We start from the raw sequence: 72089 nt of genomic DNA on the forward strand, positions 1-72089 counted from the left end.
ACGTGAGATTCAGGATTTCGTGCTCATTGTTGGTTTGCATGTGACGCAGTCAATTTTGCTGAGTGTCGCACGGCGGTGACTGCTCAGAGCGGGTTAACCCGCTAGCTGTGACTGCTGAGCTGCTGCCGCGCACGTTGCATGCAGCAAAGCGTTGTGTGTGCTGTGACATGCAACGCTACAGTCACGCGATTATACATACATGGGACCGACCTGTACGCTTTGCGTTCGTGTCATTTTTGATATCACCTTCTGTTTTTTTCCGACACAACCATGGCCGGGAATATTACGGTATGACATTTAAAACGCAAGCAGATAAATAAATTTTGGTGTACTTTGTTCGAATGGCGCTTTGGTTCCGCAATCACACTTCGTGAATTTTAGGATGATTTTCGAGGCATATTTTTGGTAATTTTGCTCGCCAGGTTTTCGCTAAAATTTCACATTTTATCATTGTCAAATCCTTTAATATGTTATATGTGCATATTCGGACATGTTTTCAAATTCAAACTAACTCAATTTTAATCCGAAAATAGGTTTCCTTAAATTGTTATTAGCTTGAGAAGTTGTTTACTTTTTCTCAACTACGCGAGTACATGTTGTTTACTTTATGCAAATGAGGCTCGGCTGCCGATGGATTTCTGCGAGATAATTGGGGTGCTCCACCGCGCCTGTAATGAATTTTGTGGACAAGGTAACTATCAAAACCTGTTGAGGTCTCCTAATGAAACTTGGCATGTATGTGTATTAGGGGGTGAAGTTGTGCCTATCAACTTTTGGGTGCACATGCTCAAGGTCAAAGGTCAAAAGGTCAAGGTCAAATACATAAAATTTCACTATTTCCACTATATCTATTGAATGCCTGAAGATATTTTCTTGAAACTTAGTGTATACATGTATTACCCAATTAAGATTCTCTGGTGAAAGTTTGGGTCATGAGGTCAAAGGTCAAAGGTCAAAAGGTCAGGGTCAAATACATAAAATTTCACTATTTCCACCATATCTATTGAATGCCTGAAGATATTTTCTTGAAACTTAGTGTATACATGTATTACCCAATTAAGATTCTCTGGTGAAAGTTTGGGTCATGAGGTCAAAGGTTAAAGGTCAAAAGATCAAGTAAAAATATTAAAACTTCTTTTTTTTTCTCCATACCTTGGAAAATTGTTCAAGGTATCTTCATGGAACATAGTATATACATATACTGACTGGAAGTGATTATCTAGAGAATGTAGGGTTCATGGGGTCAAAGGTCAGGGGTCAAAGGTCAAGTGCAACACTTCAAAATTTTACTATTTCCCTCCTATCATGCAATGCCAGCAGGGTTATTTTTTTTTTTTACACTTGGTGTATGCATACATGTGTAACCTAATCGAAATTCTCTGGAAAGTTTTTTTTTTTTCTTCTTTTTTTTTGCCTCAAAGATCAAAAGGTCAAATATCAAGTGAAAGTGCTGAACTAACTTTTTCCTCCATATCTCGGAAGTGGCTCAAGTTATCTTGAAACTTAGTACATATTATGCATGTTCTACCTGAAAGTGATTATCTTATGAATTTTAGGGTCAAGGGCCAGATGAAAATGGTAACAATTTACTATTCAATTCAGAAATTGCACTTTTTCTCCACACCTGTACCTTGAAAATTACTCAATGCCTAAATGTATGAATGGGTCAAAGTCGAGTTAAAGTCCTTAAATCTCTAGATACATGCTCTCCTATTCATCCAATTAAACCTAGGTTAAGGAAGGTGAACATTCAACACATTTGTGACAAACTTGTCATTTCAATATTTTGCCAATTTCGTGAAAATGTAATCACACATTGTCCACATGCAATGCATGTACTATCTAGACCTATTGGGAAAATCATGCATTATGGCGGAGGCATACCAGACGCCAAAGCGACATTTCTAGTTCATAGTTTATTATGATTGCCTGAATTTTATAACTTTTATCGTGATTATTACTGTCATTTTGGGTCTAGGGCAACTACCGCCTGGGCATTTACCCCGGATCGTCCCCCTGACCCTAACCATAGTCATGATCCTGAACCTAATCCTAACCCTAAGCCAAACTCTAACCCTAAGCCTAACCTTAACCCTACTCTTTTTCTTTAACCTTATCACTAGCCGGTATCTAACTGATACGATCATTAGTTCTGTGATATTATTGGTACTATTATCATCATTATAGCATGCAATAACCCCATCCCCGCCACTATTTTACAGCAAAGCTCAAAGAAGTAAAAACAGATTCTCAAATCTCACATGGTAAAGAAAATAGCTTCGGCAGGGTTACATAAATCGAAATCACGGCACAAATTAAAATCTTTCGAATGTATTTCCACATCAATTCCCATTTTTCTTTGCACCCATATTTGGCTACAATAAAAACAATCCTTCTCTCTCTTCATCTATCCATTTCTCTTTCAAAAGCGGTCGACACTCTTTTGCAGAATATAGTGCCACGCACTCCTATCCGGACGAAAACGGGGCTCTGCCGGGTTTTCAGAACCTGCGACTACGGTGTGATGACACCAGGAACATCCCCGATCTCGAGTTGAGGGCGTGGTCTGAGAGAAGTGAAGCCCCTCCATGTGGACCTCGATTAGGAGAAAAACAAGGAGTCTAGCTACGTATATAGAGTGATATCACAAGTTTTCAGTCTTGTCAGCAGGATTATCATGTAGGCATGCATCCCTCGAATAGTTTCACGACTCTACCCCGAGGGGACCAACCATCGAATGATGTCAAATTAACGGTAGCCAGCTATGTGCTGAAGGCCACAAATCAACGATCCCTATTCCTCTTCAATCGCGTATCTTCAATATCTTCAATCGCGTAGTCAAGTCTAACATGTCTAATGGCAAGGCAATGGATACAGGCATAGCCTTTAATCAGTACTCGTCGATCAAGTTCATATTCCATTCCTCACGACTTATTGGAAACTGATAGTCATTGTCAAGCTGTTACACTGGGAGACAAGGGATGAACAACTGAGTGGCAGACTCAATTCTCTCACATCTTTTACACCTTGCTTAATCAGTAATGTTGTTACTACAAAAATGAAGAATATTACACAGGGTATTTAATAAGGATTGCCTACCCGATAGTAAGTTTGGAACAGTCGGAAACATACAAGGCAGCAAGGCAAAGCCGAATGTGTTTTGCACTGTTCAAAAGTTACGGAGGTTCGATAGTTTTTATTTTATTTTTTTTTTTATTAACGCCTGACCAAGTAATGTGCATTATTTGTTTTATATAATGAGGACATGATTTTAAGTCCGTGGCAGCTATTTTCGCAAGATTTTACGGCCAACATCGGCTTCATGTTACAACACCACACACATAAAAAATTAAAATTCATGCACAAAAAAAAAAAAAATGCACAGGCCATGTATCTGGTTGTTACTGACATACTTATATGTTAAGGGTGATATCATTTCCTTTGAATGCTTTCTGATACGGGAAAGTCAAGTGCTCTCTTAATATGTTAGAAAAGTGAAAACATGTTGAATTCTATCTTTATATTCCTTATTTGTATTAGTTACGACACGCACCCAAAGGCCTAAAATTCGTATGTTATGAAAGGACGGTCCTTTTCCGCAAACTTTGCTGGTATCTTCTATTGATATTGCTGTATTCCCTCAATCACACATAATAATGTACTTGGAATCCATTTTCGTGCAACTGTCTAGAGTATTCACCCCATGCTTCGCCGTTCTCCACCTTCATTTAAAAATAGTTTCAAATTTAATAATCGCACTGTGGAATATAAACCTGAACGACGAGGCCTTGCACGTGGGTGGGCGGAGCGGCGGTACAGGTGTATCAGGGTTTGCCGACTGACTACCGGCCGCCTGCCCGTTCCGTTTGGAAGCAATTCATTAGTAATTCGAGGAATACCTGTAATAATGCACGTAAGTCTACTTGATAAGATTCGACACTTTTGTCACTTCTTTTCTTTCTGCAAAATGTAAACTAAACGTATGTGAACTATCAGATAGCTTATTCGGATTCAGTTAAACTTGTACATAGTATGTGTGCGTGAAATGTATGTCAACCGCATAATAGAAAGTGTAATGATGGTATTCAATAAACTCAATGAAGAATGATAAAAGATGGAAAATAAAATACGATATGTCCTAAATGTATAGTAAGGGTATAGTCTCGCGCAGGGACTTAATGATTGCGCATAATTATCGTAACTGTGTATGCGTAGGACTAAGCGCAAAATTTGCCGATACGCCCATGGAATAAACATACCTGACAACCGCTAAACATGAGAAGGAAGCAGGTAAGAAATTTTGATTTCGAACAAATTTTTCACTAAATTTCCAATTTTTTTGGAACAAATTTTTCACTAAATTTCCAATTTTTTACCTTGTAATTTACCTACCTTAGCTTAAAATCTTAAGGATGTTGTAGCCTAGACGTGTCGTCTCGCTTGTCTCGTTCGTATGATCGTATCATAGCCGGTAGAATTCGTAATTTGTTCGATCGATCGTTTATATTCTACGAAAGCCGAAGCACGTTACAGCCACAGAGAAGGGCAGACAATTTCACACATGAAACTACATAGGGCAGCTGCGCGACCTTTACATACCCCGAGAAATTGAACGCATAAAATTAAGTCCGACATACAAACGGCGACAGCGCACTATACTCCGTTATCGTATCATCAGGAGATTCTGGGAGGTGATTTTTCTGCATTTTCGTGATATTTATTGAGATATTCAGGTACGATTGTGGAATAATTTCTATTATAAGAGCATCACAAATTTTTCGTGCGCGATATCTAGACCCCTCAACCATACTACACAGTAGGTGAAGAAATTTAGCAGAGTTTGATTTTCATTATTCATGTCGCAGAAGTGAATGTTCTGTATTTTAATATCACGTCATCACACTTCAAAATCAAACGGTTCAAGACACGTTAAGTGTTCTGTAATATTTCGTTGAATTTGCAAGCTTGCGAATACGTTCTCATTGCATGCAAAAAGGCCTACGTGGGACACCTGCCCATATAAGCAACATTTTTTTCAAAGTAGCTTTAGTGACATTATAATACAGAAAATGCACTGGGTGGTGGTGTGGGGTAATTTGCGGCATCGCACGAAATTATGCTTCAATGTATAATAATCTTATGTGAAGAACATTATCAAGTGAAATCAAAAGTCGCAGGTCGATTTTGTGTGTATTTTTTTTTTATCGGACTGAATTGACAAAAGAAATAATCCTTCTTTGTGTATATACTATGACTTGTGTGTTTTCTTTTGAGGAATGATTTCTTTTTTTTTCTCATTCTATTATAGTACCTACATGTACATACACATCTAGTTCTGGTCATGATAGGGTCATAGTAATTATCGTGTGATTTAAAATAGCACTTGCGTGAATACTTGCAAAGTTTGTATTGTTGTGATTGACGAATTGTGAGGATCAGGTTGAATTTTAAAATAATGACTTGTAGAATTGTATACTGTTTCAAATTCCATATACTTTCTTTCCCTCGATCAAGAGGCGTATATCGAATGTTAAAGCAAGGTCAAATAAAGAAAAATTCTAGGAAGAATGAAAGAAATTCTAGGGTAACGTATTTCATTTCATTTCATTTCATTTCATTTATTTCATTCTTTCTTTCTTTTTCGTCAAACATAACACGAAATGAATCGGAAGATATAACATAGGCATGTATTCGACTTTACATGTATGGTAGATAATGGTTAACAAATACGAAATTATACATGCATACCGGCAAAATACAAAGTTATGTTTGGAGGGAAAAAAAAGAAAGAACTGAGAGGTTCACTGAAAAGCATGCTTGTAAATTGTGAACCACTCAAAGGATTCTTGTGAATACATTAAACTTTTTTTTTTTTTTTTTTTTTTTTTACACAAAGACAGGACAGAACAAGACAGTAGAAACACAACGACATTACTTGACATGACTTTACAGTAGGGTATACCATGACAGTAATAAAACACAAAAGAATAATGGAAAGAAAGGAGAGAAAGACAAAGGAAATGAAAGGAAAAGCCAACACGCTGAACATCGGGATCAGAAGAGGGAATTGAGGTGTTTCAGCTCGATCAGCCGAGCAAAGTTTATACAGATAAGATAATGTAAAAAATACACAATAATGAAATAATGATTGACGATGAACCCTTAGGCTGTAAAGACCAGCTAAGTAATGAATCGTATATATCTTAATATGAGTTCAACAACAAAAAAAAATTAACTTACGCTTAAACGAATTCAAAGATAGAGAATTTTTTATATCACAACTTAAAGAATTCCAAAATCTAGGGCCAGTGTATATAAATGTATTTTGAGCCAATAATGTTCTCAGAAGTGGTAAATGAAACTCATTTGATCGCCTGGTGGGATAATTATGAAAAAATTGATTTCGTGGAAACATTGAATCAAAGTGCATTTGTGTTATAATGAAACATAAACTGACCCAGCTGAAAGAAAAACAAATCTTTAATTTTTAAAATCTTATATCTAACAAATAATGGATCTGCATGGGAACATGGAGAAACGCCACAAATAATACGAAGTGCCTTTTTTGTAATAACAATAATCTATCTAATAAAGTTTGATGGGCACTACCCCATGCTAAGATTCCATAATTTAAATAAGGTAATATTAATGAAAAATACAACGTCAGCAAAGAAGACAATGGGATATGAGATTTAAGTCTATTAATAATACCAATATTACGCGAAATTATTTTACTAATATTAATAATATGAGGCTTCCACGAAAGTTTATCGTCCACTGTAATACCGAGAAACTTTGTATGAGATACACGCTCTAAGTGAACGTCATCAAAGATGATATCTGTGCGTAAAATTTCTATAGACTTACTGAATAACATATAATTAGTTTTCTGAAGATTCCAGTGATAATTTATTGGCTCTTATCCATTGAGTCACTTTTTTAATTCAGAATTAACAGTATCGACAAGAGTGATTGGATTTTGGTGGGAGAAGAAAATATTTGAATCATCGGCAAAAAGTATAACAGAAAGTATATCAGATGATCTACAAAAATCATTTATGTAAATGATGAAAAGTAAAGGTCTACCCTGAGGGACGCCACATTTAATAACTTCAAGACTAGAGCTGTGCTCGTTCAAAGATACATATTGTTTTCGGTTTTGCAGGTAACTCCTGAACCACTCCAAGGCCTTCCCTCGTATACCATAATGAGACAATTTATGAAGTAAAATTTCGTGATTAATTGTATCGAAGGCCTTGGAGAAGTCCAGGAAGATACCAACAAGATGGGAATGGTCATCTATAGCATGTGCGGCGTTATCAATAAACTTCAAAAGAGCATGAATGGTGCTATGTTTTTGACGAAACCCAAATTGAGAATTCGTAAAAACATTATAATAATTAAGAAATTTAATGGTTCTTGTAAATATCAATTTTTCCAAAACCTTAGATAGGGATGAAAGCAGAGAAATAGGTCTATAATTACTTATATCAAAACTGTCTCCTTTTTTGAATAAAGGACACACCTTAGCAATTTTCATACAATCAGGAAAAACACCATGTATTATGGATTTATTAAAAATATGAGAAAGTGGATCAGCAATAGAAAATATAATTTCCTTTATGATAAAATTACTTATATCATCATAACCGGCACTTCGTTTATCATTCATTGCAGTAACAATGTCTATTATTTCATATAATTTCGTAGTTGGAGCTAAGAAGATAGAACTGGGATTGGATTGACCTAAAAATTTTGCAAAATGCGTATCGGACTGCGGTATTCTTTTGCCAGATTCTCTCCATCATTGAAAAATAAGAATTAAAAATATTTGCTATATCACCAGGATCTTCAACAATTTTATTATCAAATCTTATTTTTGTAATATTCAATTTCTTTTTTGATATATTCATGGCCTGCTTTAATATCTTCCATGTATTCTTCACGTCATGTTTATATTTTTCTATCTGAATGGTATAATATTTCCGCTTTTCAGATCGTATGACCTTAATCAAAATATTCTTATATGATGTATATTTATTTTTTGACTCCTCAGTTTTTTTTCATTTTGAATCTATAATACAACCTATTTTTCCTGTTAATTGAACGGAGGAGAGATTTCGAAATCCATGGAAGTTTAGGTGTTGTTTTGTAGTTTACTGACTTATCTTTTAATTTAGAAATATAATCATCTAAATGCTTATTGATTATCTCCATAAAATTATCAAATGATACATTAACATCATCAGTATCACAAACACTTGACCAATCAACCCTATCTAAACAAGCGTCAAGACTAGCTAAATTTTCTGGCGTGGCTCTACGTCTAAATGAAGGAAAATAAGACTTATTAACCGAATGTTTAAGATCACAGCATATTATAATTGGAAAGTGATCGGTCATATCGGATAAAATTATAGAAGAATTCAAAACTTGTAAAGAATCAGTAAAAAATATTATCAAGGAGGGTGGCAGAATGATTTGTAACACGTGTAGGTTTGGAAATTAATGGCAAAAAAGAGGGTGACAAAAATAATTCAAGAAATTCTTGTGACGTATTATCATCACTCTTAATCAAATCAATATTAAAGTCACCCATTATATAAATGCATTTATTAACAAAACGAGGGCTTTTTAGTAAATTTGTGATACTATCTAAAAAATCTTTAGAACTGGAGTTGGGGGGTCTATAAACAACACCACCTATAATATTCTTACTTTGAGGGATGGAAATTTCAACAAACAAAGACTCTATTATATCATTCATTATATTCAAATCATCACAAGTATCAAATTCAAATTCATTAGATAAATAAATCGCAACCCCGCCACCGGTCCTATTCACTCTATTATTTACAATCAAATCATAACCATTCAATGCATACGGTAAATTAATATCAGACGATAACCATGTTTCTGTTAAACCTATTACAGATATTTGTTGTTTATTTTGATTATCTAACAATACCTGTAATTCATCAAAATGCTTATTCATACTCCTGATATTCAAATGTACTATAGAAAATATACTTTCTGAAAAATCTTTCACAAAATCTTTAAATTGGTCAACCGTAACATATTTGGAGGAGATTAAAGTGGAATCATGTTCAAAGTCAAATTCATTAAACAAATCATTAGAAGAAAAATTAACATTATTGGCAACGAGGTTTTCAAAAAGTGCGGAAGAATGTGAATTGATCTGACTTCTTGATTCTGTCGGCGAGCGTCTAAATAAATCAAAGAGTTCATCGTCATCAAGGGAGTCAAATGCTGCGTTGAGTCGATTAGCCATAACGCAGAACATAAAGTATATGAAGGCATGTCAACTGGCAAGGTTGCAAAAGAATGATATATGTGGACGTAAATGAAGCACAAACAATTCCCAGTTTGGGGATAGTACAGCGTGTAGGCAAAAACATATTAACATAGAATTCAAGCGACACAATCAAAGAACACAGAAGACATAAACAACACAAGTAGAAAGCGTACACACTAAATAACAAGGTCTGCAAGCGGAATTCAGCAGAATCAGTACAGGGCGTATGAGCAGAGAAAAAAAAAAACAGAAGAAGCTCCGTACGTTTTGTCTTGGCAAAAAGTATGTGAGGAAATATAAGATAATCAGAATGTCGGAAGTGAACGATGAAAATATAGCAGCACTAAAAAGAGCAACTTAAAGAAAATGCTGACATTAATCATGCTGCAATCAATAGGAAGCGTAAGATTAATCATACTTTTTTTTTAAACGATATGAATGAAATATACATTATTACACAGTATTAGATTATAAAAGGGATGCTATATTATTCTTGTGAAAACTGACAAAGTTTGATGCAATATTGAAGGGAAAAAATCCTATGCAAAACAAATATTGCGGATCTTTATACTGAGTATGATTAAAATTATCACTTTATTTGTTCCATTGTGCATACTAAAGATTAAAGGGACTGTACAGTACTGGTTGAGGTAGGGATTCATGTTTTGAACATTTCTAAGTGAGATAATGAAAAGCCTCTTATGAAATATGAAAGAGCATGTAATTTTAAGAAGGATTCAACGTTTATTTGATGAAAATTGGTTTTCAAATGGCTGAGATATCCAAAAAAGTGCTAATAATAAAAGGCGACATGCCCCAACTTTATTAGTATCTCTTTGTTTCACCTTGTTTTTGGATATCTCAGCCATTTCAAAATCGATTTTCATCGAATAAACTTTTGATACCCCTTAGAACTGCATGCTCTTTGACATCTCATAGAGTGGTTTCTGAATATCTCACAAAACGTTAAAAGCTAAATCTTCACCTCGACCAGAACTGTACACACCCTTTAAGCAGTCACGATACGTGATTTGTGATAACTATTGAGTTCAAAAAGCGCAAGCATTAAACATTTAATGTTATACAGGAATCTTTTTGCTGTGTCTCAACTAGTGTATAACAGTACAACATGATCTTTACTTTAGCTTATCGTTAGCAAGCGTTTACAATACTTAAGTATGCTGTTTCCTGTGATGTATAAATCAGTGTAATTAGTGCAGTACATTCGTTTATGAATGGTAAGAAATAAATGAGGTACTATTGGGCTTATCTAGTATACTTTCTTGAGTAAATGGATGCAACTGTTGAGAAATTCTTTGATGTACTCAGTTTGAACCCATGCGTAAATTTACTGTTTTCAGAATACTATTACTATAAATTGCAGACAATTTACTCAGATAGTACTTTTGCTGCGCGGTGGGTACCATGTATATAGTCAGTTGTGCAGATTTATCAGAATGTTGCCTTCGGTATCTAGCAGAAAAGCTGCCTGTGATAGAAAGCTCAAAGTGTACAGCAGCGGACACTTGATATATTTTCTCATCTTGCTAACATTTTCCTGTAATAGTCGAGTCATCTTCTAGTAGCATGATAATCGTAAGATGGAAGTCTGATATGTATATTGTACTCATTGCACTGTGGTAATATATTGTACATTGAACATGTCAAGCACCTCATTGTCACTCACTAAGGAAGCCGCTGCTGCAATAGTGACGATAATCCTAACTCTGGTAAGGCATAATGTCTGTTAATGAGCCTTATCAATTCTGTATTCATTTGGTCTACGTCATGACAAATTGAATGGACAAAAAAAGATGTTTGGATTTAACTGGAGAAAATTTATGAAAATACGTCAGAAAGTATACATACATGGTTATAATATCAGAATATCTATAGCCCTCGTTTAAATGGCATGTTTTCTTAGGGTGATGTTCGTTGTTTCGAAGGTTCGTTTTCCCGAGGGGTTGTAAGTCTGAAAATGAAAAACAAAAAGTTCAGTCATTCCGAATTTTCATTAATTCGAAAATGAAATAAAGTTCCTTAGTCCGAAAATTAAAGTACAACGAATCTTCGGAATTTCGAATCTTCAGAATAACATACTGTAACGTCTAGGACCAATGTTTTGGATATCTCTTCCAGAGACCCGATTATGCATTACACGGATATTCAAATGTGCTTTTGCCTGTACAAATTAAAAGATCGTTATACGTCAGACAAATGTGTGGTTTGTTTGTTTTTTTTTTTTTTTGCATATCATATACGAACACTGAGTGAGAGATTGTTTGAAGTTATTAATGTTAAGAACAAATATATGCTATATGTATAAATATATATATAATACATATATTAGACCTAGGCGGACGTTGCTCTCGATTTTGTTCTCCCTTTTTAGTCAGTCGAGCTTTCGGCCTGTCACCAGGCCTTCCTCAGGATCTGGGACGTGTATAATTCCTAAATTATACAAGTAATAAGAAGTATAATTAGAATTCTATTAGTAATAATGAAGTATAAGTCGAAGAGGTTAGCATTTCCCAGGTGTTTAGGGCAGTGAAGTCACATAATGAAATTCAAAGTAGGTAAAAATTCCAGGCAGTCCCAGTTGGCTATAAATACCCGTGTCAGTGAGCAGTAAGCATCTTTTCAAAGAGAATACGGCTTTAAATAGACAGACCAGCAACACCATGCAGTATTGGGTGCAATGCAGACAATTAGCTCACTGGTCCTTCTCATCATACAGACAAGCAATAAGTACAGCACAATCATTGCTGTTCCAAAGGCACGGAGCATTCTTATACGTATGGACATCTCAAGTCAAGCAATTAAGCAAAACATCAGTATACAGTATAAGGGCCCACCAGTTTTGACTTCTGTTCAGTGTTGTAAAGGGAGGGTTCAGAACTGAAGAGTATCGATCAAATGAGATGCTGGGTGGGAACCTCTTCGACTTATACTTCATTATTACTAATAGAATTCTAATTATACTTCTTATTACTTGTATAATTTAGGAATTCTATTACGTAATACTCGTATAAGTCTTCAGAGGTTAGCATGTTCAAAGTTCCGTACAGAAGTCAGTCTAGTGGCATGAGTGAGGGCAAGAGGACAAGAAGGATGATGGACAGTTTTCACAACAAGGTTGAAACTTTGGTCACGACTCCTCATGCATAGAGAATATCTATCGATGGTGACACACATTGTCGCAAACAAGAGAAGAACTCGAGCAAAGTTTGTTTGAGAACCTTCTAGTATAAGGTGCAAGGCATAGGTTTTGAGTATGATATCATTTTGATACCTTGCGTGCTTTAACTGGAGCAGGATTAAGCATGATAGCGCACAGACAAGTTAATCAAATACAATGGACCTCTTGTACCGATTTTCCAATCAAGACATAATCCTAATCATGTTCCTTAATACTCATGTACATTTGAAGGAAGAATTAGACATTAACCAGTTCATACTCGGCATAGTAATATTGCAGCAATAATTAGAGGCAAGTCCATTGCATTTTGGGTTGATATTAGAGTTTAAATTCATCAGTTTGGTGGACCGAATCTCCTAAACGAGTGGCCGAATAATGTGTCGCCATTTTCCAATGCACAACGTAACGTGATTTATGGTCTTGTGTCTTATCTGACTCGTATTATGACATTGTTCTTAACTGAGATACTAATATACAGGTATATACACATACTATCACAATTTACATGTATCTTTCTAACTCAGTAGAACTGAGAATTGTTGAACTAATGTGGAATCATGGGTTGCCTTTTCCTCCTCGGTAGAATGTACACTTTGTAGAGGAAAAATTTATTGGTATGGGGTTGAAATGAAATTATTGGCTTCATAGCCAAATATTGTGGCCAATATCCAAGGCTCGGGAATTATTTTGACCAGTCATCTTTGGAAAGCTTGAGATTTCCAGCACTGAGCGGTCTTGGACAGTACTCATCCTTTTTTTTTTTTTCTTTTTTGCTGGCTTGCGTAGAGACATTCATGACACACGATGTATGCTTATGTGACACTTGTCAATTTTTCTCAGATGTCTTTCTGAACAACTTTCTACCAAGTGGAATCGACTTGCTGCGCAAGTGTTGCTGAGAAGGGTTGAGAAGGGGTTTTAAGATACCTCGATGGTGCATGCTCGGATCATACGATAAGCAAAGCCCGGGAGTGTCAGGCCATCGATGGTGACATGAGTTGTTACAATTCTCGTTGTGCAATTGCATGGATGATTATCCGTGCATGATATGTGAATTTCAGAAAGGATTTATCTATGTGGTAGAAGTCCCTTCACTACATTTTGTTGTAGAAGTTGGGAGCTCACAAGACCCAAGGCCTCGTGAAGGAGGATCGCCCAAATTTTGCTCTCGATTTTTGGTGTGAGAACTGCTTGGGCATTCGATTGCAATTGAGCATTTGCTTCGCGATTTTATAGAGCACTTACCTTCTGATATGGGCAGTGTGACTGCCTTCATTAGCAAATCAGCCAATTTTTAAATTTGGCCCAAATGAGATCAGAATTTAAGTTAAAATCAAATTTGGTACCAGGCTTCGAAAGAGTTTGGCTGTAAGGACATGGCATCCGGATCAATTCGGTTGTCAAAATGACCATAACCACAAGGGCAGAGTCAAGGCCACCCATACAGGGCAACACAATCAGTTTTGCCAGGAAGGAGGCTGACATGAGAATATCGTCGTCTGTTGAGCTGCCGATGGGGATGGCTAGCTCGCTGAAGTCTTCGATGGGCGGAGCAGCGCCCCTGTCCCCGCGGACATGGCTCGCACGTCCGGACTAATCGCCGGGAGGAGAAGCTCTCCTGCACCAGCTGGCATGGCTCGCATGCCGTTTGTCATTACCACGGTGTGCCGCCGCCCTATCCATGAAGCGGGAGAGTATCTCCGTCTCTCTAGCTGAGCTTCAAGGCGGCCTTCCATGCCCTGATCTCCCCGCGGGGATGGGGGCTGAGAGGTAGCGTCGTCTTCCTGATCACTAGACATTGGAGTTTGAGATGTATAATCACGGAGGTGTCTCACCTCCCTGGTATAATTCACTGCCGTCACACTTGAAAAAGATGCTTACTGCTCACTGACACGGGTATTTATAGCCAACTGGGACTGCCTGGAATTTTTACCTACTTTGAATTTCATTATGTGACTTCACTGCCTTAAACACCTGGGAAATGCTAACCTCTGAAGACTTATACGAGTATTACGTAATAGAATTTGACGTGATGTCCTGCATCACAGCACCGTGTGCTCATCTTCTGTGTTGGGCTATTATGTCCTGTCTGGTCATGGCTGAGTGTGTTTTGAGTCTGAAGTTCTGTATAGTAGAACATCCGTAGCAGAACACTCAGCCGTGACCAGACAGGACATAATATAGCCCAATACAAAAAATGAGCACACGGTGCTGTGATGCAGAACATCACGTCAAATTATACACGTCCCAGATCCTGAGGAAGGCCTGATGACAGGCCGAAAGCTCGACTGACTAAAAAGGGAGAACAAGATCAAGAGCAACGTCCGCCTCAGTCTAATTTCTTTCAGTATATTATGCTACCCACAATGGGGCACTGCGTACATTTGGGAAGGGAACTATCTCTCGCACTGTATATATATATATATATATATATATATATATATATATATATATATATATATATATATATTTACATCGTTCCACCCATAAATAATGATGGTTGTTTGTTGATGGTCTCTTCATTGTAGGTACTGCCCGCTATTCTTCTATCATCACGCCATTTCCAGGCACCCATTCACACTCCTGTGTATTGTCTAAAGTTGAAATTACCAATCAACCAATCAACAGTTTGTTCATTTGTACAGTATTTACTCTTCAAATGTGTGTCTGGGTCTCTTTTTGAAAGTAGGTAACAAAGTGCTGCACAAAATGAGGTGGGATTAACGGTTTTGCTACGGTTTCTGCGCTAGTTGCATTTTTCTTGTAAACTTAGTGGGAGACGGAAACATCACAAAATATTGATTCCAAAGGATTCGAAATGTAAAAAAAGAAAAGCGTCGGTTCTTACCAAGGGATGATTTTATTTTTCTGAAATGTTTCAATACAATGAAACTTACACATGTATAGGATCACCCTAGTATAATTAAGGAGGTAAAAACAACTCCAAAGCAATTCCTCTCTTGGACAACATTAATCACAAAGAAGAGAAAAGGATCACATCCAAATTCTATATAGTAATGCGAAATTACCTGTTTTGTAGAGTTCAGTTTAAAGCAACATATAACAGAAAATATATTTTTCATCGACATAATAGACATTGCAGTCTCGTACAAAAATTGCGCTATTATTGTGTGACAGAACTATTATCAAGATATAGCTCATGTTTATCAAGATCATGCTAACAGCGCCCCTGGGAGCAACTTTTTTTCACAGGGGTGCTGAACCCCTGAGCCACCCGTTAGGTTTGCGGACCATATGGAGCGTTAATACTTTCAGTACATGACGCTCAATTATGGGGGGGGGGTATAGGCCATGCAAACAGTGGCGGCAATTTCACGCAACAATTATGGGAGGGGGGGGGGGGAGGCACCGAATGCGAAATGATATACCGATAGTACCCTCGTGCCAGAAACTAGCAGCCGGGGACTAATGTAATGCATTATTCAGGGGGAGCAGAGGAGGGGAGGGGACATTCAAGCAGGGGGGGGGGGGGGGAGGGGGCTGCCACATGAGGAAACTTTTTACATATTTAGTGAAAATTCAACGATCTTGTGCACACTTTTGTGGAAAAGTTGGAAATTCTTGAATTAAAACAGTAAGAAAATGAATGTTCAGGGGACAGTGTTAATGGGAGGGCCGGCGGAACATTTTTCATGGTGAGGGGGCCCACTGCCAATATGAATGGGGGACAGCTAGGGACAACGATCCGTTTTCAAGATGGGGAGGGGGAGCATGGCCGTCTGTAGGAACCTTTTTCTGGGGTGGACAAGAGAAAGCTGCTATGTTGCGTGTTTGAGGGAACAATAAAGTGAAGGATCGAGCAAAGGGACCGAGCAGGGGGATTATGTGGGAGGGGGTATCCCTCTCCCACACAAGGGAGATTTTTCATTTTTAGAAGTAAAATTCAGTGATCTGATGCGCTTTTTGTTGCAAATGTGCTATATGTCAAGGGAGTGGAGCGACCGAGCGGGGGAGGGTGTATGTGTGTGTATGGGAGGAGGGAGATTTTGCATTTTCAGACCTGAAGTTCAGCGATCTGGTGCACACTTTTTTATCAAAATAGTAAGCAAATTAACATTCAGGGAAATGAAAAATGGCTAAATCACGGTATCTCATCAGTTGTTGTCACGTTGTCGCGTGTGCATCATTACTGTGTACATGATAATAAATCTATAGAATGGAGGAAAGGGGAGTGTGCGGGAGGGAGATATACCCCTCGCACACAACGGAGCTTTTGCATTTCTATGATTGCATTTTTTACAATCTGGTGCACATGCACGTTTAGTGGAATATTTGGACAATTGTCAATCTCAAAAGTGTAGCTATAGTCTATGCATGGAGGGGAACCGAGTGAGGAAGCGGTTAATCAGAATGGGATATTCCCCTTTCACACGAGGGAACTTTTGCTCTTTTTTATTTTTTTTATATTTTTTTTTTAGTTGAAGTTACAGATTTCGTATATACACCATTGTACACCGTAGTTCTGATGAAAATATTCAGAATTTTCGAATCTCAAACGCGCAGAAGTCTATGAAGAGGGGTTGTGCGGGGGGAGGGTGTGGGAGGGGTGTCCCCCTCCCACGCGAGGGAAATTTTGCATTTTTCAGAATTAAAATTCAACGATCTGCTGCACAGTTTGGGTGAAATCTTTGGACAATTTTCAATGAAAAAGCAAGCAATTTTCCCTTTGAAAAATAAAAATTGGGGGTGCTTCCGCACCCCCAATTTTTATTTTTTCACAGGGGTGCTATGCCCCCTACTCCAAAAGTCAGGTGTGCTGCAGCACCCCCAGCACCCCCGGCTCCCAGGGGCTTGTTTGGTGTATTATTATTTTGCTTTTTCATTCTATTTTTCAATATGTTTTTCCTAGCTATTCAGCGCTGGTTGAATTCGTGTTATACTTTCAGCATCAGGCGTAGGGGTACAAATTAAGGAAGTTCTACAAAGATTCCAGGATCAAATATTCAAAGTTTCATCTGATTTGAAGATATCTGTAGGCCTATATTTTGTTGAGCTTGAAATTACCAAGAGAGTTGTAGTCGGGTCTCGTACGGATGAGTATTGTGTGGGCTTAAAGCAAGTAATCAACGTTGGTGAAGGTGATGGGACAAACTATCACTTCCGAGGCGATCTGGATGACGCTATCTTTCCGAAGCGCAGCTGAGAAAAGATAGCATACACATTTCATTTCATTTCACACATGCATGTTCACATGCATGTTTTTTTATTTTCATTTCCAATCAAACACAGGTAATACACTTTGACATGATTACATATATTGGAACATAATAATACACATTGGTTCTTAAAAGAACTTCATGGAAATGAAAATTTCAGATTCAGATCGCCGGAAGTGATAGTTTGTCTCATTACCTGAAACCAAAAGTTGATTATTTGCTTTATATTCCACATCTACATTCCCGTTTACTTCCACATCTCAAATCATTTTAACTGTCGGGAAAGGGACAGGAGGGGGGGGGGGGGCGAACAACACAGCTAGATCTAGTTAGAATAGACTCCAAGTCCAAAACACTAAAATCGCAGATATGTGGGGCCTACGTTAGGTCTATCGAGAGTACAATCAAACTTTTCAAGTTCATTTAATTGAATTTGCGTAGTTGAATAGTAAAAACTCCATAAACAATTCATTTCTCGAACATCAAAATATCAACACATCAAGCAATTTACAAAGTGCACAGGTAAGCAAGATATCAAACGTTATATCCACATATAAGTATTGTGTAATTCAAAGATTAACTACAGATACGCGTAATGACAAAGGATACATTTCTTCAGTCTCATTACAATACTGTGCTCTCATTATGTAACTAAAATATTACTTAAATTAGACCCCTAATAATAACGTTGTCAACATCATGTTGGCTGAGATTGTCAGTAATGACACATTGGCATAAGGCAGGAGAACAAAATAAACAATAAGCAGAAAGAAAAAACAGCACTGACTTCGCTTTGCACAAAGTAAAATGGAGGAAGAGTCACATTTTTTACACTTGCGTTTCGTTTTCTACCTTATCTACAAAATAACGCATAACATAACGTTTGAATACAAAGTTTCAGATCAAATGTGCAGTGCATACAAGACTTTAATAAGAAAAAAGTAATCTCACTGATTGAAACGTTCTATCGTACAAAATTAAGACACAGTGGTTACATAAAGCCATTCATTGCTTTGGAATTGTGGAAAGCTCATCTAAGAGGAAACATAAACATGATAAAAAGAAGTCGTCCTGTATTCTAAAGGTAAAGCTTTGTTGCCGTATTGTCTTATCAAACATTATACAATATCATTAAATGCCAGAACTGCTACTTCAATCAGACAAATATCAGTCCAATCGTTTGAAAATTGTGCCATGATCTACTATACATACTCACTGTACAAGCTCTTCTTTGAGCTTGCGTTGTTGAGGAGTTGAAAGTCTACATCAACAATTCACTCCTCAAACATCAAAGTATCAACACATCAAGCAAAAAAAAAAAAAATGATGTCAAGCAATGTACGAATTCAGATCATAAAATTATAGTCAACAAAATTTAAAATGACAGAAATTACAATTGTGTTGTTCAAAAATTAACTTTAAAAATGTGTAAAGACAAGAGACGCATTTCTTCAGTCTTATTAAAGTTATCATACTCTTATGATGTCGATAAAATATAACTTATATGACAATAATGGTGCAGGAATCGTGTTCGATGGGATTGTCTTTGCTCATTAGGATAGGTCAGTGTAAGAGAAAAAATATACAACTGTCACAAGAAGAAAAAGTCAAAACAACATTGACCTTTTTACCTTGTACAATTAAGTGGAAAGGAGCAAAGAGGGGTTCCCTTTTGTCAAGTACATACTTACATTTCACTTTCGTCTTATTGGCATAACGTTTAAACAGAAAAGTTGTGAGCTAGCCTGTTAGACACTAGTCTTGAGACATGCCAAGTAATTAGACTGTAAAAACGGGAGAAAAAGTTGCAACACCAATCATCATGAGTTGACTATGAAGCAAAATCCAAAGTGACGGTAAGTATACCACAGTTGAAATTTTTGATGTCATGGTTTGATACATACTATCGAGAAAGGTCTTGGTGTTCATGCAAAATCGCATTTAGATATTCTACTCTGGCTCAATAGCAAAATACCACTATAATGCAAGTCGTGAATCCACACACGCCGTATATAGCGCCACTTGCGTATTTAGATCTGGTGTCATTGAAGATTTGATGTTACATTCGAAACAATCTTGAGAGTGGTGTGATACTGCAATATTCGCACTTGCATTGTGTTCTTTCTTCCAAATACATTTAGACGTACGTTGGTATGCGTTTGTATGTGTGTGTTCTATCACCTAAATCCATGGATACCTTCACCAGTTCTCCGGGACTTCCTTGGATCATAGCCTAAATCGTTCAGACTATTCAAGTGTCTTTCCATGCTCGACCAAGTTTTCGTTCCGTCCTGTTCCTTCTTCCCGATTTAGTCTCGGTTCAATGTCCACTGAGCAAAAACTTGTTAGAACGTCTCTGTGTCGTTTCCATTAATGGATTCTCTTCTCGTCTCACGTCCTATGAACTATCCTTGCCTAGAATCGAGGCCTGTTTTGTTCGTTCTCTTAGATTACAGCACATTTTGGGCACCAACGGTCACCATCAATGCCTGTCCGTCTCTGTGATGCACGAAAAGACGGCTGTAGAGGGATAGTTCAACAATACAAACACATCATACTGTCATAACGTCTTGGAGTATACGTGAACATTTTTAGCAATATTCAAATATTTAGCTTGGGTTATTGTATTCATCATCACTGGCATGCTTTGTATTGTAACACCACCGCGTTGTAGAATTGTCTTGTAAGAGTCATTTCGTTCACGAGGTTAATGAAATAATTTTATCCCGATACCTCGAAACTGGTGACGTTTTAGACAATTATATAATAAAGAATAAATTATGATATGAAGGAGTACAGCCTATTCTCACGTATCTGCAAAGTTTTTTGTTTGTTTTTTTTTTCGACGAAGCATGAAACTTCTCACACAGAAGTTGCGATAATTTTTTTGTTATCCATCTACTTCTTCATAGGTGTTGATTTTTTTGTAAACATAGTTTCAATATGTTCTTCTTGTGAATTGTAAGACTAGATAAAACGGGAAGATTGGTTTGAATGATTTAATGAATAGATCCGTACATTTCTGGGTGTGTGTTTTTTCTGAAACAGATTGTTGTGCTTAATATTATTAACATCTGAATAATTCTATGAAGGATCCATTCATTCATTTTTTTTTTAAAGAGTGTTTGTTGTGCTTAGTACGTACCATATATAACATCAGAGAGACAAGAAGATTGATTTTTTACACTGTACCTCTGCCATATCTTGGTGCTTGGCACGTAACAACGTGGCCAACGGCTCTCCGTTGATTTTGATGTGTTCCAGCTGTATCATGTGCAAGTCGAAAATAAAAGATTAACACCTGACACATTTATGTTAGGTAATTCATGGTCCACGTGTTGTTACAATAAAATAAAACAAAAAATGAACAGAACTCAAGAAGTGTCTCATGCTGTCAATACCAACATTTTATTCATTCTTCAGATGAATTGTAAATACAATTTGTACTCAATTAGGGGTTAAACATGAGAACCAACTAAAATGGGTGTACTATCATATCATAGTAAATTTTAGAGGAAATCAACACTAAAAAGAATATAAACGTTCGTCAATGTGCGACGATTTCATATTTTAGGGAGGAATCAACATTTATCAAGAATAATGTTGTTATTTGGGACCTATATAATCCAGAACTATACCCTTTTGTATGAAAGAAAAGATTGGTTCTCTATAGTTATATTCATCTTTTATGAAGGAACTCTGATTCTTCACATAAACTTCACTAGTACTAAGGAATAAGGACTATTTAATGTTCCATGGTTTCCTCTTATTGATGATGAACAACATAAACGCTTATTTTCAGAAACAGTATGGTCACAACAGAAATATTTTAGTGTCTACTGGGTGCTGCGTGTTATATCATGAATATGCTGTACAGATGAATTGTGCTTTAGCAGAACCTAGGGAGACATTTTGAAGACGTTTCTCGAGAATAAAGCTAGTTACCATTTAGTATCACCACAGCCCCATTTTCCCAAATTACATTTTAGTGGCTAAAACAATTAACAGAAGTCGTGGAAGCATAAGTTCGAGAAAAAAAAAATCCGGATTCATAATACTTGTGAAGTGCACATAAAGTACCATTGCATGCAATTCTACAGAAAGAATCAACAGAACCATAGTAAAAGTATTTGAGTTAATGTATTTCATTTAAGACAAGCATTAATATACTTTCTCCGCTATTGCATGGTGACAACTGGGCTCATGGAATGTCTGTTTGTTAACCGGTTGCTAAATCTTGAAAAACTATAATAGATTGATAGAGGAGTACCACGTTTTCATGCAGGCAAAGGAGTACCGAGACCTGGACACAAGAGCCATTTGCTCTCGTACGCCATCACTTTAAGTTTTCTATGCATGCCGTCCGTCTTTCAATTCAGTTCAAATTCAGTTCTCATTTATTTCTATCCCACAGCGTTGATAGAAAATACATGTCATTTGATAGAAGTCAATAACAGTGAATAAAATAATTCTTCAGATAGCTACGTTACCCATGGTTTTTTTTTTTTTCGTTCTTATGATGATAAAGTCACCGACTAAATATCTCAATGTAAGAGTAACATCTTCCCGCTATAGCTGAATACTGTATATGTGGGCACACTGACAGTGAATTTTTGGAAAAAGCCAACGCTAAAACCGCATATAGACGGGATTCGACATGGGACGCACTCACTTCTAAACAAGACACTTTTTCAAGTGGTACATAGCTCCCCTTACAAATAAAAAAGTCAATTTACGGAGTACTATTGAAAAAATGATAGGGATAAAAAGATATAAACTCTGAATAGTTTTCAGAATAAATTTGAATGCCGCAAAAATCATAAGTGACGTACCTGACAGGATTCGGCAAATTCGGCAGCTGTTGAGAAGAATTCATCCGGCAAGTTGTCGCCTTCCACATCCAAGCGAGAAAACTTTGGTATAGTACACAGCCATGTTGCCAAGCCTCTTGCTTCCGTCGGCAAAATAGGGCGCTGTCCTTCAAAACCATTAAAGGCACTCCATTCCATATCCCGAAACAAGCTAAGTCTTTCAATCTGGTAAGGAGACAAATGATACCAGTAAAGTAAACATAAAGAAGAAAATCTTATCGGACGCCCTCAATATTTTATAGAGAGACAATGTTATAGAAAATGTGTAATTTTTATCATCTGATAGAACCTTGAAAGAAATTTTGAAACGGTTAGAGAGAACAAAAATGCTCGCACCTTTACCGATTAGAAGAAACTTTTGATTGCTGAACAGTCCAGTCACAAAGAATATCACATCTGAATTACTGAAACAGATAACAAAGTGATAAGCCCGAACAATTTACCTCAAACAATGATTCTCTACTGAAGTTCAAAAGAAGTAGCTATTAAAAAAATACAATTCTGAGGCGAAAATGGCCATATCACTGTGCACATATAGATAATTATGTATGAGCCAAACTTTTTTTTTTTGTCCTTTGCAAGCATACATTTTCAGATCAGATCAGCTCATTTCAGTTTAATTCATTTTCTTATTTCATTTTCAGATAAATAGCAAATTCATCCATTACATATCACCTTAACAAAACAAATAATATGCAAAATAATATGTCCAACCATTTCTTGTGATTGCATTAATTAAGGAACATACTGAACGCAAATATCACCGGTCGTATCTGGGTAGTATAAAGGTGTTTCTATGAAGTATAAGATGGGGTCTAGAAAAGCTTGTTTGTAAAACTGTTGGACCCCAAAATTCATGGATGTGAAAAATTACTGAGAACGGATACTCACGTCATGATCAGCTAAAATCATCCAATATTAAAATCAATGTTGAAGGGAAAAAATATAAGGATAAACGACATGCTGCTTCGAGCTATCTGTAGAAAAAAGTCGTAAATTTCATGGTGTTTGAAAAAAGAAACAAGCGCTATGTGGTAACGTTACTCAGAGAACGGTGCTTACAAAACAAAGTAGTGTGCAAAAGGTGAATCGAAACATCTAAGGATTATATTATTAGCTCCCAGGTCTTAATAGATAATGAATGAAAGCGAGAAATAATAACAATAAATATTTTCAGAACTATGATCTGAGAGTCAACCGCTCTTAAGTAAACTAACGCGTAAGTGGAATAAGAGACCAAGAATATCAAAAGACCGTTGTTAAGTGGCTAGCAGGGTATATCAATCAGGTGATAGCTGTTGTGGTTTGCGTTTGAAGGAAAATGATAAAGGAGGAAGTAATTTTTTGAGTTAGGTCATTCCAGTATCTGGGTCCAGTTATCAAAATTGTTTTCTTTGCAAAGATGGTACGAGTACGGGGAAGGTGATAGCAGTCACTCAGGCGAGAGGGATAACAAACAGAATAGAATAAATTCGAAATTTTAAGAATTGCGTTATGGCTGAAAAAAAAAAATATTCTGTATGAGACAAAATATTCAGCATGGTTGATAATTCTTACAGCACTTTTTAATACGAAAAAAGATAATCTAGTTATAAGTATTTGCATTTCCCCCATGCCAGAGATGTAAGTAGGTTATGGAGATATTAGAGTATACACTCTGCATAATACCCTGCTGGAAAAACATACTGTCCATTATTGTGTTCACATAGTGGCCTACATGAAAACGCTCAAATTTAAGAGTGTGAAGATAATTTCACACTCTTTGGAATGGCTTTTACAGGTGGGGATGTGCGACAGACTCACATCTAAATAAGTCTTTTTTCTTATAAAGTAGCTATCCGCTCCCGCTCCAACGGGAAAAAAAAAATCAATTTACAGATGTATTGCAGACACATTAATGGGGGTGAAATCATAAACCAAGGAAAGTTTTCATAGTCGAACGTGAATGTTGAAAAGGCTTCTAATTAAATTCAAATAATTTTATTTCCACATATAGCAATACAAAGCAATATACAACACGTTTGCATGAGTATAAATACTATTTGGAGGAACTTTGAATCACATAAGTTTCAGCAAAACATGGATACAATTATAATATCTTCTTTATTTTTATATAAATAAACAAGTAAGCAATACAATACATATATACCTGACAGGATTTGGCTAATTCCACCACTGTTGAGAAGAATTCATCGGTCAACGTGGTAGATATCACCTTGAAGTGAGAAAGCTTTGGCATAGTACACACCCATTTGGCCAAGCCTCTTGCATCCGTAGGGGAATTAGCGGGGCGATATCTTCTGTACCCTACGTAGTCAGGATAAGAGAACCTGAAACCTTCAATCTGTTTATACAAAATAAAAACAAATGCAAACGGCGATTAAAAGACCCAAAAAAAGTAATTGCTTTGAGAAATCATAGCAGGATGTGAGTAAATGGAAGTGTGAGAGGACAGATTTCAAGATATATTCATCATAAATGGAGGTGCCTGGATCCTGCGCAGAGAATTGAGACATACTCTTACGTATGCGTGTACTATGGTTAAGGGATGTTTAAAATTTCCTTTAAAAATGCAGTTAAGAGCAAAAGGCCTAATTTTGAGATATTCTATGTCCTTCTTTAGACAACATGAACCTTCATAAATGGAAACCATTAATTACATCAGGATAAACATGTATTTTTACTCTCTCACGCACAGGACCTCCATTTTATGTCTTTATCTGAGGGCAGAGTGTGACTCGTGGGCTGTATAACTCGTGGGACTGTATGACTTATGGGCCATTTTTTTTTTTTTTTTTTTTTTGTCAATGTCGGCCTCGTGTGCCGTTTGACTCGTGGGTGTCGGTCTCGTGGCATGACCCCGTGCGCCGGGCGGTTTGATTATACACACAAAACATAGCGCAGTTATACAGACCATGGAGGTGAGAGGAAAATCTCTCCTCCCTGCATAGACATTATTTACCTTTATAGTCAATTATTATGATAATATATCGCTGTTAGAGCGACAGCTTACAGTTAGCTGAAAACTGAATTGACGTATTAATAGTGAATGTTCGGAGAAAGATAAAGGCTGAAAACAACACAAACGGAAGTCGATGTGTGACAGACGCACTCATCTTAACAAGCTCCTCACGTGTGTGAAGTGACAATTCGTTGTATATGCATAGATGACACAGTAATACAGGTAATATTCTATAAACGCCATCTATCTCGGAAGATGTTCAAAGTCATGGTAATTGTGAATGTCATAAAAATCAATGTGACATACCTGACAGGATTTTGTGAATTCGGCAGCTGTTGAGAAGAATTCTTCGGGCAAGGTGATGTTTTTCATCACGAGGCGAGAAAGTTTTGGCATAGTACACACTAATTCGGCCAAGCATCTTCCTTGCGTCGGGGAAATATCAAAGTGAATGTTTCCAAACATCAGGACGTTGATTCCATTCGACAAGATGAACGATTGAATCTGTCGCCAAATATAAATATAGATACCGGTTCATGATAAACAAAGAAGATCATCGCGTTAACAAATCATACCACAAAGTGAACATTGAAATGTGAATGATTGCAGATTATGTGATATAAATGTAAGACAACACCAAATGCCAAGTTCTAAAAATCTCCACTGAACATGCATGCTGCATTTTGGACTTATTACCCAGAACTACCCCTTAATGTAATAAAAACAGGTTTCAATAATATTATCGTAAATGGAGGAGCCTGGAACCTGCAAAACAAAAAGAAAACTTTTTAATGTAAAACGCCATTACAAACGACCAAAGGGATTTGGATCATCTTCTTTTCAACAACATAAAGCCTAAATGAAAACCATATACTTAGTAATCATAAGACAAGCATGTTATTATCCACTACGTTTGGCATACTATGTTATGAATTACAGTAAGATGATGTGTGCTTTCACGGAACCTTTGGAAAAAATTGACATTTTCGAGACTGTTCTCGAGAAAAAAAAAAGTTCGCGTCTTTATCATTCGGAATTAAAATACAATTTTGTCTACAGTCCCATTACAAGGGAGATCGCACTCGAATGATTAGAACAAACACATGTTTAAATGGATTGTACAGTTTTGGTTGAGACCTATCTTCAGGTTTCTATTTTGTTGTTGTTGAGATAATGATAATAGATTTCTTGTGAAATATAAACGAGCATGTAATCTTTAAAATGAATTCAACGCGTATTTGATGAAAATTGGCTTTGATATGACTAAGATATCCAAAACAGAGCAATCCTAATTAAAGGTGCAACCCATATATTATTACTACTTTATCACGTTTTACTTTTTTTGTTTTCAAGTATCAGCCCTTCCAGAGCAGATTTTCATCAAATAAACTTTGAATGCTTCTCAGAGTGGCATATTCTGAATTATTTCATAAGTGGTTTCTTGGTATTTTGTAAAACGTTAAAAGCTTAATTCTGGTCTCTACCAATACTATTCCATCCCTTTGAAACTTTAACGATATTTCTTGATATATGATGCCAATAAAGTGCTAAAAAAAGAGCTTGTGTGTACATTTTCGAGACGAGAATCACCGGATCAGTAGGGCCTAGTTCATTATATGAATTCAGTGTACTTTATTCTAGATGAGGACATATTTATCTATAAGGTGATAACCGAACTCATGGACCTTCTGTTCACTAAACTATTGCTGAATCCTGTAAAAGAAAAGTAAGGTGTACCACTCTTAAATGCAGACCAACGCGGTCATCCGAGCCATTTGCTCTTATAGGCTATCACGTTTAATTTTGTATTCCATAGTCAGTAAAACTTTTTGACCCGAATTCACGAAAGTGGTACAATCTAACCATGGACAAAGACCATAGGGCGCCAAGTGTCGCACGGAATATTTTGTTACGAAATCAGTCACTTCGTCGACGAAATGACCATTTCGTCGACGGAATGTTGTCATTTCGTTACAAAATAATCATTCCGTCGAGATTGCCCGCAGAGGTCCACGCAGAACGGTGGTAGGAGACCCTTAGCGGCAGCACCTCGCAGGCAATCCCCATGCAGGTACATCGCAGCTAGCTGTAACGCAAGTTCTTCGCAGTCCCCGTATGCGGCCAAGATAATGACATTCTGTTGGACTTCTGCCATTCTTTCAGAGGAATTCCTTCACTGAGTTGTCAGCCCCGACGCGCCTGGCACGCAGGTCACACAGAATACCCGTAAGCAGAACTTAAATAGAACGCGTCCAGCAAGTAAGACACATGCAAAACTCTCCCTTCTTCTCTCCCTCAGAAATTGTCCGGTATGCTGGAAAATTCCCACACGCAACAGGCCCGCGTAGCTTGCCCGGACAGGTGTGCAGGGCTTAAACTTGGTTGCTGGTAAAAAGGATTTGCGTGCGCTGCACCTCCGGGCAACTACGGGCGAGATACGTGCTAGGTACTGTCATCTCCGAGTCATCTGCGGGGACCTCCGGGTAGTAAAAATTGCTCTTCGCAAGTCGCACGCAAGGCTTGCCCGGAAAGGTGTGACTCGGCCTTTAAAGTATACAAACCCAATATGAGGTTCAAAGTGAATGTCGCAAAGATCTAATGTGACATACCTGGCAGTATTCGGCAAATTCGGCAGCTGTTGAGAAGAATTCATCTGGTAGCATGCAGTCCTCCAGCAAGAAGCCAGAAAGCTTTGGCATAGTACACGCCCATTTTGCCAAACCTCTTCCTTCCGTTGGGGAAATATCAATGCGAAGTTTTTTATGGGGCGTGAAGTACTTTCCATTAGACAAGGCAAATGTTTGAATCTGTTGCCAAGAAGAAATATAAATAACGGTTAACACAAAAAGAAAAAAAGAGAAAAATTCAGCACGTGTTATAGGGAAAAGATGTTGAACTGTCCTTTTTTAAAATAAAATTCCATTACAAACGAGTAAAAGGGATTTGAGATTTTCCATTATTTCCTTCTTTTGATGACAAACAAAATAAACCCTTATGAATGGAATTGGAATCCATATCATTAGACGACGTCTCCTCTTGCCATTCGTCAGTGGTCAAAAAAAGTTGTATTTTTTCTCATTAGGGTCTTGGTGAGATTCTACGAAGCCCTCCATTGAATTATTCACATTGGCAAAGAATAAAGAATTTTTAAAGTATAGTAGCATCTCAGATCCTCAAATCACAACCTTAAACTCAGCTGCCCAGTTACCCGAAATCTAGATGGTGACACGAACTTCACGATTACCGCATCAAAGCTATGGAATAATCCCCTCTTGATTATCAGGCAGTCTGTATCTACAAACTCTTTCAAAAAGCTCTGAAACATATCTTTTTTTTAAATTCAATCTTAAGCTCTGCATAGGTATATATACACACACACACACACACTCACACACAAACACACACAAACAGATATAATATATATATATATGATATATATGATATATATACATAATATATAATATATATAATATATATATATATATATAATTTAATATATATATATACATATATATATATATATATATATATAAAGAATGTGTGTTTGTTTGCATGTATGTGTATACAATCATGTATATGCATATGTGAATAATATATGAATTGCGTATGTATATGCCTGCGCTTACCTATATCGTGTGATGTCCATGTGATGGATCTAATTGATTTTTTTTTTTTTTGGTTATCTACTATTCCGTATTTCTCTTTTTCTTTATTTCTGTAATCTTTTAGCAATCCGAGTCTCTTGGCAACATTGCTTGGGAAGAGCGCATTAAATATTCATTGCTTTTGTATTATTGCAATTGTAGTGTAATATTGGGTATGATGTATGTGTATGTTTTTTTTCTTCAAATTACTCTTTCACTTTCCTTGTAAAAAAGATGTCTGGGTAACTCATATATCTGCAGTTGCTGGTCTTCCACTGCATCGGGTCTGGTTGTATGTGCTTGTAGCGGACTACTCGCAGGGTTATGCACCCTGCTCTTTGAAATGAATGAATAGGCATAAAGCAGGATCTTTTACGTGCATGAGTTGTGACTTTCTCACACACCACACGCACACGGGACCTTCATTCTATGTCCTTAACCGAGGGACGTATTTTGTTGTTGTTGTTGTTGTTGTTTTTGTTTGGGGGGTTACTATAGAGAGGGCGGTATACTTACACACAACATTGCTCAGCTATATACACATTTATTTACCTTCAGTCAATGTGTCGATTCTATACTGTATATGGAGTAACTCCTTATCGTTAGCTGAAAACTGAATCAAGGCTGAAACAAACACAAACAGAAGTCGATTGGGGACGGACTCACGTTACTGAACAGCAATAGGCACCTTATACACTCCTGTATGAAGTGATAATTGCTCCCCTTCCAACGAAGAGAGTAAACTTTAATTTAGACGTGGTTACACAGACTTATTAACGATGGTTAAATGATTATAAGCTCATGAGAAATTTCGGTTGAGTGTCAATGTTGGAAAATCAAACATGATATACCTGACAGGACTTGGCTAATTCGGCAGCTGTTGAGAAGAATCCATCGGGCAAGTCAAAGTTTTTCACTTCAAAGTGAGAAAGCTTTGGCATATTGCACACCCACTTGGCCAACTCGCTTCCTTCAATCAGTGAGAGAGGGTTGTTGGTAGACAAACTGAATTCTTCATTCTGTCAATAAAAAAACAAAAACAGCAACACTTACCGGTAGACAAAGGGGGGGGGGGGGGACGTAACGTGCCAGTAACATATGACCAAAGAGATTGTATACTAATAGAGTATTCGCGCGCAAACTGGGCCAACTTACAAACTCGCCGCCATCAACAAAGAGGTCCTACAAAACGTGTCTAGGGTAATAACTCCCTGGGCAATTACCCCAGACCCTTCCCCTGATCCTAACCGTAATCCTAATCCTGAACCTTCTCCTAACCCTAACCCAAACTCTAACCCTAAACCTAATCCTAACCCTAAACTTTACTCTAACCTTGTTACTAAGCAGTATTTAGCGGGGGGAGGAGGGAATTGCCTGATACTTTAAAAAAAAAAAAAAACTCGAATGTACGTTACGACTATTTAATTGTTGTGTAATGATACCCAAACCAATTGCTACCCCCTTCCATTCCACTATGATCATGATGATGACCAGATCTTCTCACCTGCAGCCAGTCATTGACCTCTAATCATACTTCCCACCTCCAGTGAGTCACTGATTTCTATCATCCCTGGTGTAGAGCTTGGGTCCAAAAGGCGCTAAATCCATCATTTTTTAATGGATTTAGCGTCTAACTTGTGGGCTGTATAAATTGTAACACCATTGTAACATTCTAAATAATTTAGAATATTAGAATGGTGTCATTTTCCCCCTCAGTATCAGACAATATCCAGCCCCCATCTTCCAATTCTAATGTATAGGCCCAAATACAAGCAAACCACGATTTACGACAAAGTTGAGTCAAACCCAAGTCATCCTGTCTTGCTCCCATTCATTACTTTACTTCAAATTAATTATTTCTCTCTTTTTTTTTTAGTTCAAATCTTCTGGGATCGTTTTTATGGGTAATTTTCTTTCTTTCTGCAGATAATATCCTAATCAATAAAAGCTGTGTATTACTCACCGGTTGATTACATTGCACCATGGACGCAATTCCTGACAGTGTATGTTTTGACGTATCACATGAAAGTATCAATGACGGCAATCGTTCTTTCACTGCTGCGGCAGCCTCCTCAGTGTGACACTCGAACGCCACATCTATGCAGAAATCATAGTCATCATGATCTGTCCTTTCCTCGTCCATAATCTGGCCAGCACGATGTATCAATCCATCGATAATACTAATGCCGACATCTTTCCCAGCAGCTGCAGCGAAATAGAGTAGGCAACGGAACTCTTCTGATCTAGGTAGAATATCATTTATGAACCTTTCGTACCTGGCGTGATCTTCAACGAATAACGTGTGAATGTATACTCCCGCGACATATTCCTGGAACAATTTATGGGGAAATGAGACCGTTGACTTGACCAAAGATGTAGTGTTGACATCGCACTGACTTTCCCCTCCACAGACATTTTTCTCGTTTGTCAAAACCCCGACACTTAGGCATGTTTCCATGGAATCACGACAGTTGCTGAAGTGTTCTGCAGGAAATGAAAGCTTATTGGCCAGCAAACCTCTCAGTGCTATCTCTCCTAAGGCCTGAATTGCACTGTCTGCTTTCTTCGTGAACTCGCAAGGGTCCTGACGTTGGAAGTTTGTACACATTTTTGATGCATAGCGTTCTTTCAAGAAAGAGATCATTTCTCCAAACAGCTGAGAGAAAGTTTGCAGTTTGTGCATTCCTTTTCTCTTTTCTTCATCTCTGTCCCACATTAGGCACAGTATTACAGAGAAGACTGGAAACAGGGCCATTTTCGTCCTGATTGTGTCATTGTTTTTCATGAAGCTGATGAGGTCTTCTTCAAGAGCCTCTCTTCCTTTGAGCTGAAAGTTCTTCTTGATGTAGGCACTTAAATTCTCTTTGTTGAATCCTTGGACACTGACAAAAGTGTAAGCGTTAGCGAGAATCCTGTCCATTTTGAATTCACTTGTTCGCCATGATCTTGTGGTTACAATAACTCTGCATGACTTGTACCGATCTAGTCGAAGAATGCGAATGACATCACTGCTGCTCTCTTTCGTCACTGTCTCGTTCAACTCGTCATACTCATCAAGCACTAAAAGAACTTTAGTTGGATTTTCTAGTACAAAGTTATCTATCTGGCATGATGTTGATGAATTTGTGTCAGACATATAACTTTTTGCAATACTACTGATCGTCTTGCCGCCACGGACATCTCGCAGGGGAATTACGAGCACCATTTCTAGATCCTGGAGAATCCTTCCCTGGCACCAGTCCCATGCGACCTTCTTGCAAAGCGTGGTTTTGCCGACACCTCCCTCACCCTGGATTAAGATGCGCTTTGCAAGACTTCCCTTTACCTCCTTAGTCAAGAGATTCTGGTAAGTTATTGGCATCATCCTTATATAACGACTCTCTTTCGTAAGACTCAAGTTGGTGTAAATGTCATCAAAATCTGCAGAAGTTCTGAAATCGAGTGGATCCACTGTGACCTTGCTGTAACGGCTGCGATAATACTCTTCAAGATCATGTCTGCACTGCTGGACTTGTTCCATTGTTAGCGATGATACACTAGTTGATGAACCTGGAGAGTAACGTAACATCACTCGTTAACAAAGAGGAAAACAGACATAACTTGTGTGAATAACTGCATATATCTTTGAAAAGTTTATGCGTGTGTATTTGTGCAGTGTGTATGTCTATGTATCTCTTACCATGTACCACAAAAACGAACCAAAAGTCATCATTCAAAAATGATGTCCAAATCCATCAAACAAAGTGGGGAAAATAAACATTTAAAAACGAGCATTTAGGAGACAAACGGGCTTTGGAATTAAACCGCTGTTCCCTCGGTCACCGATGCGATGAAATAATTATGATAGGGAAAAAATGACTTTAGCTGTAGACAACGCAAAATACCTTTAACTCCATATAAAGGTTTACAGAATGTATTTTTTGGCTTCCTTATCTCCACTTGTAAGACCAGTATTTCGATTTGCACAAATTACAGAGGTGAAAAAAAAAAACATTTAAGTGATGGGAAAATGTCATCCCATTTGAAAACCTGGTCTTAAAAGTTCCTTCTTAGCAGTTCAGTTTAAGCATGAATTATCTATTTGGAATTAATTGCGTTTTGAATTGTTTCTTGGTTGTTGGTTTTTTTATGTGTGTGTGTGTATTTGTGTGTGTGTGTTTTATTTTTTTTTTTTTTAGTTTAGCTTTTCTACTAAAAGTGATTTATTCATTATATCAAATTTAAAAAACTCCTCATCAGAAATTGACCCCTCCACTCACCCCACCCCAAAACAAAGACACATCAGTCAACTCAACAATCGTTTTCAAATCCATTCTTTTGTCAAAAACGATAATCTCAAGTATCAAAATGCGCTATCTATGATATTGCAAACTGCATTAAAAGAACAAAAAAGGTACAATAGATGTTGTTAATGTACCATCATAATTATACTTCTTATATTCTTCTTCCACATCGGGATGCTCTGTTTTTGAGTGATCTCTGCCTGCGGGGATTTCAGCGACACCCTGGGCAACGTTGCTTTTACAACGACGTCAGCAGCAACTTTGCAAGTCATTGCCATCATAAATAGTAATGAATGAATAAGTAAATACATGACTGTATCTACATAATACATCACAGTGAGCATTGAATTATTTTATCCCTTACAACTTTGTCTGTCGAATTTGAGGAAACGTTTATGCGATTACCTTATTAGACATTTCAAGTGCATTAAAGTGTAAGCCAGAGAATGGAGCACTGTTGCTAATTTAACATTATAAAAAGTTAAAGGACAAGTTCACCTTCATAAACATAAGGATTGAGAGAATGTAGCAATATTAGTAGAACACATCATTGAAAGTTTGAGGAAAATCAGACAATCCGTTCAAAAGTTATGACTTTTTGAAGTTTTTGTGCAGTACCCGCCGGATGAGAAGACTACTGCAGTGTATGAATAACTTAGATGTCATGTGCACATGCGTACAATATAAGGAAAATATAAAGAGAATTTCACAAAATTCCGTCTTTTGAAAAAAGTACACATTCCCCTGACTCGTTACCGACAAATGTTATGGGTAATATTATTCCCCCTGCCTTTAGAAAGAGGCAAGTCAAGTGCTCTTTTATCATGCGAAAAAAAGTGAAAATATGTTGAATTTCTTTTACATTTTCTTTATATTGTTGTACGCATATGACTCACAAGCTGTAGTAGTCTCCTCATCCAGCGGTTCCAACACAAAAATTCAAAAAATTCATAAATTTTGCATCGATTGTCCAATTTTCCTCAAACTTTCACTGATGTGTTCTACTAATATTGTTGCATTTTCTCAATCCTTATGTTTATGAAGGTGAACTTGTCCTTTAAGGATTACACAGCATTCCCCTCCCTCCCCAATCGGTCACCTGATGTGATCTCGTCAGCCAAGTAGCCCAGCTCAGATTCTCGAAGTTTCTGCGAGAGCACGCCGATGATATCGGTACCAGCAGGCTGTCGATCCTTCCATGTGCACAGAATCTCCATCAGCATATACTGATTGTCTGACCGATGTTTTTCTTCGACTTGGCGTAGCTCCGAATATACAAACCCAAGGGAGTTTCCCAAATTGTCGTACGATGAGGAAGCTATTTTCTTACTCAAGTCAAGAAATATCATTTGGTGTCTGATGTTGAACAAAAGAAAATAATGGGTTGTAAAAGTTATGCGTTCAAAGATATGTGTTTGCTTTTTGTAACGTAAAACATAATTTGATTCTAGTAGAGAATAATGATTAAATAATGATTAAATAATGATAAAAGCACTGCTTTTTGAATAGCATTCCACCCGTATTCTGCAACATTTCCGTATACTTACAATATTTTGTAAACTTATCCTTATTTTGTATTAAAATGAAATTCATGTATTCAATTTCTTGTAAAATATTCATATGTTTCTGTTGGAAATGGCAAAACAAATGAATGAATGGATAATATACATACCTGTCAGAGGTTTCATCCTTCGGGCCTGGGTTACATTCAATGTCGCCCGCCCTCATTAGGCGGATGCGTGTCATGTAGGATCCGCACATCACTGTGGCCATTGTAGAGCGTGGGTTTGCCCTGATGTCGATACTGATTTTTGCTTCCTGCAGTCATGTGGGCGCAATTTATAGACATTAAAAGAACTTTTTGTTTTTCGAAAATAAAAAATGAAACACAAAAATGGTGAAATGACAGACAGAAAGAGAGCTGCGATGGGTAGGTCTGTATCTGAATCCGCTAATATTATTATGTTAGTTGTCTTGTGTTTGCAGAACTGTCGATTGTTGCTCTAATCTGCACTTATGTGTAAGAAGTGTGTGGAGGAGCACTATGATAACACAGTTACCGTTGGGTATTAACGCAAATGAAAAATAACGATGCCTTACATTGACATTTGAATATCAATATCAGAAATTAACGAGAGTGAGACTGCCATCAATGCTTTTATATCAGTTCAAATTTATTTCGTTTTTTTGGCAATGAAATAATATGTTAACGTAAATCTCACTTTTTTCATTGACTTAAATGATGCCATTTTCATTAATTGCTTATGCCATCACTTGACGGCTTATGCAACTTTATATATTGAATGTACGAGTAATGAATACTATAGAGGTTTAACATTAAATGAAATCCATGCAAAATGTAGGGAAATAAAGGCACTGTACGTTTGACAAAATAAAAGGATTTTCACTTTAAAGGACAAGTTCACCTTCATAGACATGTGGATTGAGTGAATGCAGCAATATTAGTAGAACACATCAATGAGAGTTTGAGGAAAATCGGACAATCCGTTCAAAAGTTATGAAATTTTAAGTTTCTGCTCAGTCACGGCTGGATGAGAAGACTACTATAGCTTGTGATGTCATATGAGTACAACTATATAAAGAAAGTATAAAGAAAATTCAAGATATTCTCACTTTTTTCACATAATAAAAGAACACTTGACTTTCTGTCTTTCAGAAGTCAGGGGTAATAATATTACCCCTAACATAAGTCAGTAACAAGTCGAAGAAATGTGAACTTTATTCAAAAAGTCAAGTTTTGTGAAATTCTCTTTTTATTTTCCTCATATTGTTGTACGCATGTGACATCATACACTGTAGTAGACTTCTCCTCCAGCAGTGATTGCACAGATACTTAAAGAACTCATAACTTTTGAACGGATAGTCGGATTTTCCCCTAACTTTCATCGATGTTTACTAATAGTGTTGCCTTCACTTAATCCACATGTATATGAAGGTGAACTTAACCTTTAAATATAGGTAGGAAATTATTACTGCAATTAGTGCAAAATCATTTTGATTGTCCTTTTCCCCTCTTAAACTCCATGTCACAACCATACAATGTAGGTCTTCTTCCGCCCTATCCTGTCATTCTACGACCGAATATTCATCAGGCAAGTTGATTTGCACGTTTTTAATAGATTTGGAAAAAAGATAGACATTTACATTTTTCCTTTTTTTTTTAACTTTGGCATATTACTCCATTTATTGTTGGATGAAAGAAAAAGGATTTAGTTTGGATGCGTTGGATACCAAAATCACCGGCTTCGTTTCTCTCTTGGCTTTGTGAAACTTCACTTCTCTCTCTTATATCCATGATTCTCAAACCTTCAACTTTTCCCTCTCCACCCTCCATACTGTTTCATCTTTCTCCATCTAATGATTTCCAAGCCTTTCAGCTGACTCTCACTTTGTTCTCTTTTCTCCCTTCTCCACTAGTGCAATTTAAACGTCCAGCTTGCTGCTCCCCTCGAATCGTCACCATCACATCTTTCTTCCTTACACCCTCCCTCTTTCGCTTCCATCCGATCGGACCTCAACCCTCCTTTTTCTGGCCCTTCTTCTGCCACGCAACGGTCCCTGCAACGACTATATATACGTACAAATGGTGTCACCGCAAACCTCTCTCCCTAGGTGTGGTTTCTTTTTCTTTCCGTCTTCTTTCTTTCAGTTTCTATCTCGAGTTTGCATCATGAATTCGAGACTATAAGAATCAACAGAGTGTAAATTGAAATGGAGGGGGAGGGGTGATGAGGGCGGCTGCCCCTGTTCTCAAGATTTGGAAGGCGAAAATTGGAAAATAAAGTCACGCGTGCATGTGAAGCCGCCTTTTTAAACCTTTTTGAAAGTAGGATTATATGAATTTGTGATACATGAGGAAATCACCAAGACTAGTGACATCCTTTCCTCTTTTTTCTTCTTTTAGTATTTTGGTTTTGTTTTTCTTCTCAGGATAAGAATATCAGTGAGAGGTGCTCAAACTAAGGTCAAAGTTTAAGTAGACCTTGAGTTTGTTTGTTTTTTGTCCTATACGTGAGCGTTCGTATGTACACCTACACGCTACTTTTTAGCTAAAAATGTCAAATTTGCAAGGGTGATCGATAATCTATCACTGCTGTCAGAGCATCGACACTCGGGATGGGGAGGGAGCAATTCCAATGAAAATGTTGGAGGCGAGCACATATTTTACTCCACTAATTTCTGAGTTGTGGAAAATTACTCGCTTTTTCATAGAAAAATTCTCCATGTATTCTACCCAAACAATGCCAAATGTATTTTCCATCATTCATTCATTTTTTTTTCATTTCTAACAGAAACATATGAATATAATTATTACTGAAATTGAATACATGTATTTCATCATAATACAAAATAAATGATAAGTTTACACATTGTTGTATACGTATACGGAAATGTTGGAAATGGGGAGGAATGCTAAAAAGCAGTGCTTGTAGGATGCATTCCTCCCTAATCGTAATGCAAGAAATTATATGATGTACAATGTATTTATGTAGGCCTACTGGAGGGATAACCCTTTATAACTAAACCTTTCTTCTCTCTGTTCCCCTCCATATCAGATTAATTTGACAATTTTCCAAATGTTCCATCAATAATGCGCATATGAAATTTTCAATTTCAATGTAAACAAAAAAATAATTTCAGTTCTCAAAAATACAAAAGCTCCCTAAACTCTGGGCAGGGTACCCCCCCCCCCACACACACACACACGCACACACGCAAACACACACACACACACACACACACACACAAAAACACGCCTTGCATTATTGCTCGGTCACCTTTATTGACTTAGTACACTTTGAGGCCGAAGGAAAGTTTTTCAAATATTCTACAAAGAGTGTGTATCAGATCGCTTTATTCTAATTCTAAAAATGCAAAAGCTCTATCGCGTGAAACGGGGTTATATCCCCCCCCCCCCCACACACACACACACACCCCTCCACCTCCTATCGACTTATAGTGCCCAGTGATGACGCACTAGCGGAATGAAAGCGGAGATTCCGCGAATTAGCCATCAAAATTTCCCTGAATATGCCCTCTTCATTTTCCTTACTTTTGACAGAAAAACATTCTAAATATTTCAGTAAAAGTCCGCACCAGATCGTTGAATTTTGTGTCTGAAAACGTAAAATCGCCGTCCACGGTGTGAGTGGGGTTGATACCCCCTCCTATAGTACACCTCCCTCCCGCTCGGTCGCTCCGCTCCCTGGCGTAATACCTTCAAAGTTTGCCACCAATCATGAAACTGGAGTCCATTGGATCTTACAAATCAATTGCATGTTTTTGATAAGAACAACAAACCGAGCACTGGAGGAATACCATATTGCATGGATGCATGCAACTTTGTCCTTGCAGGAATTTCACCTCTTCTATGTTTTTTTTTTTTCTTTTCTTTTTTTCATGTTCCATATTCCACATTTCATATTCAGGTTTCATATTCCACTTTATTTCGAAGTAAAATATGTTTAACAAAACAGTCAATTTTACACATAATTTCACATATGTATAAGGACATGTAATATAATGATGTGTAAATATGAGGAACCTACTAAAAAGCAATGCTTGTAGGCTGTATAGGTTCCAAGGAAATAATATAAGCGTTTAGTACAACATACTAGTTACGAAAGATGACGTAACACATGAGAAATTCAGTATGTCGAGATTATGATAAAATCTTTCACCATTGTTCACACTCTTCCTTCCTGCATCAAGATTGGCTTAACGACACACAAACACAGACTGATAGTTAGTGATTTATATCCAGTATCCAGAGTTACTTTGAATTTCTAAATCACAATTGTCCCCGCCCCCGAAACATCCTTGAAGGAATGTTGTTAAAAATATAATATAATCTACATCAAAATACTGATGCCTTACTTTTTAGGGGACTGCTTCAAGTAGGTAAAACATGCCACAACATGCACCAAATTTCATCAGTGATAACATCAAAATGCGAAAAAAAATCAAAATAACAAAAAAAAAAATCTTACAAAACGGGGCGGGGACCCCTTTACCTCACCGCCCCCTCCCCCCCCCCCCCCCCCCCCGCCAACTCCCCTCGCTCTTTCGCACACAACTACTTCTCCTAAGATGAAATCCTGGCTACACCACTGATAGGAAATGATTTCCTGCAGTCGGAAATTTGTTTTCATATTTCCGGTTTGGTATTGTACTTTGAACCAGTGCTTTGAACATACCTTACGTTGTATTATTGCTCGGCTGTCACGGGACCTACTGTATAACAGAGCACATGCAACTGACGAATTCAGGTATCGTGTAACTATCACTCAGCAATACTCTCAACCCTTGACCGAAAGATCGGTCTGTATCTGGTCGTCGGGGAATTTTCCGCGGAGACTGCGTCAAAAAAATAAAAAATAAAAGACTCCGCCGGACAGACGGATCTTTCTGCCTATCTCCCCCAAGCAATGTAATGAATGAAATTCAGTGTCATTACAGACAATCTGTTTATTTATCTAGTGTGTGTGTGTGTGTGTGTGTGTGTGTGTGTGTGTGTGTGTGTTTGTGTTATCAGGGGCATCCCATGCAAATTCTGATGCATTATGTTTAACAGAGAACTGATATTCGAACTTCGTATATTTTGCAGACGATAAGCCTCTGGTTTTCCTCATATACAATGGTTATTGCCGAAAAAAAAAATATCCTGAAAATCATAATCTCAATTTCGAAGTCAACCACATTCTTACAGATTATTCCATTCTTATAGAAATAATTTCACTTTCTTAAAAATGATTTCACATTAATAGAAATGATTTCTCGAAATAAAAGAACCACGCCCACGTCACGGTAGCCTAAAGTGCTATAGTTACAACACAGAGCGAAATCTGGGAGAAAACACGCTGACCAGGCATAATGTTAGCTACTGCTCAATAAACGCCATAATGATCATGATAGCAATAATGATAGCAATCAAATCTGACAAAAATGTGTACACTAACCTTTTGCAACGAGCCTCTGAACACACAAACAGCAAATATTTGCAGCGCACCAGGCCGGCACTATATAGTGGACACTTTCAACTTCTTAATAACAATAATCGATGTCGATGCGATTCAACTTTGGCCATAGATAACGAAAATGATAAATTTTCACGATACAGCACATCACGGGTTCTACTTCGACTAGCCGAGTCAAAATCAAAACGCACGACCTGCGACGTTTCTTCGTATTTATCCTGTCAAGTCATGGAATTTCCCTTTGCGAACAACGTCATGAAAGTATACGTGCGCGCAAGAAAAAGAAAAAAAAAAGATCCATTTTTGTGCGTATTTATAACAGACACCAAATGCGAATAACACACATACACACACACGAAAAGTAGAAGATTGTTTTGTTTAAAAAAAAAAAAAAAGAAAAAAACATTTCTTTTAAGGCTTGCGTACCTGCTTGAATAGGAAGATGGTTTAATGGCATGAATGGAATCAATCTTATTCAACGAATCAGAGCTGAAACCAAGAAAAATATAACAATATTTTTTTTATTTGTTTATAGGACTACACTCCCCGAAAAGTTGGATACTCACAGCTCTTATAGCCCGAACTACATTCAGTATAGTTCTAGAAAAATAATTATATGACCCTAAGTTGATAGCGTGTTATTCAACTAGACATACAATTCTTATGGCAATATAACGTCACGTTGATACCGAAATTATTGCCATATTTGATATGCAGAGTTTATGTGGAAATATTGGATACCGGTTATACATTCTATTGCCACCCAAAGTAGTGTATGCTTGGCGTAGATGCCCACGTTTCGCAAAAATTAACCAGCAACTGTTATTGTGAGGTTATGCTGGCCTCTATAACACTCCTAAACTGTGAGACGAACGAGGCAATTTCATAAAAACATAGGAGAACACATTTTTTTTTACGTACCAGCGGGATTACGTACCTTATTTCGTTTCCAGATTAAGTTATCTCTGTGAATGTTCTCAGTAATCCAGGTAAAGTATCACATGAACTATGTCGGTAAATCTAGTCAACTGGACTTACTTGTAATTTGGAGTAGCGATGTTTCGCGTCCGCTCCGGGACGCTTCATCAGGCCGACTGATCTTTGGCGGCAATTGGTTGTTGACCCGACCACAGGGTCGGGGATTTCCAGATTAACAAACTTTATAAGAATATTCGGATTAACAAACCTTACTTTTGGAATAGATAACACTTTCTTTTTCATTTGCTGGCCAGCAAACCTTTGGAAAAGGAACCCTTCTGATTTTCGTATTGATATTCGGCATAACGATCTACGAGGTGTAAGGATATGGACATGCATCATACCGATGAATATTTAAATCATTCAATGTGACTACACACGTATTAGAAAAAATGGCCAACATATGCCAGGGGCACTCTACTTTCTGAATACCGTCTCGTTTTCTGATAAAGTCCCATGAAGATGTTGATCGCTGCCTCTTTGTGAAATAGTCTTCGTGAAACAATCCACTGTCTCATTGTCAAAGCCAAAATGCCAAAATCTATTTTTTTTTTTAACAGAATTACGTCAAAGGATATCAAATCCAGGTGAACTCCAGGTTCTTCAGTTAGGTTTAATACAGCAACACCTATAACATTCCCTTTATCCACCTGTTACACATCTAGTCTGTTAGATACCGCAGCGTAGTCATAATTGGCGTACCCAGGAAGAAAACCACGCTGGTGCAAGCTAATTATCTCTGGGCCAGAAATAATCATACTCTTTTCGGACTATAAAGACAATCATTTCTAACACGTTTCATGATGCGGTATGGAACAAAACATAAGTGTGTCGTTCGATAGGTTTGAGGCATCACCACCATTGTGTACTTATAGTGTGCCTCAGCCCATGATCTTGTCGACAAAAAAAAAAAAGTGTTGTTTGCTAGTATATGAGTGCACGTAACGAGTCCAACACACACAAGTCGGTATCCCACGAGTCGTATAGCCCACAAGCTTGACACTAGGCAAATAAGGCCCATGAGTCATACACTAACATTATGCAAAAAAAAAAAAAGCAGAAAACAAAAACAAAACAAAACATTTCGAATCCGAAACTATGTATGGAAAAACAATGCCCACCGTCGAGTCCGACACTCATGATTATCACGGGAATGTATGCGCAATGCCGGTCTCGTATTTTTGTTTTGTTTTTTGTTTTGTTTTTTTGGTTTTTTTTTTTTTTGTTGTTGTTGTTGTTTTTTTTTTTTTTTTTGATTTGCCTAATGTGGACTCACGGACCTTATTTGCCTATAGTGTCGAATTAATTGGGGCATTTTTGCGTAGTGCCAGGCTCCTTGGCCTTGTTCGCCTATACTTTCGGACTCATGAGCCTTATTTGCCGAGTAACGAGCTCATGGGCTGCATGACTCATGGACTGTTTTTTTTTTTTTTTTTTAGATGTCTAACTCGTGGGCCGTATGACTCGATTATAGGTGTCGGGCTCGCGGAGGGATGACCCCATGTGCGTATGATTTCCCTTGTCATATTGTAAGAGTGTTTCTAACTTTGTTTGGGTTGTTGTTGTTGTTGTTGTTGTTGTTGTTGTTGTTGTTGTTGTTGTTGTTGTTGTTGTTGTTGTTTTGTTTGGTACAATTTTCAGTCTTCACCTCAGACCGGCTTCTCAGAGCGATGTGCCCTTTGATTCCTTCCTTCGCTGGTTATCTCTATTATCAAGATAGCTAGTTTATCCGGTTTGAATTAATTATGTCAACCTTTTCGCGTCTTAATGAAGCCTTTTTGAGTTAAGGGAAATTGGTGGGAACTTCTGGAGGATTTAACACTACCAAGAAAACAGTCAATCATTATGTTCACTGATAGATCGCGGGATAACATTACAGAAAGTTATCTTAACGTGATTTTATGAATATAACCATACATATCAATTGAATTTAATGATGTTGATGTGACTTTTGGCGGTGGGTCAACATAAACATTGTTATAATCAGGTTTGAAAACTTCAATAAAAAAGTTCAGTATAATAAGATATGAAAATAATATAATATGGGTCACGACAAGAAAGTGTGTCAGCATTATGTACATAAAAGACGATCTCTAAATAACACGTGAAATATGAAAGAACCCCAAAAGCAAAGCTTGTAACCGCGGGTTCCAGGAAAAAAAGTACCAATGTAAATTCGTTATGCAATGGAGATAGGACACAAAGTACGAATGACGAAACTATATAAAAGCTTGAATAGCAAGGTACAAAGGGCAAAAGAAGTAAACGAAAGAAAATGATTTTTGAAAAAAAGAAAGAGAATTAGAACTGATTGAAATATAGCATACGAGCATATTATATTCTAAATCAACTTCATATAAAGAGTTTAAAATATTATTACATGTAATACTAGTGTACTGATTAGCATGGGAGCATTACCGCTGAAAATAGAGGTAAAGAAAATGTACACTTCAAATTGATCCGCCATGCAGTGAAATAGGATAATGTAGAAGCAGGTTACATGATTCTAACCAGGCAAGTTATATATACTCATCAAGTAGCATTTTGAGTTTTTGTTTGAAAATAGATAGAAAAGAACATTTGACTGCGGGAAAACCATTCCAGAATTTGGGTCCGGTGAAAACAGTCGTGGTTTTTGTTTTTGTTTTTGTTTTTAGAGAAAAAAAGTGTGCGACTGCGTGGAAGGTAGATTTAATCTCTGTCTTGTGGGGTGTGCATGAACCGCATGAATAGCGTTACAAAAATGATATAATAGCCTTATAAATCATGATATTTTGTGGAAAATATAGTAGTTTGTATAGATACCGATACATTTAGAAATCTTAGGCCTATTACAAACTGAATCAATATGTTTATGCCAAGATTATCTTTTATCAATAGGCCCTGATGATGCAAAGAAATGGCAGAGAACTCATAATTCTTTTATCATTACTCATAAACTACTAAATTCTGTACATAAATTTTCTTATTATTAAAAAATTAATCACACACTAAGTTTTCTTCACATATCCAAAACTGCTTTATCCATAAAAAGTCAATCATATTTTTTTATCTCTGCATTAAAACATTATTAAAAAAAAAAATCAATATTATGTTCAGACATAAACATGCTGGTATTATCAGTGTAAAAAAAGAACTGCATTTATTTTTATCGGTGGTATTGCAAATATAATTGATTTAAATTAGAAGAAATAAAAGTGGACCATAAGTATTGAACCCTGAGGCACTCCACATCCCAGGCGACCCAAATCAGATTTCCAACTATTAACTAATACAAATTGTTTTCGATTATCCAAATGATTAGAAAATGATTTTAACAAATTGCCTCGGATACCATAAATATATTATTTAATAGGGCCTAGGCCCATCATAAAACAGAATGATCTACAGAATCAAAAGTCTTACTCAAATCTTTAAAAAAAAAAAAAAAAAACACCAATATTTGATTGATGAGAATTAAGTGCATTATATAGATACTTTTGAAATACTGCGTCAAATTACTTTGGAATATTGAAAATACATGTAGACGAGTACTGAACCCCATGGCGTAGAGGCCTAATATGGTAAATTGTGTCTGCAATCAATCAACAGCGGACCGTCATCTACATCTGGCGCCCATGCTGTGTACCTAGTATCCGAAAATTTTTCTTGAATCGATTCCAGAGAAGCCCTGCCGCCATCGTGATCGGTTGTGGATTCCAGGGTGAGAGGAGTGAAATTCCCAGCATCTCACAAGATCAAGGTAGGTAGGTATCTCAGGAAGAGATAAGAGTTAGAATAAGAACTATGTCGAGCATGAAAACGAACAGGAGTCTTGCGGTGTTTCAGTTTGGAAGGCTATAAGCTGTTTTATTACGGTTTCGCATGGCGTTCGTGTGACAAGTCCGTCTCTGTAGCTTAGTATAGTCCCAGATACTGTAAAGTGTGTTGGAAGTATGGAACATACAATTCCGACAGATGACATGTCTCTTGTCTATCTAGCCCGACGCGGCCCACGGCGCGCCTTGCGAAGCACCGCGTCTCGGTGCGCATCTAAACTAGCCGCATATGCCGCTGCGACCCCAGCACGTATGCTCCGGTGTTATACTACAGACTAGATAGATTCTACACCTAGTTTAGGCTAATACACGTTGTAACGGCATGTAACACTAGCAGCTACTACTAGTTAGATTGGATCATTAATGGACTTGTCACGTCACTGTCTGTGCATGTAAACTTACTCCACTAGTGATTTATTGCAGTAGTGAGTGAAGCTGAAGTGCTGTGGTGTAGTGTGGTGAGTGAGTACAACTGTGAGTAAATGTGACTGTGACATAGGTGTTCTGTGATTCTGGTCTAGATAATTATCTAACGTTAGAGCCAATATAACTACCGCGCATGCTAAAATGGGGAGCAATGATATTGTAAAATAAAAGTTCCATGCTATAATTCTAAGCTTGGTGATATCATCATCCGATCCAGTACAACAAATGTACATTGATTGACTGTAGTGTAGCAATACTGGCCAGTGACATGACATTGATCTTTGACGTCTGTCTAAAACTCTAGTACTGTCCTGTCATATAGAAAATACTGCCCCTAAACCCTTACTTCCATTGCCAGGGTATTTCCACAGTAGACCCTATTTGCCTTACTTTTTTTTTCAAAGCTTTTGCAAAAATAAATAAATTTATTAATTAATGAAAGAATAGATAAATGAATAGATAAAAATAAGTAAATATATAAAGATACAGAAACAAGAACAAAAATAGTTAAAAATGATTTTTGCCATCAATCATGCCTTGCTCTTGCATACCTTGTGCATGAAAAAAAAACAACAACAACAACGAAGAGTCAAAGTGCATTAAAGTACATGGTATCCTGGCTTTACATGTGTGACTTGATTGTTTGGCTCTCATTTTACTTTTTTTTTTTTAGATACCTTATTTGTCATGACTCCATGCTGTGGTTGATTTCTTTATGAGCATCATCTAAAAAAGTCAATTCCAAAGGAAGTTGATTCTATCTTGCACACCTGGAAAAAAAAGAAGAATCACATGTTTTCCTAGCATGCAACAACTGAGGATTTGCACTGTTGCCAGCTAGCACCGACATGTTATTGAGATGACTGTTTTGAGTCCATTTGTGATGTCAATTTTATATATTTCACTGACAATAAAACTCTTAAAACAGCAATATATTCAAGCATTTATATAATTATCTTCACACTTTGCCGAACAATTTGATTCAAAACCAATTTTCTCTAAGGTTAATTTCAGCTTTCTAATTGTCAATTATTCCTGATTCATGCCACTATTTCTTGATGCTCCTGTAGGTTTCCAACATCCACTGAGACAAGATGCACCAGCGTGGCCATGTTCCTGTGGTGGGGGAAGCTCCCCCTGCTTCATATGACAGACCCGCCACAACTCAGTGCGACCAACCATCGAGACCTCAAGAAGACGCCAAGAAGCCAGCTCCACCTTTCCTTTACAACTGGCACGTCCTGCCTGCAGCCCTGCCTGGTGTGATATTTGTCACCGCCATGACTGGAGAGCTCCTTCTTACCATTCTGACGGTTGGTGCCCTCTTGATCTACCTCATGCTCAGTGGTGGCGCCGAGCGTAACGCCGTCATTGCCTACATCTGCATCTTCATTGCTGCCCAGATGTCGGCACTCTACTCTTGCCTGCCCCTTGTCTGGATTTCCCCTGTGAACGCCCCTCTCCTGGTGCTCCTCAACATGTTTCTGGTCATGACGGGAGGCTGGGGACTTGTGCAAATAAAGTTCTTCATCGCTGACCAGCCAATCCTGGCACAGACCATAGAGACGGGTCTCTTCTCTCTGTATCCCGTAGTATCGTTGGGTCTGACCACATGGCTGGCATCATACCTCATCTCCGTGCGATTTGCTGTGTACCTGGCAATCTTCTACGGCTTCCTTCTAATGCGCATCTTCATGACCCCGGCCACCTCCTCCTTCCACAAGCTCAATCCTCAGTGGAAGAGAAAACAGATTCTGGAAGACGCTGAAGTAGCAGCTGTGCTCATCGTCTACTCAGTCCTGCCAATCTCTCTCTTCTTCCTCTCACACGTCATGGCATTCTTGCAAGGCAGCGTATCAGCCATCATGGAACTGGTACTTGTGGCTCTTCTCCCACCCTTCTTGATCACATTCATCCAACTACGCAGCATCTATGAGAAGTGCAACATCACTCCTGAGCAGGTTTCCCGGGTGAGAATAGCCGCAGGTCTCTGCGTGCTCTCGCTGCCCTGCCTGATTTTGCACCAGTCGGGAATATCTGCAGCCACAATCTGGCTTCTCCCCACTGTAACATGTTACACCTTGCTGGGCTTTTCGCTGTCAAGGGGAAACCACTTCTGGGTCGGCACTGCTCTAATTGCCATGCTCACTGCATGTTTGTCAATATTTGTGATTTTATCTGCCGTTCCAGTAACCATAGACATTTTATTAATATCACCTCATCTATTAGCAGTCATTCTTATCATAAATGCGTTAGCAGTGCTTGGATGTGTTTTATGTGCTGGAGCTGCTAAGAAGTACTCTGCATATTTTTCACTCTGTCTTTTATTGCAGTCTGTTGTGTTTGTACATTCTGAATGCTTGTTATTGGCAAGAGATCTCTACTCGCCACCCCTCGCTCTTTTGACAACATTAGTGCAATTTTACATGATCACAAGACTTAACACAGTCAGGAAACTCACCAAACAGATCCATTGGCTTATATGCAGTGTTCATGCAATGAAATTACCCTTCTTTGTACAGGTAGCACTAAATGTCCCTGAGAGCGAAACCCTCTTTGGATTCATGGCATGTTACAGTAGTCTAGCCGTGGCAGTAATCATGCTGAGAATTTTAGTGTATGAGGAAGGCAATGAACTCCAGCCCACGACAGTGACTGTCTATGCAATATGTGCTGCAGGAGGCGGGCTCACCTTCCTGATTAATGTTGCCAGACCTGCTATGAGGCATTTATTTGGTGGCATAGGATTTCTTCCTCTTGTACTATTTAACCTGCTTGTCACTGGTCTTGCTATGTGCAAGCTGACTGTAATGAACATGCACCAAAGTCCTCGTGGAGCTAGAATCAGCGGAGTTTTCGTGGCACTGAGTAGCTTTCTACTCCTGTTGCAGGCCCCGATGATACATTACTTTTTGTCTCCCTGGCATCTGATGATGTTGGCATCAGCTGTGACCCTTCAGCTGGCTTGTGTCAGCTCCCTCCTTGAGCCCCCCAACCCTCGCTTGTTCGCCCTGGTCGGCGGGGTTCTCATTGGAATACCCCTTGGATCAACCTACTGCACCTTCTTATACAAGGATGTGACATTGCTAGCCACGATGATGCTCAAGGCTGTGTCAGTGGAAGCTGTCATTGTCATGCTGCTGCTGTGGAGATACTCAATTGAGTGGAGAACAAAGAATCTTGTCCAGTGCACAGTTGACAGATTTCTTCATGGGACATTTATAATGTTCGCTGTATGCTCTACAATGCTGTTTGGGCTAGAAGTTCACACCCTCGCAAAACTGACACCACTTTGGGAAGCTTTGCTCACCATATCATCTGGGTCCTTCCTCTGTGTAGTCTGTGGTGGCCTCTCTATAGCTATCCGCCTCTTCTGTCTCAAGTGGAACCAGCAGGACCCCTTCTCGTTCCAACCCGGCCTCCTACCAACCTACGGGAACCTGGTCACCATGGCGACCTACGTCCTGGCTATTCTCACCAACCCGATCCAGTTCCCGGAGATCTGGAACTCTGCATCATCCGTCATCCTGCTGTGCCTCCAGCAGGACCCCAAGATCTTCCCATCGATAAAGACGATGACACGGATCGGTGTCATCTTTGCAGCCTGTGTGCTAAATCTGGCTCTCTTCTCTTTCTCATACTCTCTCCTGGTTGTGGAAGGCATTGGAATATTTGCCATCATGGAGCTGCTCGGTCTCCTGTTGACCTTGCCCATTCTTGTCATCATGGTCCAAGACTTGTCCCAGCCGGTCAAATACGTATTCCCAGAGCATTCCGTCATTCTCTGTGCACCGGTTGGGTGTGTCCTGTTTGTGTTTGGTAGCAGTTATGCCTCCTGGTTGCTATCGGCAACAAGCTTCATATCTGGAATGTTGCTCCTGCAGAGGACATCATTGGTGTAGAGATTTTGGATTGGGGTTTTTGAAATTTGTTCAACGTTTTACTAACCAACTGGGACTAGTTCCACTGTGAGTGAAGTCAGAATTAGAATTACTTTACAAGATTTCAGTGAGAAGAGAACTCCAACCTATTTTGAGTGCAATATATTTCAAATTAGGATGGAGGTATCATTATCGATTGGTGTGAAGTCATACTAAGTTCTCATCACACCAGTAATGCTAACATACCTCAGTGATTTTGTTCCCATTCATATTTGGCCTGAAAATGAGTCAAATTTTAGTAGTTGCAAGTTATGAACAGATGTAATCTTATATCATGAAACTCAAAGGAATTTTTACCCTGCGAAGTTGAATGTTGTCTTTTAAAACATTTTGTTTTCTGAAGTTTTTAATGCTTGTTGAAAAGATCCCTATGCAATAAAAGAGATTGTTGTTGCACCCCAAACTTCCCCCATGAGCCTTGTGAAAGATCATTGTAGCCCTTCAAAGAGCAAAAGATTTCAGTACTTATTTTTCATACAAATTGCTCGGAAAAATTGCAAAATTGCATATATGCACGAAAAGAACGGCATGGGTGTCAATTAATTCCTAAATCTGCAGTAAGTTAACATTGGTTTTCATGTTTAGTGATTTAGACATATCAAAGCATTGTAAGCATTGATTTTTTTTTTTCCTGTCTGTGTTTATGTCGGGGTAGGCATTTGTGTAGTAATTTGAACTGAAGCAGTGATAAGACAGTGATGAAGAGCATTGGTGCAATAACAAAATATGTAGTGTACTTTTGTAACAATTGCCTTGTGTTTGATAGATTGTGCAATGGAAAAATGCTCTGCCTGTGTAAAACAAAAACAAAAAAACACCAAAAAACAAAACAGGGTTTTGAAGTTGAGCTGGAGTGAATCGGCCAAATTCGTTAAATCTCAACATTTGTAAGTTCACATCTCTTGTTTAAAACAAAAAACAAACAAAAAATGAGCCAATTTTTGTATATTGGTTGTCATAGCACAAAAATTTCAAACACAGTTTGGTGAATGTATTTTTTTTTATTCATATCAAACATGTTTTACATAGGAATGATACGATATAAACTGTAAGTGTATAATTACACACAGGTAGATGATGTATTTTACTCTTGAGATCAGGAAGTTGAGTAAAGGTTTGAAATCAGCAGAGATACATCATAGACTTGTACAACTGCTGACAATCTTATGTGTGTAGTATGCCATGTCAGCACAAACCTTTTTTCCTATAAATTTGGTATTAAAAATTGAAATGAAACAAAATAGTGCCGTACTATGTGGATTTTGTAATCATTGTGACATATTCACGTCAGTTTTCGACATTCACACGGTGGTACAATAATCAGTTGTGATAAAATTGTTTCTTTTCTTTTCTTTTCTTTTTTTATTTTTCTATCAATGCATACTACTTTAGAAATATAAAAGAGGAAAAAATTGTAGTGCATACTTGTTTTACCGTTAGACACAAGCAGGTTTATAAACTGTACAGGTTGCTTTTATCTATTTATTTTTGTGTATTCCAGATAATGAAATCATGGGTTACAGTACTTCACTGTTGTTTCATTACACATTACTTGTGGAAAAGAAGGAAAATGTTCATGAATGCTTTAGAAAGTCTCATTCTACTTTAGAATTGATAAACCATCATGTGACCATGCATCACAAAACCAACAAAAAGCCGCACCCTTCGATTTTACGCGAGGACTCCAACAGGTGAAACGGGTCAGCCATTCAATCTTGAGTTTTTCATGTTTTCTGAAAGAGCTATTTTTCTTCTTTATTATTCTTTAGTTTGGGATTATAACATGAATGGGAAAGTGTGTTTTTAGCAGTTTTTCTAACTCTTTTTTGAAGAATAGTGTCTTCAGGTATGTCTTAGAATGTCTTAGAGGTCCCTTTTCATTTCCTGAAAATCCTTTGCACACACTTCACTTTCAACTATGATAACCTTTGGAAGGATAATGCTACTGCTTGGAATGTTGGCATTAGTCATAGACAGAGTGTGTTGATAGAGCATGATCAGTCCATACAGCTTAATCTGATAATCTCTTCATTGTTGCTACAGTGGTTTACATCCTCTTCTTTTGTCCCATTCATCGCACAGCTAGCATGGCTTAGTAAAGATTAAGAGCTTGAAAGACCCGGTACTTTGCAGCCTCTTATCTCAGTTCACACTTTTCCTGAGTGTGTGCTTTCTTTCCAATATTTATATAGGTTAGGAGAATTCATTTGAATTGAGTTATACATCCTTTTAAGCCTTAGACTCTGCTCTTTCAGAATCTACCCTTATCAATAGTTGGTAACAGTTACTAAAAATCCATGTCTGGCGACTTTCTGTTAGTTTTGTGATGCAGGGTCACAAATTGATTTGTCATGTATGACTTGGCTTAAATGGCTTAGACTGCCCGAGTGGCTTGAACTGCCCTCAACATACTTAATCAAATGAAACTTTATTATTGTAAATATTTTGAGTACTTTGTTTGCTGGAGTGTAGGCTTTTGGTTGTAACAAACTTTGTTCCAAGACATTTATAGATGAAATGTTATTTTAAGCAACATACGTATTGAGTCTCTATTGAAACTCTGTTGTCCTTTTTTAAGGATCTACCATTTATTTGTACATGGTGCTAATGCATGTTGACTTTTGTCGATTTGCAAACCGTGTATGATACCCTTGACATCACGTTATACAAGCTTGTATAATAATTTTTCTTCAGATTTTGTGGATATCCAAAACGGAAAATACTTCCAAACCAAGATTCTGCATGTGACCTCGTCTGTCAATCATTGCTACAAAGTACTAATATGATTAACAAAAGATATTGGAATGCACTTTCCCTTCTACTAAGCATAACTTACATGTTTCTGTGTTGGTAATGTGACTAACAAAAGACATTGCAGGGGAACATGCGAGTTACACATGCTCATTCTCGGAAAACGTGCATTTCAGTGACTTTTGTTAATCATACCAGCACTTAAGCAATAATCGACAGATGAGGTCAGAAGCAGAATCTCTCGGTTTGGACGGTTTTTAGTGGGCATTTCCAAGTAATCTGAAGAAAAAAGATGAAAATATAATTACTGTATATGACACATATTTATATTGCATTTGGCCACATAAGTGATGTTGAAAAGAGTCAACATGCATTTGCACCACATATTGTTGTACAGTGTAGATCCTTAAAGGTAAACAGAAGCAGAGAAAAGATGACACTAGTGCCATACTGGGTGTATTTTCTTCACAAATTCAGCACTTGGCTAAGGCTTTGAGATTTTGGACCTTTGAGCTGGTAGGGTATTCAGCGTAAGGGAGATTGAGTTGTGCTGTATGGACCACATGATATCATGCAGTTATCTCGCATTCCATGACAGAAACAGTTTCATTTTCTTTTTTACCCCCTTTTTTTAATCAAATGTAATTGCCTACAGGTATATGTAGGAGTCCTAGGAAAACTACATTGTGTAAAAAGGTTCACCTGGCTAAGTGAGGAAGAATTTATGGTGCTCTAACAACTGAATTCCTAAATTTTTAAAGTTTTTTTTTTCTTTCGTTTTTTTTTTTTCCTGGTACAAATTTGCAGAAATGCATGCCTTAGCCACAGTACTCTTATGATTTAATGTTGGCTTGGAGACATCATGTGTGACTTTATTTGTATTGATTTGTGCAGCTGTCTGAAACTAGCAAATTATGGGTATGTGAAGAGTAATGATGTAGATACTGTCAGTTCTTTTTCATGTGGATCAGTTAAAATGTCGGTAACATGCGTGTAGTAAATGAATTGAAAAATACCAGGAAAATGACGATGAAATTGTGACATAATTATTGAGATCTAACTTCATGTACATGTACCTAGAAATGAAAATGACATTACAACTAACATACTCTTTGTGCCCGTGCTATACCACACATGTTCAGTATGCTAAACGGTAGACTGCTTAACGTTTTTTAAAAGTGCACTTTGATAAAAGTTTACTCTTGGTAATGTACTATAATATTCAAATGATTTTTGGAAATATGCATTCTAACAATTGTACTTCAAAACTATTTATTACGTGTGGGTAAAACTATGCTTCATTTGTAATATAATGACTTTAAAAAAAAATCTTGTCTTTCATATGTGATGCTTAATGCCAATGTTATTTCAGATGTAAGATTATCACCAAGAAATGAAGAAGAGTTAAAGAAAGAGTGAAGGAGGGGACTGGGATCTAGGGCAATTACCCCCTGGGCAATTACCCCAGACCCTTCCCCTGGCCTTAATCCTAATCCTAATCCCGAACCTAATCCTAACCCTAACCCAAACTCTAAACCTAACCCTAACCCTAATCCTTACTCTAACCTTACCACTAAACAGTATTTAGCCAGGGGTAATTGCCCTCTGGGGGTAATTGATCGGAGACGGGGGACAGAGATATGCGCGTTATATTTGTGGCCGAGTGAACGCAGAATGAGATTAATAGAGAACAAGGAAGTGAGGAGAGACAGAATGTTGTTGTGATTTATTAACCCATTGAGGATGAGTCCCGAGTATACCCGAGTATGTTTGTGGGAAATGCATGTTGTAACAAAATCAGCCCGTCCTCAACAGGTTAATACCAGTCAACTTCAGCGCACACCTGTTGCAACAAATACGGTCGCAATGAAATTTCATTACAGCAAAGTAAAACTCCGGTTAAAAAGAAAAATGTATTGTATTTCCAAATCTTCATATATTCAATTTGTTTAGCTTTAACAAAATTTCAAAATAACGAAAGAAAACTGCCAGTCCCTAGGACCTTGTTATATCAAGTGTTGCCTGTACAGCTTGCGTGTTTATCATTCCACAGTGAGGAGAATAATTGTGCATGTATGAGCACTCTGACTTATTCCAAAGTCCAGAAATGTTTGTTGAATGGGCAGTGAGTGGTGAAGTCTGCCAGCATGAAGGTACAGTGTATTCACATTTGACTTCCATTATTTAAAGTCCTTGTTACCAGATTTCTTTCAATACTACATGTACAAAATATCAAAATTTTAATACAGCTGAACTAGCAAAGTATAATAGAAAGATATGAAGAGTTTGTTTGAAAAAACCGATAAGTCCATTTTTGAAGATTTTGAAGTACGATCTCTGTCATAAAGCACAAAATAATACCTTTTAAATGATATATTGGTCACTACATATAAAGGTATACTTTTGAAGTTATGGACAAAAGAAGCAAAAATTTTCTTACTATTCTCTTTATTTTTCGTGACCTTTAATCACAAATATCTCCATTTGACAAATATGGACTTATTGGTTTTTGCAAACAAACTCTTCATATATAGGATGATGCATTAATTTAGTGACCTTAAATTTTTACTTCACTGGATCTAAAATTTCCTTGAACATGTAACTGTTCATTATAAGAGGAGCGCACTGTTTTACACTGACGGGATAGATTGTGGACAGGAGGGAGGTGGTAAGGGACTGCATTAATCAGGTAATGATCCTGGGTGGACACTGACATACAAGGTACATGTATGTGGCAAAATCATGAGATATAGGATTTTGTAGCATAAAAGGAAGGACAATTTGTTATGTTGAAATCGAATGACTTCGTAAATTATACAGTAACAATAATTTATTCATTTTTTCACGTTTTCTTTTAAAAAAAATACAGGGTAAGTCTCGTTCAAGCCAGAGGCCTGCTTTTCATGAGAGCCCTGTAATTATACAGATACATTTTACATACCGGTATTATGATAAAGTTGTACAATGAAATAGAAGATAATACAACAAATGAGAATTCTAAATACAAAGGATTATAGAAATGGACATACCGGTACTCAAAACCTAACATATACACACACGCGCATATACTCGTGTGCGCATGCACATCATACACACACGCACACACACACACACACACACACACACACGGACACAGACACATCTGTCTTGAAAAGATATCCATAATAATAGATAATGCGTTTCATTAACATGTTACAATATACACTACTGCCAAATGAACTTAACAATTGTACAACATCAACCTAATCTATCTTATAACCCGTTCATGGCCTAAATTTAAGTTTCTTTGTCTTATAATGAACAGAAAATTGGGTTTGATAAAAAGATAAGAGTTTATTCTATCAGTATTCATTCTGTTTCTGTTGGAAAATTGCGTATTTCACAGCATTATTTACGTTTTTTCTGATTTAGTTAGCACTTGTTCTGCTATAATACCGTATGAACATGTGCATAGCAATCAAAGCTGAGCTCAGTAGATTTCCGTGTTCGCTGACCCCAGTCATCCCATTCAGGTACCTGGTTTTGTGTACAACAAAATAGTCTGTGAGCCCATCAGCGCACGCTCTATTCACACCTGGCACCCGATCGATATTTCCATTGTTCGATGGCAAATGTAGTTACCGTGGAAAGGGGATACATGCACCGCTTGACTGCTTTCACACAGGTGGATTACCAACCTGTCCATTCTCTGTCTATGGGCGAAAAGAATCTTAGGAGCATTTAAGGCACTCAGAAAATTGGGAAGGAACGGGTTAAATGTTGACAATGATGGACACGTTTGTACAGTATTTGGTAGATTGTTGTATAGAGAGCGTGCTATGTACGAAAAGGAACATTTCTTATAGTCGGTTATAATAAGTACATAACAACCCTGACGAATCCCACTCAATATTAAGTAAACTCCACTGCCACAAAACTTTCTTGTATACAAGAAATTTGTCCATAACAAGCCATGACAAAGGTTTCTTGTTCATGTAGTCGTGTGTGGTCTACCCTTATTTTATTGATAACCCTCCAAGTAACGGCTTGTACAATGCAATAATTTCTTCTTCTTCTTTTTTAAGCTAATATGAATGAATGTACAGTCAAACCTACCTTAGCAGCCACCCTCAATCGATTTTAACCTGTCTATAGCGGCCACAGACTCACACACAGCCAAAGCCGAGCCAATAATTCAAAGTGTTTTTCTGTTTTGTAGCCGTGCCAGTCATTTCTGGGCAACGTTCAGTGATCACCACCGCTGCATTCATCACTCATTCAGTCATAATAATGCACTGGTGTGAAGCTTTCTTCACAACTGTACACATACTACTATGCAACAACTTGATCAACACCGGCATTGTTGAATGCATGAAACATGTGTGCATATGTATGCACATATACATGGTACATGTAAGTACTTAAAGGGACTATGCAGTACTGGTTTAGGTGGGATCATGTTTTGAACATTCCGAAGTGAGATACTGAGAAACCTCTTATAAAATATGAAAGAGCATGTAATTTTAAGAAGGATTCAACATTTATTTGATGAAAATCGGTTTTCAAATGGCTGAGATATCAAAAAAAGTGATAATAAAAGGCGACAGGCCACGCCTTTTATTAGGATCTCTTTGTTTCACCTTGTTTTTGGATATCTCGGCCATTTCAAAACCGATTTTCATCAAATAAACTTTTGATACCCCTTAGAATTGCATGCTCTTTGACATCTCATAGAGTGGTTTCTGAATATCTCGCAAAACGTTAAAAGCTAAATCCTCACCTCAACCACAACTGTACACACCCTTTAAAGATGTATACAACGATGATGCATGTACATGTACATGTAAGCAATGCACACAACAGTCGGATAACCTGTCTATAGCGGCCACCTGTCCATAATGGCCTCTCTATTCATCTCCCTTGGGTGGCCGCTATAGACGGGTTTGACTGTACATGTACATGTACAAGCAAATATATTGTCAAATTGACGAGTCTCATCACACTCTAATTGGATGCACTAGCAGAGAAATAAAAAGGCGGACAAACACATTGATTTACAAACAAGATATCCACCAAACTCTATTATTTTCCACTTTATTGAAAGAATATACATACATTGTGATAAACTGTGAGAATCCCGTAAGTTCATTTGACACGGTAAATGTGCAAAAGCAAACACTATTCGCCTGCCTCTAACACCCAACAAAACAAAGCTGGCCGCCATATACATATATTTCAATTGTCTTTCAAATAATACTAGCTGGCTACAGGAATTGACTCCTAGGAGTAACACAAATATGATAATAAGTGAAAGGTCACCAGATCTACACAGTAAATGCCCGATTCAAATGACAAATCAGTACCTGTGAAGAAGACGACCCAGTATTACTGAGGTTAAGTTGTGCTTTGCTCTTGTGCCCTCTGTATCCCACAAACTGGAAGCATACTCTGGCCCTAGATATTCAAATCTTTTGAGTGATCATGAGCTTACAGATGATGAAAAGAAACTGTGTTGAAATGTAAGCAGCCTTCTTTTTGCAGTGCCCAAAAATAAACCATTGACCCTCCTCTGAACGCAACATATGACACCATAAAAGTACCCAAGAAATATCAGCTGAAGTCACTAAAGCTTGCACATTTGCTCATGTTGAATAGAAACATTTGTTGGTGTGGTTTTATTTTTTATTCTTTAACTTCAAACCTTTTGTTTTGTTTGTCTGTTTGTGTTCAGTGACAAGGCATCTCTTGATATGTGTGTGAGTTTTATATAGTGTATAAACTGTACCCAAAGGATGACTCATGTGTGAAATTCACCACAGGATGCAGTCTTTCCAGTGATGAACACCTCCCACAGCATTTACACATTTGGGTCGCTACCTTCATCATACTGTCAGATAGAGCCACCATTGTGCAGTCAGGATGAATATAGACTCTAAAATTGACACCTCCTTCTGCATGCATTCTCTTGGCTTTACACCAATGAATGTAAATACATATACACAGAGGAGTCAAAGTTTATCATTATCATTGCCAGTGTCTTGCCCTACGTCAGGTTAAGCTCCTCTTTTCACACTGTGAACTTCTTGAAAGAGTATGCAAATGGTTGAAGGTAGATGTCATGGCAACCACAGATAAGGATGATTCTCAATACCCCAAGGACAGTATTGACATGGGTGGTTTACATCTAAGGCCATGGATTATGCAAAATTTCATTCTGCAAATGAGCCTATTTTGCACTTGTTTTGGTCCATGGACTGATGGAAGCCATGGATATGACTTATAAACAGTCTTTGTGAAATTACTCCCACATGTTTGTTGTTTTAATCAATTCATCGCAAAACTTCATTATTGACATTTGTGACATATCCATTTCACGCTGAGAAATCTGCCAATTAAAAGCAAGAGCAAAGGTAAATTAGGACATGGCATTTCATGCCTGGGTTTTCATCATGTTTATGGTTGACTGTGAGATGCTTGCTACTAACAGAATAAAGACCCAATAGATGCATCGTAAGAAAACATCAGATATGTCACCATCATTTATGCTGACTTTCAATCCCTATCAAAATAGCATCAAAAACTGAACACTTTGCTTGGTTATTTATATATTCATTTTAATAAACATCTATTCATCTATCTATTGTCAAAGAGTGCGGCAATTGAAACATTTTGATTAGAAAGAGGCACCCTGTTCAGACTCGCTTTGAATTAGTACAGAATGAAAACTCATGGCAAACAAGGAAATTGAATTGGTAGATTTGAAAATTAGCATTGAAAAATACAAATTGAACTGGTACATGTACACTTTAATCATATAGACTCAATATGAATTTAAACATCACATGTACCAAACAGGTTTTAGGAAATGATATAAATGTTGCACTGAAATTGTGATAGAAGGTGGAATTATGGAGAAATATCTCTATTGTTAAATAATAATGGCTGTCATCACAAACACATACATGAAAATGCACTCAAATACCCCAAAGTGTTATGATGAAAACATACTAATGGAAATACAGAATAACTAATTTCTGCATAATTCCAGCCTTCATCACATTACTCAGTATAATTCTAGCTTAAAGAGTGAGGTTACAACTGAGGATTATAAACTAAGGAATTGAATGGCAATTCCTTCAGGAAAATATTGTGCTTATGACATAAAATAATTATGTTGCATCTTATCATTATTTTACGATATCTGAGAAAATGTCTTTCTTCTCTCACTGTAAGGAGAAATTTGCAATTAAACAAAAATGACACACACACAAAAAAGGGAAAACTCCACCACTCAAAATCTGTTCAGCAAGGGAAAGATGTACAAGTCCATTACAAGACCTATCTACAAGTCAATCAAGGTGCAAAACTTGTATGTTAACAGTCTTTACAGACTCACACACATTTTAAATATCACATGATCAGTAGGTAAAAGGCAAATCTAAAGTATTTATGACAGTCAACACTATGTAAGTTTCCTTTTAGTTCCAATAACCGTATACAGGCTGAACACCTTTTTTTTTTCTCTCTCTCTCTCTATTTCTCTCTCTTGTGGCTAAATCAGGCCATTCAGGTCACTAAAATTTGTAAATATGAAATTTTGGTGGCACGAAAAAGAAATGTATTGGCCAGAAATGAAAGGAAACACAACAATCCATTTGGAATCTTACTTGCCAAGCCTGGGCCACCAAGAGCTATTTTTTAAGGGGGAAGTTTGGTGGCCCAACATCAATATTTAGTAGCCCGGGGCCATCGGGCTACCACTGATGTCGAGCACTGATATGAAGTGGTATATCTTGCCATATTCACATTCATGTGCATTTTAGGATTTGACGGGATACTGGCACAATAACTACTCTGCCAAACTAACGTCCTGTAACAAAGATGTTTTAAAAATCTTCTCTTTGGTGGAAACTAGCCAACCGCTATCTCACTGGATATAGACCGATTTGGCTTCATTAAGGGCAGCAGACAATTTGTGGCACTGGGCGCAGCCATGAGCTCATTTTGAGGTGTCTTAGCCGACCCCCCTCCTCTCCCCCACCCCCAGGCAACATGTTTATCACGCACTTGTAACAAAGGTTCGCACACTAAGCAAGCGTTCGCGCGCTCAGTATGAGACGCCTATTGGCTAAAACGACCATGTATCAGTTTTTCATTCCGCATGCGGAAGGGGGTGGGGGAGAGGGGAGGGGGAGAGGGGAGGGGGAGAGGGGAGGGGGGGTCGGCTAAGACACCGCATTAATGGCGCTGCCCATGCCAAAAATACACATAGCACGTCACAGAATCGGTCTATACTGTCACATCAGAATCAGGGAGGTTCCAAACAGCAAGCTGTGAGACACTGGTGTTTAAATGCATCTCCATGGCAGCATATAATTCTCAAGTTATGGCGCCCTCTATGTTATTTTGTCTAGAGATATCTCTCTGTGTTTTTTCAAGGGGCATCCAGGTGAATCTGGGAGACAAGGCAGCTCTGATCTGTTCTAAGGGTTTTAAATATCATTCATTTTTTTTGAGCAAATTAGAACAAATAGATTGATGTGTTTCATGGATCTAATATTCATGTAATAAATATTGATGTAAATAATTTGGGAGAGCACAGCAAAATAGCCTCTAGGAGCTCTTGCCGCCCAGTAGAATAAGTCTGGTAGTTCCTGCACTCAACATATGATTTATTATCACCATTCTGATTATCAAAGCTAACCTGCTGAGAAAACAACCATTTCATCTTCCCCAAGGGGGAAAAAAAAAGAAGTGTAACATTGCATAGATCTGAGTGATTGATATATCAGTAATACAAGCAATGATTTTACTGCACTCAGTCTTCTTGAAGCCTGATAGCAGGCTTTATGAAAAGGCAGTGAGGTTATTTGCTGTCAGCTCTGTGATGTCTCTGATGGAAGTATGTGGGATGAATTACAATGCGTACCATCTTACAGTTACACAGCACTAATAGTTAGGGTACAACATGACTTACGCATGCAAAGAGGTTCATTACGCTGCCATGAATAGTGGGCTTCGGTGATGGGATACAATATGACACCTCTGTGAAACCAGGTTTAACAAATTGAAAGGTCACACAGATTGGAGTACACAACATAGCTCCTGGGTGATCTTCCATTTCAAACTGCTGTTAAATAATCCGGTACAGTTTTTGGCTACAATATGCCTCTTGCTGTCTAGATCCCGGTGAGTATGAAGAGCGTTAATGAGACCTCTACTGGCTGCTGGACTGCGATGGTTTACGCAGCCTCATGGCGTACGGTGACTGTCGTGGCCCTGAAGACGATGCCTGTTGCTGGAGGGTCTCCACCCTCTGTTGCTGGGGCTGTTGCTCTGACGTTGCCTGTTGCTGCTGCTGCTGCTGTTGAGCTTGCTGGGTGAGTGTTGTTGTGGCAGTAGTAGTAGTCTGTTGCTGCTGCTGCTGTTGTGGTTGCTGTTGTTGTGGTGGTTGCTGTTGCTGCTGTTTCGGCTGTTGTTGTTGAGGTGATGGTTTCGTTGCCTGCTGGGTGACAGCAATGGAAGTGACAGGAGTGGGTGGGGCAGTGACGATGTGAACCTAGGGAGAAAAAGATGGAAATGGTCAGGAAATCATGAAGAGTGACTATACACACTATCCCGTCCCTCCTTGCTAGATGTGATCTCAATAAGGGTTTATATTTCCATAAAGTGTCTTTCAGCAATTTATAATTTACAATTCATCTTCAGACAGAGATGCTCATTTCTTATGACAGCAGACTCAACAGCAATACACGGTACACCAAACCTTCTTAACCCTAACTAGGCCGGGCTATTTAGGTAGATCATAGAGCCGGGGGGGTGGGGGGCCTCCCAGGCCCCCCCCTCCAGATCTCGGCCGTTGACCGCGCGATCGCGACGAAAATTGGCACACACATTGCCTATGATGTAATCTAAAGTACTACGAAGTTAGATTTAAAAAAAATTGTCATTTATGCGAAATTATGCTAATTTATGCATAATGATGCATGAAATCGGACAATTTGGTATAAATCACTAAATAAAGCTCGAAATGGGCACATTTTTTTTGTGTAAATATTCTTTTTAGTGTCCTAAGCAAATATAAGAGAAAAAAATTGAGCTATCCGAAAAAATTTCTTAAGTATTTTATTGTTTTTCTGAATTTCTTATGTATTTCTTTGTTTTTTGGACTTTGTTTTTCATTGTTTTTTCGATAAAACTTGTCCGCGACATTGTTCCGAACAAGAAAATATGTTATTAATTGATTTTAATCAATAAAACCCCAAAATAATCATGCTTTTATGAAGTTAGACTGTAAGCACAGTTTCCATTGAAATTGTACATGAATTCACGTTTTTGAGCAATTTTTGGTCTGACATGCATGTACATATTTATGCGAAACTTCGGAACCGCGCGCCCGGGCATCACAAATTTGGTGTCAAAAGATGCGGGAGACTCGGCAGAAAAAAGTCATGAAACGTCGCGGCGATAGCTTTTCACGTTAGCGATACATCGCGCGGAACGTCGAGGGGGGGGCCTCGGAAGCCCCCCCCCCCCCCCCCCCCCCCCCCCCCCCCCCCGGCCTAGTTAGGGTTAACATGGAATCCTTATTAACCAAGGAACTGTTTTTGCTCAGCATGTAACTGTGGTAGATCAATGAACTCCCCAGTCTAGTCCCGTACCCAACAAAAACAATCTACATGTAATCATAAATCAATACAAGTGTGTTCAATCTCAATGTGGAAATTATGGATGTTGCAGAAACACCTCTCCTAGTATTACCAAATCTGCAATGATAGGTGACAAGTTGATAAGTGAAAAGAAAGCAAAGTGAGTGGCCCATCCAACCTGTTGTGCAGGGGGAGTGGCCTGCTGGACAGTGACCTGTGTCTGTGGTGTGGAGGCAGTGGACGAGGCCGGACTCTCCTCCCGAATAACCACTGTCTGGGAGACCACGCTGTGCGGTGACTGACTCTGGGCCTGGACCTGGGCCTGGACTTGGGCCTGTGCCTGGGCCTGTGCTACCTGTTGGGCCTGGACCAGCCGGGCCAGTTGCGGGGCACGGTTTGGTGTGGACTGCTGGGCCTGAGTCCTGGGGGTGACCACAGAAGTGACCAGCTGGGTCTGTTTTTGGGCCTGGGTGGTCAGGGCTGGAGAGACGGTCACTTTCCCTCCTGAGGTCAGCACAGACGCACCTGGGAGAGTGTAAGAAAATGAAGAGGGTATGATCAAACTCATATCTGCAGTTGTACAGTAGTGACTCGGTGCATAAATCAAAACCTTTGCTGGAATTTCCTGATTATGTACTGCCACTCGTGATACACAAGGGGGATATCTCCCCATGTAAAAATGAAGGCAGGATAGACCAATGTCTTTGTGTGTTCGTACACAGCATCACATTTTTGTAGTGTATACATAAGGGTGTTGTGCTAGGCATGTTTGATTGTGTTGATTGCATGTGTGAGTGTGCGCGTGTGTGTGTATCTAAATAAAACCAGACATTACGTACTGTGCAAGGCATTATAATACCATAACTTGACTGCCATTCAAAGAACAATGATAGCTACAATGATCTTTCTTAGTTACATGAGTTTGCTTCACTATCATTCATGCCCTCGTTTACTTTCTTTTGCACAGCTGCCAAAATATCACTGCACAATTTACTAATCATTCTCATGAAAATTAAAAGTGGGTTGTTTTGCATAGAAGCATATAGTATATTCATTATAAGAAATTACTAATAAATAAAGTAGAATTTTTTTAGGCCAAAATAGAAGTCACTTGGTGAATCTACTAATGGTTGGCAGCTATGCTTTTGGGGGCAGCTTCAATGTTGCAAGAAAATCCTTGATTACTACATAATTAACCCCCTAAACTTTGACCCTTCTACGGCTGCTGACCTGGGGGGATGATGGTGACCGGCTTGCCCTGTTGCTGGATGGACAGCGTCTGGGGGACTCGCTTGACCTGCTGCTGCAGCTGCTGCCTGACGGTGGGCATGGGCTGGACCTGGCCGGTGGGGATCCGCTGCACCTGCACCGTGCTGGGCTGCTGCCCGCCACGGGCAGTACCCACTTGCTGCACTCGCACCTGCCCCAGCTGGGTCTGGCCTGTAATGGTGCCCACCTGGACGAAAGGGATAATAGACAGAAGGAATGTAAGAACTGGTCACCACCTGTGATACTAACCTCTAGGGCTATGTAAGACAGAGGCACTGGATCTCATAGACATAAACAAGTGGCAAATTTGTTTTGGCTGAAAGACTGCATGAGCATGCGTTTCTAATGACCTTATTGCTGTGGTTAAACACTTCTTCGCCATTTTCACTTCATTCGCTGATAAGAATTACATCTAATTAATTACTAACCAATTGCCCACATTATGTGCCATGAATGATGTTTCAGTGCAACATTCAACTTTCACTATCACACATAAAGAGGAGGGCGGCTTACTGGTATTTACCTAAAGCATCCAATTCTAAATTAGTAAAAGCACCTGTATAAGTTTATGCTTATTCTCTGAGGAATAGAATAAATATAAATCAAAATAACAACAGAATCCATGAGGTGGCTTAGAGCATACTGAGCAGCCTTTGACCTTTTAAATTTACCCATTGACCTTTGACCCTATCCATGAACACTGACCTGTTGGAGGCTGGCCACCTGCTGCACCAGAGTCTGCTGGGCGGACTGAGAGCCCCCGCGCTGCACTCCAGTCTGACCCTGGGCCGACGACACCCTGACCTGCTGACCTGAGGTCACGACCTGTGGTTGACCCTGCACCTGGGCTAGGATCTGAGTCAAAGAGAGAAATGCACTGGTGTGAGATGCATGGTCCAGTATGGTTTCTTACCTTGAATAAGGTACGGGTTAGTGTGGCATGGAATTAATCAGCTTTCATGAATGCACTTACTCTCTTTCATGCCTGAATGTGACAAGAGTATAACGTCGCTGGGGCAACAAGACCTCGTATCTTTAAAATGTCAAATGTTCAGGAGAGCACAAAAAACATGGCAGCCAACGTGCTATATCAAATGGGACAACCTTTCCTTTGACATGACAGCTAGGATTTGGACAGGACATCACTGAACTGATTATCTGACCACTAATCCACAAGCCATTTTCACCAAAATTTCAGATACAACGTCTTGTCACCCCAGCAACGATATATGAAATGCAAGTCACTTCACACATGAAAGAGGAAATGTAGTGGGAAAAATGATCAAAATTTTGTAGCTTTCTTTCTTACTTTATTTCTTTCTTAGGGTGGTTAAAGAGGGGGAGAGAGAGAACAAGGAAAGATAGCCAAAACTTTTGTGTCTCACCAGTTTTTGCTGCTTCATCTGCAAGATCTGCTGCAAGTTGACTTTGGAGAGCTGGGTGGTTGTGGTGCCCGAGCCGCCCGGCGTGGGGATGGCCAGTGCCTTCATGCCGCCGGCCACGGACACCACCTGGCCCTTGGTGGCCGTCTGGCCCAGCGTGGTGACCCCCGTGACGGTCACCCCGGACACGGTGATGCCCTTGAGGGCCGTGACGGATGTGACGGGGATGGTGGAGATGCCCTTGATCTTCTGGGCTTGGAGTTGGGCCTGTGCCTGTGCCTGGTGGTGCTTCAGCAGGGCAGCAATCTCTGCCTGGGATGTTAGTGTGGTCCCCTTACGCTGTGCCAGCTGTCAAACACAGACAAAATAGAAACACAGAAACATTTATGCATAAGGTATGTTTCTTTCACGAGTTCTATTCAGAATAGATCAACGTCCATATTGGTTGCTTGCCTGCACTAATTCAAAATTTTCTCAGTCATTTCAAAGTGGAAAAGGGAATCCATCAGACACTTGGTACCATGCAAATCAGTGAATGAATCTCTTAAAATATATATTTAATTTTCGACTACCTTATTGTTCAGTTTACACCTTGAATGCATAACCATGAATAAAATTAGGCTTTCTACAGTTCTCCTTCCACATAGTATATGGTGAGCCGAGCACAAGAGTTGCTTACAAGTGCGAAGTCTATTGCTAATCTTCATGAAGACAAAGTGAGTAATTACCTAATGCAGTATGCCTGCAGTGCATTCTGATGAAGGATAAGTTTCAATATTTAGTGCTGCTAATGCATTAAGCTATGCTATGAAGAAGAAAATATTGGAACTTTCTCTTCTGGCTGGTGGGAAGAACATTCCTACAACACAATCAGTGACATTCCAAAGGGCAAGCAGGGAAGGAGATAATTGAATTCTAAATACATCTCAATGGGCAAAAATAATTACAAAGTCAGGGAAACTTGCGTATTCTTTGTTAAGAAAATGAAGAGATGTTGACGAGTTTTGGAAGCCTCTTGAAATATCTAACCTGTTGACGTTGCGCCTGTGTCAGCTGGACGTGAGTGACCCCTGTGACGGCCTGAGTGGATGCCACAGTGGCCTTCTGGATGGTGGTCAGCTGGCCCTGGGAGGCCTGGGCCTGGGCCTGTGCTTGGGCCTGGACCGCCTGGGCTTGGGCCTGGGCCTGCTGTAGCTTTCTCAGCTCAGCCTGGAGACAAAATCAAACAAATAAAATGAAATATAACAAGTATGAACATACAAACAATCTAAAGCCAACACATATATTTATGATAAATCATAGATACATGTCTCAATGCTCACCAATATAAACAAATGATTATGTAATTATCATCTAAATAGAACATGATCTTGAATGCATTATACTACATTATTTGTACGCCAAACACATAATTAGTTCAAGAGCAGTTTTATTTCACTGCTGAGGACCAAAGTGAAATGGAATTGCCAGAGGGCCAATTGTGCATTTGGAGTGGAGCATGGTAGAGCATGTACCATTTGTCACACTAAATAAAGTAACCAAAGACATTGAAATGCACCTTTCTCTAGACTGAGCATAACTTGCATGTATCCATACTAATATGATCAACAAAAGACATTGTTTCCAGACACCTGTGTTAATCAACAAGGAAAGCACAGTAAAGGTTAGCGCGCAAGTGTCACAGAACATCGTGCAAACTCCCCAGAGTAATTCTGACACCAGCACCAAAAAAGAAAGAAAAAAAAACAACAACAACAACTACTGTAGATATGACCCCTTCCGGTCCAAGTACAAACTTTTCAAGGGGGAAGCTGTAATATGATCCTAACAAACTACAGCTGTGGTTAATTTGCAGACTAAAGTTATACATTCTGCAGGAATCGCATAATGCTTCATAACAAAGAGAAACAAGCAAAATCTAAATTCGTCTGGACTGACCTTGAGCTGGGCCGCAGCAGCCTGTTGCTGCGTGGTCTGGGTCACGGTGGCCACAGCCCCTGAGGTGGACTGACCGCTGCTGGTCTGGGCTTGCAGCTGCTGCAGCTGCTGCTGCTTGATCTGCTTGACCAGGGCCAGCTGGTTGGTGAAGTTTGACCCCAGGCTCTTCACAGTCAGCTGGGTGCTTCCAGCTGCAAATGCAAACACATACAAGTAATACAATCACTAGTACCATGCTGCTATTTGTACAACTACAGTAGACTACCATTATAATGAACATGGATATAATACTATTTGCATTTCTGAGCTTTTGACAGTAAAGATGCATTTGATTTTGGGAGTTGCATCTATGTATAAGACTTCTAACAAGAGTAAATGGGATGCCAGATTCAGCAGAGTATTGATTTGACAAATTCTGCTACATTACCTACCTCGACACCACCAACCTAAAATTGTACTGACATTAAAGATAAACACAGGACTGAGAAAGTTGGGCATACATAGCTCAGTACAACTTGCCAAGTCGATTCCTGGGATTGAATTTGAAAGCTTGAGAATTTTTTAAACTGTTCCAGGTCTGGTGTCAAACAGTGATTGGGTAAAACACTCGTCTGAGGATATAGACCAGGATTTGATTTCTGAGGCTGTAAGCACCATACACACCATGGATGGGCAGGGTAGGCGACTCTAGTCTGAAAGCCTCATAATACGAAATGTGATGTACAGAAACCTGCATGCAGCAAATCTTCCATGTAAATGTCTTCACACAAGAACATATTAAATTTTTGCAAAGTTGCTATTGAGAATTACAGGCCAAAAACCCCATAAATTAATCCAGTTTGAGAAAAAAAAAAACTACATTCTTTGCCCTTCAGCAATTCATACAAAGGATCTTAATCGTCTCACCAATTGGGGAGCAGCTCCAAAAGAGTGAAATCTTTGCAGAGTGAGGGAGCAGTGATTACACACGACACAAGAAATGTCATGTCAGAAGGGAAGAGGGGATGAATGGTGGAGGTAATGTTAATACTAGGTAGGTCAGGGTTACTTGTCTATGGTCAAGACTTTATGAGTTGGAGGTATTACAGGGGATCTCTTATATTTCTTTGTTGTTTTGCTGTCATTTTTTTTTCAACAAGCAAAGGGTCTAAGTTAAGGGAGACAGCATCCTATACCAACTTAGCTACCAAGTCATCTCACAATGCATCAGAAACAGGGCTGACTGGGAGTCATTTGCGTATTGGCAGCACCTCAAATTTCTGTTACAGCCCCAAACAAACTTCGCTGATTTGCTTTGCGGCCCAGTTCCCTCACCTGGCAGCGAGACAGTGGGCGTGACCCTGGTCTGGCTGGCCGTCGTCAAGGTGGAAACGGAGGAGACGACAATCTGTGGGGACGAGGTGCCCAGCGTTCTCACTTGGCTGGTCACATTGGGTAGGGTCAGCTGAGGCACTGAGGTACGGATGGCCTGGGATCGCACCACTTGAGCTGCCAGGGTACCCGACACCTAGTGGACAGAAAGACAAAGAGTAGAAAGAATATTAACTACAATGAACATGGTAATCTTCCTTCAGGATGACAACAATGCCAACAGCAACATTGATGGCAATGATGATGATGATAATGATGATGATAATGATGATGATAATAATATTTATAACAATGAGAGAAGTACTACTACCACTATCACAACCACAACCACAACCACCATCACTATCACTATCACTATCACTACCACTACCACTACCATCAAACATAATACTGATAATGACAACAGTAACTATAACAGGATGGCGCGATTCCTCCAGGATAGCTAATGCAGTGTGTGCATCACTTTTCTCATATTACTTTTCCAGGGGGGCCATGCTGTAATCATTATCAAGGAATTCACCAAGCACCTAATTTCACACTCCGTTCAGGTAAAAATAATGGGTGATACAGAGCGAGGAACAACTTTTGGATTCTCTGTTTTCAAGTCAAAGCTTTGTCCATCACACTATGGTGCTTGCCTTGTTTCATTCACCTAATACAGGATATTCCACATACACAAGCACAGCAAAGAGCAAAGCCTGCATTCATCAGTCTAGCTTTGCTTATTATCAATTTACCTGGTTTACTTAAGAGTTCTTTAACATAATTTGGGAACGAGACAAAGCAATGAATGGAGTAAAGGGAAAATAATTCTTAGAAATGATGTCCTCACCCTGATTGGCTGAGTCACTGTGGTACCTAGGGCCGTCCTGCTGATGGCGCCAGACTGCTGTATAGTAGAGAGAATGAGTACAAGGCATTTCCATTACCACTGAGACATCAGACATTTAAATATTCTTTTACTGTGCCCACGGTTGTGTCCCTTTATTACCAACTCCTCAGGACATCAAATTCTTGAAATTGACCTCCTTAGGACACTAGTGTTGACCACCGTTATGATGTTACCACACTTACACTTATGTGTCCTGAGCAACGAAACTCTGCCCCTGAGCAAGTCAAATGCATGAGCATTTCATCACAAGTGACAATGTCTACAGTAAGCAGGTCAGGAGTGCAATATTGAGTAATTTGGCTGTCCTTGCTCACCCCCCCCCCCCCCCCCCCCCCGATTTTCACTCACTCATATTTGATAGTTCACATAAGCCAAACCTTCAATCCTCAGTAATATTTTGCATTTAAAGTAATTGATTGAAGCAGAGCAATTTCTCTGAACACATGGGCATAATACGCATAAAACCAATTTCCTTGTCAAAGCAAAGGTTTCACAGTTTGGAATGAATGTCTTCTTTAAATAACAATAACAAACAATATCAACACTACATAATACTTGCATTTAGATTTTCTGAGGCTACGTTTAGAATTAAATACAGAAATTTGGCTTCCAGCTGTTCCAGGTCTGGTGCCAAACAGTGATTGGGTAAAACACTCGTCTGAGGATATAGACCTGGGTTTGCTTTCTGAGGCTGTAAGCACCATACACACCATGAATGGGCAGGGTAGGCGACTCTAGTCTGAAAGCCTCATACAAACACACCACATTACTGTAGACTCGCATCTCTACTACACTCTATAATTACACTTTAACCCACTGAGGATGAGTACCGAGTATACTCGCGCAGGTGTCTATGGGATGTGCGTGTTGTAGCAAAATCAGTCTGTCCTCAACAGCTTAAGGAAAAGAAAATATTGGAGACCAATAACATACAGCATACAATTACAGCAACTAGTCTTTTGACAGCTAAGCTGGAGAAAATCTGTTCCATGCAAACATTTCCAGTTTCAGTCCCAATGTCCTAATGGTAAGGCTCTCATGTTTTTAAGACAGTTCAGTCAAGATGTGCAGAACCTCACAAAAGAAAATAACACTCCACTGCTACACATACTGTACAATGACAACCCTAGAATGTATTCAGGTTTCATTTCTGTCCATTTCAAAGATGTGACAAATCCCTTATTGAAATGCAAAGGGATGAATTTGCTTTAGTGAGATGCTGTGTCAAACTAAACATCTTTGTGGATCATCTTAGAGCTGAATGTCATTACTCTGATGCCTTGACCAAAGACTATCAACATTGTTATCTTTCAGGCATACATATTCACAACTGAATGGCACGTTCCTTAAAATCAAAATAATAACAACAATCTTAGCCTTCCACTCAGGGTGAGTCACTCTAAAAACCCTTTGTCTTTCACTCTCCCTCTAACTCTAACAGTAGGGCATGCTTTCAATGCACATGCTGTATATAATGTTATGTACAGCGAGAGTTAAAACTCTTTGTTAATCCAGACTGCCTCACAATTTAGCGAGTGGCTAAATTCGCGATCGATCAGTACAGTATTATCACACACCTTGTTCATATACCTGGTATTTCATACCAGTACATGTACATCCATGTTGCATTCTGCTTGTACCAGAGATAATGTTTTCATGTGTTCTACACAACATACAACTCACAAAATTAAAAAAATAAAAAAATGAAATATGCCACACAGACAGTACTCTACTACCGAGAGAGATCCTCCACAGCAAATCAGTTGAAACTAATCTAGGCTGGGCCAATCCACCCCATCTCCCCCTCCCCCCCCCCCCCCCCCTCCTCCTCCTCCTCCTCCTCCTCCTCCAGTCGCCAAACTTACCATGACAGTGGCAGCGGCTGCGGTGCCCACAGGCTGGGCCGTCACCTGAGTGGTGGTGCTACCCTGCTGCTGTTGCTGCTTGGTGGCAGCCAGGAGACGTTGCTGCTGTTGTTGTTCTTGCTGCAACTATTACAAGGAAAAGAGAAAAAAAAAAAACACACTAATGTATCTCATCTTTTCATTGGTCTTAATCAATGACGAAGCCGAGTATCAACTGCTTTATCTTAGAGTAGAATCATCAGTCATCATAACCACCACCACTATCATCATCATCATATTTAAAAGTGTGGAGACATCAAATCAAAATAAATCTTTTAAAATATTGCAATATTGGCAAAGAGTAGGTGGCAGAATTGCTTTAAAAGATTCCATTTAGGGTA

The 72089-nt window shown here is 38.6% G+C and overlaps 3 protein-coding genes across 3 annotated transcripts in view; 2 read left to right on the forward strand and 1 right to left on the reverse strand.

Moving 5' to 3' along the window:
* Positions 1-2625, forward strand: part of LOC140227939 (salivary peroxidase/catechol oxidase-like) — a 12572-nt gene extending 9947 nt beyond the window's left edge. The window contains exon 11 of the mRNA XM_072308323.1: positions 2430-2625. Coding sequence (XP_072164424.1) covers positions 2430-2625 — 196 coding nt within the window. The remainder of the gene's footprint in view (positions 1-2429) is intronic.
* Positions 2626-20099: 17474 nt separating this feature from the next.
* LOC140227940 (uncharacterized) lies at positions 20100-41536 on the reverse strand. The gene is made up of 11 exons (XM_072308324.1): positions 41489-41536; positions 35125-35270; positions 34552-34814; positions 31133-32718; positions 30021-30188; positions 28103-28332; positions 25832-25967; positions 24713-24907; positions 22525-22728; positions 20885-20956; positions 20100-20212 (listed from the first exon to the last, which is right to left on the reverse strand). The coding sequence occupies exons 1-11, from the start codon at positions 41534-41536 to the stop codon at positions 20138-20140; spliced, it is 3123 nt and encodes a 1040-aa protein (XP_072164425.1). The 3' UTR covers positions 20100-20137.
* Positions 41537-46766: 5230 nt separating this feature from the next.
* Positions 46767-49574, forward strand: LOC140227942 (uncharacterized). Its single transcript, XM_072308325.1, has one exon. The coding sequence runs from the start codon at positions 46767-46769 to the stop codon at positions 49572-49574; it is 2808 nt and encodes a 935-aa protein (XP_072164426.1).
* The last annotated feature ends 22515 nt before the right edge of the window (positions 49575-72089 follow it).

The sequence above is a fragment of the Diadema setosum genome, chromosome 4, assembly GCF_964275005.1.
Source record: "Diadema setosum chromosome 4, eeDiaSeto1, whole genome shotgun sequence".
In the NCBI taxonomy this organism is placed as follows: Eukaryota; Metazoa; Echinodermata; class Echinoidea; order Diadematoida; family Diadematidae; genus Diadema; species Diadema setosum.

What these genes read in the sequence shown, in the direction of transcription:
- LOC140227940 (XM_072308324.1), bottom strand. Translation starts at nt 41,536, where the DNA reads ATGAAGCGTCCCGGAGCGGACGCGAAACATCGCTACTCCAAATTACAA. An exon ending in ATCGCTACTCCAAATTACAA is followed by an intron (nt 35,271 to 41,488) that starts GTAAGTCCAGTT and finishes ACATGACTGCAG; the next exon opens with GAAGCAAAAATCAGTATCGA. An exon ending in AATTCACAAAATCCTGTCAG is followed by an intron (nt 24,908 to 25,831) that starts GTATGTCACATT and finishes TTGTATAAACAG; the next exon opens with ATTGAAGGTTTCAGGTTCTC.
- LOC140227942 (XM_072308325.1), top strand. Translation starts at nt 46,767, where the DNA reads ATGCACCAGCGTGGCCATGTTCCTGTGGTGGGGGAAGCTCCCCCTGCT.